Source organism: Crocuta crocuta, unplaced genomic scaffold, assembly GCF_008692635.1.
Source record: "Crocuta crocuta isolate KB4526 unplaced genomic scaffold, BGI_CrCroc_1.0 scaffold180, whole genome shotgun sequence".
Lineage (NCBI taxonomy): Eukaryota > Metazoa > Chordata > Mammalia > Carnivora > Hyaenidae > Crocuta > Crocuta crocuta.
In genome coordinates, this window is record NW_027527549.1 from 3,453,094 (window position 1) to 3,524,543 (window position 71,450).

Consider the following 71,450-nt stretch of genomic DNA (forward strand, 5'->3'; position numbering starts at 1 on the left):
AAGAAGAACTGAGACTCAGGAGTCAGACCCAGGTTTTGATGCTAGCTGCCCACTTACTGTGACCAGGCCAGGTGCTTACTGTCGCTGATCTTTGGGTTCCTCACTTGCAGGCTGGGTACAGTTGTGCCTTGTCATTGAGTAGCTGTGACAATGAGGTGACAGAGTGCAGATAAAGCACTTCACACAGTGTGCTTGCCAGAGGTCAAATGCTTAGTACCTGCTTATTATTTCTCTTATTTTTCTTATTCTCTAGGAAGCTCCTCACAGGACCCATAACCACTTCTAGATGTTTCAGAAAGGTCGCTCCTGAGGCACCTGTGCCGGCTTCTCCCACTGAGACTTCCTCAGTCTTTTTTTTTTTTATGTTTTATTTATTTCTCAGAGACAGTGTGAGCAGGGGAGGGTCAGAGAGAGAGGGAGACACAGAATCTGAAACAGGCTCAAGGCTCTGAGCTAGCTGTCAGCACAGAACCCAATGTGGGGCTCGAACCCATGAACTGTGAGATCTTGACCTGAGCCGAAGTCGAACGCTTAAACGACTGAGCCACCCAGGCGCCCCGAGGCTTCTTCAGTCTTAAACGATAGCACATACATTCAACTCAGGAGAAGGATGAAGGGGGGACAGACGGAGAGCCAATGGCCACCAAACCGGACCTTTGACTCCCTCTGATCATCTTGGAGGAGGCAAAGACTGCTAGTTGCCCACTCAGTCTTTGGTTGCAGGGTGACCCGCTAAAACACCGTGTTTCCCAGGCTGTGTTGCAGTGAGGGGTAGCCAATAAGATGTAAGTAGACATGTTAACTGTGACTTTCAGGAAGTTTTTAGAAGCATCAGTTTGTATGTGCCCTTTTGCCTTCTGTCTTTTCACCATTCCTCCTATTTCCTATCTGGGATGTAGGCATGATGGCTGGAGCTGCAGCAGCCTTAAGGAGCTATCCTTGTGGATGAAAACCCTGAACTACTAAGAATGGCAGAGCACAAATTCTTCTATTTGCGGCCTGGGTTCATGAATGCTAGAAAGCCACCATACCAGCCTGGGACCACTTACCTCCGGATTTCTCTTATGTACAAGGACACTTTGTATCATGTTTATGCCATTGTTCCTTTTACTTTCTTTTATGTGACAGAACCTAATATCAGCTGTGTCCTGTTATCTCTGCATAGTAGTTAACTCTACAAGTCTAGGTTTTTATGGCATATGTTTGATGAAAGAGAGAGCTTGAGATCCGTTCAGTCTCTGTTCCCTCATTCTGTCTGCAGAGGGCACCTAAACCCCTGCAATATTAGAAATCCCCTATTCTGGCCAATCTTTTTGTTTTTGTTTTGTTTTATGTTTTGTGCTTTGTTTTTTGGGGTTTTTTAAAAAAAATTTTAAGCAGTGTCCAAGCCCAGTGCAGAGCCCAATACCAGATTCAAACTCATGACCCTGAGACCAAGACCTGAGCTGAGATCTAGAGTCGACACCTGGAAGCCAATTTGACAATAAATTATATATTTTTTAAAAAAGAAAGAAAATCAAGAGGGGAATATCCATTTAAATGTAGGACTATACATGCACGTGTTCTTCCACAAATAAAACAAGAGTTAAAAAATAAATTAAAAAAAAAAGTCAGACACTTAACCAACTGAACTACCCAGGCACCCTGCCCCCCTTTTTAATCATCAAGCCTCTTTGCTATTTGCTTCTTCCATCAATCTTATGTTTCAAAATAAGCTTCCCCTTCCCACCATTGACTAAGTTCTAATGGGTTTACTCATCATGACATTTAGCAACCAGGGCCCCTGGGTGGTTCAGTTGGTTGAGCATCCAACTTCGACTCAGGTCATTATCTTGCAGTTTGTGAGTTCGAGCCCTGCGTCGGGCTCTGTGCTGACAGCTCACAGCCTGGAGCCTGCTTCGGATTCTGTGTCTCCCTCTCTCTCTCTCTCTCTGCCTCTCCTCTCCTCATTCTCTGTCTCTCTCTCAAAAATAAACATGAAAAAAATGACACTTAGCAACCATAGTGGATGTGTGTCATTTGGGGGGGTGTCCAGCTGCTCCTCCTCTTTGCACATTTGGGGAACCCTCCTAACATGAAAGAGTCTCTGAAGACCTGCCACTTGTTGTCCCTGTTTGAGCGGGACATGGGCACGGAAAGCTGGAGACGAGCCAGCCGGATGGTGTGACCTGGGACTCTGCACCCAGAGGGAAGGCGTGCTGGCAGCCATGGTTTGGGACTCATACCTTCCGGCAGCAACAGCCAAGAGTGGTGGTTCCAAGGGCTCCGTGCCCAGTGTCCAGCACTAGCCCAACGGGGCTGCCACTCCCTCAGCTTCCCTGAGTGACTGCCCATTTCCAGAGCCCGGCCCCTCCTGCTTTTCTGGGGGAAGACATTGCTCCAATGTGCTTAGGTTTTTGCTTAACTCAATCAGGCTTGGTTTCTATTCCTTGTGACCAAGAATCCTGGCTCACGTATATGCTGTATAACGTGATTTTCCCTGCGATACTGCACCGAACTGACGCCATTCCGGCCAGATAAGGAGACAGTGTTTAAATTAGCCAGCTCAGCCTTCACCCCGTGTACTTTCTTTTGAGCTTTGAAACACACTGAGTGTTGTTTACTCCATTTCTCCATTTTCCCCCTGTGAATCTTTAAGGACGGGGAACTCAAGCCTGGAAAGCCACCAATATCATTGCGTTTCCTCCTTTTACAGATGACGAATGGAATCCCAGAGAGGCGAAGTGACTTGCTCCGTAGGTCCGGCTACAGAAGGAACTTCCAGGGAGGGTCACGAGCCATTCGTTCCTACACTGGCTTGGCCTGTGGACATGCTCTCTCAAGGAGCTCAAAGTCGGGTAGGAGGGAGGGTGATTTGAGCACATGCGAAATTCCGGACATGTGGATTGGAGCCCCAGGAGGTGAACCACGAGGACCCAGAAGTCATGGAAAAAGGCAGGTGAAGATATTCAGAAGAGACATGTGACAGTGAGAAAGGCAGAATGTGACCTAAGCTTCAAGAATCCACGTGCGGTGGGTAAGAGCAGGGCTGTAATGAGGCGGCCGGTAGCCCTGCTGACATTGACCTCCATTCTGGACCAGATGAGGCAGTGGGTCCAAAACAAGGTGGGGAGGAAGAGAGGAGACCCCAAGAAGGTGTTTGGTAGAAAGCTTCCAAAGTCAGAGAGCGAAGTCAATACATGACTGGTCCTGCCCTAAGAACGAGTGATCAGAGGGGCACCTGGGTGGCTCAGTCCATTAAGCCTCTGACTCTTGGTTTTGGCTCAGGTCATGATCTCAGGGTCTCCTGGGTTCAAGCCCCATGTCGGGCTCTGCGTAGAGCCTGCTTGGGATTCTCTCTCCCTCTCTTTCTGCTCCTCCTCACTCATGCTTTCTCTGTCTCTCTCAAATAAATAAAACTAAAAAAAAAAAAAAAAGAAGAAGAAGAAGAATGAGAGATTGGAAACATCTGAACGTGCAAAACAAATTTTTGCAAGATCATTTTAAAATGGATTCTTCACTTTAAAGAGAGGAAGACACATCTATTCCCTAAGGCGTGGGAATTCTACCCTGTTGATTTATTTTCCACAACACTCTAAGGTGGAATGATTATTCCCATCTCACAGATTAGAAACCAAGGCTATTAGAGATGACATATCGGTCAAGGTGACAGTTTGTAAGGGGTGGACCCAGATGTCTGGCTCCAAAGGCCCCGTGTTTCCTGCCCGACAGCCTCCCACAGAGCTTCTTTAAATAATGAACACTCGAAATGCATTTGGAAGGCACTTCTCATTGAAGAGACTCGATTTATAAAGATTAGATTTGCACCCGATTTCGAGAACACATCCGTCCCACAAAGCATTATGCAACAATATAAGGGTAAATAGCACAGATTCCATATTAAAAAAAAAAAAGGAGGAAAATGATAGAGGAAGTGTGGTTAATTAAGGCAGTAAGAACTGAAACACTGCAGGAGCCAAAAGAACACGTGCTCTCGGAATATGATACAATAACCAGCTTCATTAGAAAGAGAATTTATGTGGTAGGAGAGAGAATAGCAAGAGACAGGAAAACGAAAAAAACAAATTCATCTATTAGAAAACACTGATTGGAAAATATCTTATAATGATTGATTTGTAAGCCAGCTCTCTGCAGTAAACATCCTTGGAAGTCTGGCTTTTAGAGATCTTAAAAAATAGGTCAGCCTCTCTGGGTTAGACAGGTTGACGTGTGATTTTTCTCTTTGGGGGGAAGGGGCCGGCTGGGTATTTTCAAAGGCTTCCTTTAGTTTACGGTTCTAAGGTTCCACTTGCCGGCCTTTCTGTGACTGTCATCTTTTAAAGCTGGTTTAACTCGGTGGCTTTATTTTTTTGCCCTCTAGATTCCCCACAGGGCTTTAACCCAATCAGACCCCATTTGGAGTCTTCGTGTCATTTTCTGGGCACCACATTTTAAAAGGGATGCTGACCTGTTCTGCCTCCGGAGAATGGAACCCAGACGGATGGGTGGAAGTTGCTCAGAGATCAATTCTGACTCAATACAAGAAAAGCCCATCGTCTGCTATCAGAGCCCTGTGACAATGGAGCCGCTGCTTTTTGAGACAGTTTGCTCCCAGGGATTGGAAACACCAAGCAGGGGGTGTTTTAACAGCTGTCAAAGTTATGCTGGAAGAGATTTTCTTTCTTTCTTTCTTTCTTCTTTTTTTTTATTCTAAGTTTCCTTTCAATTCCACCACTGTGTGATTGATTGATCATATAACTCTTCGGTATGTTTTGCCAAGTCAGTCGCTCCTTTTTTTAGGTCTTTTGTCTTCGTCATTAGCCTCATCTCTTTCTACCAAAGGAGGAGACCAAAAAAGGCAGTTGGCAAAAATAATACAGAATGACAGTAACAGTCGCAACATCGTGGTCTCCTTGTTGCCTCATGGTGCCACGTTCCCTCTGCTGGGGAGTGGGAGGCGATGTGGCCCTGGTGATGATCACAGTAGACGTCTGGAGCCTTGTCGGGGTGATGGGGACAGCACTGGGCCCTCCAGATGGCCCTTGGGCAGGTCCATGTGAAGAGGAAGGGGAGCCCAGGCTCAGTGAGTCTGTCCGTCCTCTCCTAGGTCCCTGCCTGGTTAATGGTCCCTCTCCCCCACCAGACATGTGACCCTCTCCATACCCGGCACCCCACACCACTGTCTTCAGTCCATCACCACACCCTGCCCACGTGCCCTCCGTCTTCATGACCTCTGTGCTCTCCAAGTCCTGCCCCCATCAGTCCTGTGAACCTGCATCCAGGCCACGTGGGCTCCCTCCAATGTATTCACACTAATCCAAGCCCCTCCCATCTCCCCCTGCTCACAGCGCCACTGGGATGAAGAACCTTGGTCTCAGCCCTACGTGTTCAGGCACCTGTGTGTCCCCAGTTCTGTGTGACTTCACACCCCCATCTCAGGCCTTGCCCTCTCTACCCAGTCGCGCTGACCTTCTTTCTACCCATGAGTCCTCCTCACAGGGACCTTCGCCCCTGCTCTTGTCTCTGCCTTGGGCGAAAGCTCCTCCACCCTCTTGGCCTGGTAAAGGCTTACCGGTCCTTCCCATCCCTCACCTTCCTGACCAGATCACGTCCCCCTGGGGTCCAAGGTCACAGTGCCTGTGCCTCTCCTCCCCAGCTCTTCTCCCACTTACAGGTCTTCCTCCATTTCTGTGGTGGTTTCGTCCCTGGGATGGTGAGAACCCTGTCAGTGTGCTTGGCATGGCGCCCCCTGAATGAATGAATGAGCGAACGAATGAAAAGAAGCTGTGTGAGGTGCGCTGTGCCTCCAATGGCTTCCAGAAGTTCAAGAGCCCCCTGGACACAGGAGGTGGTCATCAATATGCACGCCAGCCCTTGAATCTCCCCTCCACCGCCCCTGAACCTCTGTATCCACCAGGTCAGAAAGCCTGTTGCTTCGTTAAGCACTGTTCTCACATTTCAGTCTCCTTTGTAAGGCAAGTAAGGGAGGAGAGAGTGTCCCTACCACTTGCGTTCAGCCAACAGTTCAATCCATTCCTAAAGCCCTCTCTCTAGCAAGAAACATTTGACTTACAAAAGACAATTGGGCTGCGGAGGGTGGAGACATGGGAACAATTTAGAGAGGAAAGGGAATTACTTATGACCCGGATGCCACAAACCATTGGTGCCTCTTGGCCTTTGCACATGAAGTGCTGCTGTCAAAAGGTGTTCCTTTACCTCTGGTCAAAATCTGAGCCATCCAGCAGAAGAAAGAAAGCACAGGGGGCGTTTAGAAGCCTTTGCTGGCAGAGCGGCTCCCTCGTCCTCTGAGCTGTCGGGGCGCCTGGTCCATACATCTACCATCATGGCCTGTATCACATCACCTTGCAAAGCTCTGTATCCAATGCTGCTCTTAACAGTCTGTGAGCTCTTTGAGAGCAATGCCCTTATCTTCACACCTTTACCCCCAGGGCCTGTCATAGCACCTGGCTGTCTTGGTCAGGACTTCAGGGACCAAGCTCTACAAGTCAACTCACCAGCACTAATGCAGGACTGGGCTCCTGCATGAAAAGCGAGACTGGGGTGTTTTGGGTCCCAGGAAGGTGCCCGTGAAGTTTCAGATCGCTCCTCCCCACCGGCATCCACACCACAACTTCCTCAAGTCATCCTTGCTTTGTAATAGCTCACTTTCTTCTTTTTGTTTTCCTAGTTAAAGGCTAACAAAGAATGAATTGGGTATTTCAGCCGTCTGTGGTCATCATTAATTTCATGGTCCTCTGCATTTATTAAGTCTTATTTCCTCTCCATAATCTCCTTTCCCCTGATATTTGCAAAAGCACATCTTATTCTCCTTAATTGCTTTGGCTGGTGTGATCTAATTCTGATGGGTTTTTTTTTTCTTCCCCACCACTCTTACCTTTTCCTGGGAAGCTTTAACTGATGCAGCATATTCTTGCTTAATTCTCTTTCTTCTCTGCAGACAGGAGAGTATTTCTTTCTCCAGAGCTCTCCGACAGTCTTTGGGGGAAGTTGCAGTGATTGCATTTTGCTTCTCTTTCAGAAGAAGTGCTGCGTGGGGCTTTAATGATGGGGGGACCCCCTCCTTCTCTGCATGTTTCTTCCCTGAAAACCACCCAGCTTCCGCCTGCCAGACAGAGTGCCCTTTACCCCTCCATTCTTCCCCTGGCTGTTTCGGGACGGAAGGCATGGTTGTGCCCGGGACAGGAAGGAAGAGGGGAACCAGAACGGTCACATGGGCTCCCTATTAGCAGCTCTGGTGCACACACTGGTGGCCACATGAACTGAAATGATGCTCCATACCTAGTGGGGGTCATGGCCAGGGATACTTAAGTGCTCATTGTCAATGACAATGGGAAACTCCACTCCCTGGCTGTCGAGAGCCAGACCCAAATGCCTACCTGACTATTGTCCATCTCTCCATTTCTGACCTGCAGGCATCAGCACTATAGCCGTCCCCTGTGTATTCTGCTGCTGCTGCTTAACATCGATTTCATTCTGTCTTGACCTGTGATTAGTCATTTATGTCTCACTCGCTCTCTCCCATGCCTCTCTCTAACTCATCACCTCACCCCTTTGCAATGGAAACATGCTTGGGATCCTGTGGTCCCCATTTCTAGTGGCCCCCTTGCCTAAACTATTCCAGAAATCTCTCTGACCCCCCTTCTCCCTCAGCCTCCATATGTGGTAGTTCACCGATTTGCCTCTCTGATGTGTACCATCTTTCCATTTGCACTGGATGCCCTTGATAAACGGCATCCAGTGGGGACACTGGGGGGGTCAGCCACATCCAGCCCCCTTTTCTCCGTGATCAGTCTTGGGTTTCTTTCCATTATCCACATCCCCCCCGGTGCTGAAGGGAAGTGGACCCTCCCCGGCGCTCTGGGAAGGGAGCCTGCGGCTCAAGCATACCCCAGTCAGCGCGACTCCACCCCCCCCCACCCCCCGCTATTCTCATTGGTTCAGGGGTGAGCACTTGACACCGTTCAGAACGAGATGAGAGAAAACCCTTCTGGAACGAAAAGCTTCCTTGCTCTCCTGAAAGAGGTTCTTCAAGTGGGCCATGAGGTACTGGGAGCCATCTTTTCCACCATATGGAAGAGCCCACCTGAAATGAAGGTAATACAGAAGAACGCAGAGCTGATGAACCAGTTGTGCCTGAATGCCTCTTAGACCTCGGTCATTTGCCTACACTCTATCTGATCCAGAGGCAAACTCTACCTGCACTGCCTTTGAGGATATACCCTCCATGTGATCCCTTCTTGTGTGTCTGCTGACGTCTTCCTGGGCCTCCGGCTCAGACTGTCACCACAGCCTTCACAGAGCCTCCATTCCTGTCCCTTATCTCCCATTCTCCACAGAGTAGACAGACACCCTAGTAAAATCCTATGTCAGATAACACTACTGCTCTGCTCAGGACCCACTAAAACTCTCCATTCAACTCCAAGATCCTTACCTTGACTCTTGGGCCCTGCCTGACCCACCTGCTCTCCTCTGACTTCATCTCTTACCACCCTTGCCCCAACTCAGCTCACTCCGTCCTTGCTAGCCTTTTAACGCCTAGCTCAGGGCTTTGCACTTGCTGTTCTCTCTCCCTGAAATGCTCTTCCCTCAGAGCATTGCATGATTTGCTCCTTTCCTTTAAGGCTCTGCTCAACGGTTACTTTTCAGTTAGGCCATCACCGACCATCTGCCCTGAAACTGCCTTTCCTCATCACCCCGAATCCCCTGGTACTGCTTTATTTTCCTTTACAGTACTTACCACTACCTACAAATTGATATATTCATGTGGCTATTATCACCTGTATGGCCCCATTAGAACACACAGCCTATGAGGAACAGGGGCTGTTTGGATTGCTATTATATATGCCATTCTTAGAACAGCAACGGGCGCATAGCAGCTTCTCCATAAAACACTGTCAGCTTACAGACTAAGCTAATCACCTCCCTGTTTTGAGTGGGGTCTTTTCTTTTCTTTCCTTTTTTTTTTTTTTTTTGGAAAGCGCTCAATATTTCATCGCTAAGTATGATGCTATCTGTTTTTGTGTGGTTGTATGTTTTCCATTCTCCAAGTAAATACCTAAGAGTGGAATTGCTGGATCAGATGGTCGCTTTATGTCTAGCCTTTTTTAAGCCTTTTTTTTTTTATTGAGGTATAACTGACATAGAACATTCTATTAGTTCCAGGTGTACAACAGAAAGCTTCCATGTTTATACACATTGCAAGATGGTCACCACGGTAAGCCTAGTTACAGCCGTCACTGTACACTGTTACATGTTTTACTTTTTAGGTTTTGTAATGAGGCTTTCGACGATCTACTCATTGCATCTTTCAAAAACGTAATATGGTATTATTAACTATGGTCACCATGCCATATATTGCATCCCCCATGACTTTTTTGCCTTATAATTTATTTTGACCCTCTTTCAAATATTTTGAGTAAGGTTATTTTCAGGTGGCTTCATGCCACCTTTTTTATGCCACCTGTGGACTAAGTGTTCTAATACAGGGTTTAATTAGTTTTTACTTAATGTGTGGCTGAACGAATACCTTAGCTCTGGTCAGACTGTAAGGGACAATGCCTGGCTGTGGCTGCCCCTTTCGAGTCCAAGGCTCCTACCATGCTCTCTTAGATACTTCCATTTTGCCAGATACACTGGGCAAATCCTGCCCTTGCCCCACATTACAGGGAAAGTGAGCTTTCAAGACATTAAGCCACAGAGCAGGGACCAGAGCCCACCTTTCCTGGTCCCCTGCCCACAGCTTGTGCACATGTCTGGCTCTGCACTTTCGTCCACAGATCTCAGCTCCATGGCACCCACCCACCCACGGCCTTGGGGGGTGGTGCTGTGAAATTCTGGGCCATGTGGTCTCTGTTTATCGAATGTTTCTAACTCCCTCTTCTCCAAAAGCCAATAAAACTGAATTTCTCCCACATGAGATTATGGACCTTTTGGGGAAAAGAAAAGCAAGCATATGGCTCTCAGGAAATCAAATCTGCCTTGTGAGATTAAAAAAAAAAAAAATTCCCCCCTAAGTCAGCCCATGGCATCACTCTCTTACAGCTGCCTTTCACACGGGGTGGGGGGTGGGGGGGTAGGGAGGCAGACAGCAGTCATGTTCTTCTGCCTTGAGTGGTCATAACACATGGCAAGCTATCCCTCTGCAAATCTCTTCCGGAGTGGCTCTTCCCTTCCCCAGCTACTCCCTGAGGATGACATTAGCTCCCTTTTTAATTCCTTTCCCCTCACTACACACTCTGATGTTACTTGCCAGCCCCCAGCGGACATGTGGAGATGTATTCAGTTTTCACATGTAATAGATAAAACAGCAGGGGCTTCTAATCGGAAACCGTTTCCCAGGCTGTGAAAGGCTACAGCAAACCACAAAGCTGCCAAGACGGTTCAGAGTTTATTAATACACACTTGGCACACGTTGGCACCCGGCACTGCCCCTCCCCGGTGGGGAGGGAGGAGGGATTAGTTACAAGTTTACAGACAAAACCCACAGGGGGCGGAGGCCTAGGATGCAGGCCCCTTTCCAGGGACCTTCTGGAGAGCTCCTCTGTTGTTGGTTTTAGAAAAAAACAGTCCCAGGGGCACCTGGGCGGCTCAGGCGGTTAGGCGTCCGACTCCGGCTCAGGTCATGATCTCACTGCTCATGAGTTCGAGCCCCGTGTCGGGCTCTGTGCTGACAGCTCAGAGACCAGAGATGCTTCCGATTCCGTGTCTCCCTCTCTCTCTGCCCGTCCCCCGCTTGTCTCGCTCTCTTTCTCAAACATAAATATTTAAAACTTGAAAAAATCAGTTCCATAAGTGTATAATTGGTATGCAAAGACAAGCACATACGTAAGGTACACAATGTGTGAGTTTGAACACACGCAAACATCCATGATACCATCACCACGGTCAAGGGAACAGATGTATCCAGCACCTTCTGAAGTCTTCTCGTGCCCCTTTGTTTTTTGTCATAAGGACACTCATCAAGCAGGTACAGGCATTCTAGAAAACTGTGTGGTATTTCCTCCAAAAAGTTAAAAAACTGAACTCCCATGTGATTCAGCAATCCCACTTCGGGAAATGTATCTGAAGGGAATGAGATCACTGTCTGGAAGAGACGCACAGCCCAGGTTCCCGCAGCATTTGTTACACTAGCCAGACATTGAGACAACCCTCAGTGGGTGAGTGGATAAAGACAATGTGGTAGATATACACCATGGAATTCTATTCAGCCTTGAGAAAGGAAGGAAGTCCCAGGCACCTGGGCGGCTCAGTCGGTTGAGCGATAGACTTTGGCTCAGGTCAGGAGCTCACAGCTCCGTGAGTTCAAGCCCTGCGTTGGGCTCTGTGCTGACAGCTCAGAGTCTGGAGCCTGCTTTGGATCTGATGTCTCCTTCTCTCTCTGCACCTCCCCCGCTTGCACTCTGCTTCTCTCTCTCTCTCTCTCTCTCCCTCAAAATAAATGATAAAAAATAAAAAAAAATTAAAAAAAGGAAATCCTGCCATTTGTGACAGCGCAGATAAACCTGGAGGACATTATGCTGAGAGAAACAGACCCCACAAAGGCAAATACTGATAATCTTGCTTAAGTGCGACGCTAGGGGACTCTTGAGACTCAGCCTTCAGCCAGGCTGCTGCCCTGCCCCTCTGGGAGAGCCGGCTCTCTGGTGCCCCGCCCCCCACACCTACCGCCACCCCCAGACCTCCTGCCGTGTGAGGTGCCCAGTCGGGGCAGAGGCCAGCTGGGGGGTGCTGAGGTCAGCGGTCCTCCAGCCTCCCCGGGGCAGCCATCAAGCCTGCCATATAGGTCACCCCGGTCGCTCGGTCCCCCCGGTGGGGCTGCAGGTATGACAGGGCAAGGAAGGGCTATGCCCACGGATTCCGCAAGCATGATACCATGGTGGTTGTTCTGTTCCTCTAGGTGAGCCATGAGTCCCGGGCCCCGGCCCCACCTCCCCAGCCTCCGTCAAATCTAAAGTCAGGCTGTGGAGAAGGCTCTTCCCAATGCCTTCGATCCTGCAGAAAGACGCCGGCGGCAGGGCAGGGCCGCGCGGGGCTGTTCCCGCTTTGAACAAAGCCCCCTCTGACTTCCTGTCCATGGGCCCCTCCCTGTTCTCCCCCCTTACTCCCCTGGGTCCCCCAAACACAGCAGGTGTGGTCCCCACTCAGGGCTCAGCCGCTGTCGGGAGCACTCCTCCTCCACACCCCCACCTGCCTGACTCTTGGCTCCTTCTGGTCTTACTCAGAGCCACTTCCACTGGAAGACCTCTGTGACTGTCCTCTGTCAAAGTGCAATCTCCCACCCCCTCCTCCCCACGTCGCCACAATATCTCTGCTCCCCTCCCCTCCCTCAGAGGTACCTTCTACAGGGTCAGTTCCATGGGGGCGGGCGCGTCCCCAGGGCCGAGGAGAGCCTGGCACCAGGAAGGCAGGCAGGGAGGAAATACTCACTGAGTAAACACATGCGCAGGATGGGATAAAGTGCTGGTTTCACCAGTATCGTTAGAAACAAACAGAGCATTTGCCTGTGGCAGGACACAGTTCCTAAGTGACCAAATGAAGACCTGAAGACTGGACAGCCTGTAGAAAACTCCATCCCCCTCTGAAACCTCTCACTGCAGCTCCATTGCCTGCCTCACTCCTCTGCCAAACAGAACCACCGCCTCTGCTCGAGGCTCCCTGGTGTCTGGGATTCCCTCCCGCCAGGCCCCATGCCTGGTTGTCTTTCACTGACCTCTTTTTTTTTTTTTTAATTTATTTATTTTGAGAGGCAGAGAGGCCATGTGAGCAAGGGAGCGGCAGGGAGAGAGGGGAAGAGAGAATCCCAAGCAGGCTCCATGCTGTCAGCACAGAGCCTGACGTGGGGCTGGAGCTCACCAACCATGAGATCATGACCGAGCCAAAACCAAGAGTAGATGCTTAACTGATTGACCCAGGCACCCCATCATTGACCTCTTTATGAACTCGCACCCTGCTGGACTCTCAAGGTCCGGCTCAGGTGCCTCTTCTCCCAGCCGGAGCATCTTTGATGTGGGGATTCCCCGTGATGCTTCTCAGGGGTATGCCGGTTCCTGGGAGCCTGTCTCACCTCCTTCACCTGTCTGAGGTCCCTGGGTGGGGGGAGTGGACTGCACAGCCACCCCTTGCCCATGGGCAGCCTCAGGTACAGATGGGGTATAGAGAGTTGGGGGCCATGGTAGAAGTTAAGGGTAGGAGAGGATGTCCGGGAGAACTCCCATAGTAGGGGCGGCACTAACCGACACAACCCTAGTGATAGCAGAAAGCACACAGGTCTTAGAGCCAGAGAATCTGGGCTCATCACCTGCTAAGTCTCCCCAGAAATTCATTTAGCTTCTCCAAGCTTTGGCTTATTCATCTACAAAAATGCTTATAACTGCAGAGACAGTATGGGGACCAGACAATGTCATTTTTTGAAGGAGAAAATGCGTAACCCGAACACACTATGCAAATACACAGCGTGTTTGCCAAAGGTTTAGGCGTTAGAACCATCCATCATCAGCAAGGGTGCAGTTCAGATTCTGGCCAGAAGGTGGCAGAAATAGGCAGGGACTTGGCCTCCAGGTCCTTACAAACAAGGCAGCCCTACAAGCTGCGGGAAGGGATGCATTTACTGGGTTGTCCGAGGTGACGGTTCTCTTCTCTGCACCTGACCCTGAAGCGATGGGCCTCTCTGCCGGTGTGGGATGTGGCCACGGCTGCACTAAATCCCGGAAACCTGCCCTACATGGATTCCCCATGCCATTCTCGTGGGCCCTCCCGCCCGCGGGGCGCCGCCCAAACCCTTGCGGGGCGCCTCGCGGGTTTCTCGTCCTTGACTTGAGCTAGCCCTCGGCCGTAACCTTTAGATCTAGGTGGAGCCCGCGGAGTGGAGCGACTGCCGCCTCCGCACCTCCCCGCTCAAGTCTGGAGCCTTTGCTGGCAAGTAGGAGGAGCTAGAAAGCATACCTTGCCCGCCGGGCGTCCAGCCTGACGTCCAGCGCACCAACTGTCCCTTCGCCTTCTCTGTCCAGCTGTTCCTGCAACCAGCATTTAGTGGGCTCCTGCTGTTTGCTAGAGCGCTGCCCGGGCTGCCAGCCACCCCTTCCCCGGCCAAAGCCAAGGCCAAGGCCAGCCGGCGCCCCCGCTGCACGCAGCCTCAGTCTGTTTTCCTCGGCAGCTGGCCCCACCAGCAGCTGGCCCCACCTCCTGCGTCCTGGGCTTGTTTTCCCACCCAGCCGCCCAGAAGCGCTGTGTCCCCGTGTCCCCTGCCTCGTCGCTTCCTAGATCACGAACTCCCAGGCCCTGCTGGCCTTCTAGATGAACCGCCCTGAGAAATAAATAGGGGGCAGGGGGGAGGTTACAAAAGTAAAAAGCAGAAAAAAGTAGCCCACGCCTGAGAAACCTTATAAAGTGTCCTGCTTCCTGTGGGTGAACATCCCTGACTTTCTTGCTGGGACGGACTGAGAGGCCCCGGAGAGCCTCAAACTCGTCCTGCCTTACTTCTGAAGGCGAAGCTTCTCGATTTTATCCTCTGGCTTCTTCACTTTAGGAGACCCCTCAGGGGCGCCTGGGGGGCTCAGTCGGTTAAGCGTCCGACTGCAGCTCAGGTACTGATCTCATGGTCTGTGGGTTCGAGCCCCGCGTCGGGCTCTGTGCTGACAGCTCGGAGCCTGGAGCTGCTTGCGATTCTGTGTCTCCCTCTCTCTCTGCCCCTCCCCCGCATGTGCTCTGTCTCTCAAAAGTAAACATTAAAAAAACAAAAACAAAAAACAAAGGAGACCCCTCTGTGAAGAACGGGCGGCCAACAGGAAAGAAAGCGGGTGTCTGTTGAGGGTCTCTTCGGGCCCAGGCTCCCCCTGGACGCTGAACACAGGTCACTTCATCTGACCCCCGAAATGGGCTCGAGAACGAGCCCCGGGGCCCAGAGACACCGCCTGCCCGCTCAGACCCAGGACGCAGCAGGGGATGCGCCGGGGGCGGGGCTCAGAGGCGCTTCTCTCTAATGACGTGATTACACGGCTGCCAGGTGCCCCTCGGCACCCCTCGGCTCAGACGCATTTGCCCCCTGGGGGACTTCCAGGCTGGGGAGTGTCATCTCAGGAACCCAGCCTTCGCACAGGAACTGTTTCCGTGGGCTGGTGCTGCCTCCCTGCTGCGGGGGTGGGGGACGCAGAAAGATACGAAACCGGGGTTTTCGCCCCAGTGGAGGTGATGCCCAGCGGCGGAAGAGGAGGAGCGCTCGGAGACGGGGCCTCCGCCTTGAATGTGCCTGGGGGCCACCTCTGTGAGGACGCCCCGCTCGCCGGCCGCTGGTTCCGATGTGACCCTCCGGATACAGCCGGGCCCACAGGGTGCACGACCCAGCTGCACACAGACCCAGGCTGGGGCCTTGCTGAGCGCCCCTGAGGCCTACCTGGGTTTTAGTCTAAAATGCTACGCGTGGCCTCCTTTTCTCCTGTCTCTCACCTGATCTTGTGGGCCCGTGTGGAAAGGGGCCGATGGAAAGCACCAAAGGGAGGAAATGGAGGTCTCCTAGGGAGACGGGACCAAACTTAGGGACTCCTCAGTCAAGGGGGGGCCAGGATGACGCTGTGCTGTCCGCAGGAAGCACACAGTGTCCCAGAGGCGGGGGATTTGGCTGCTGCCCTGGCCCTTCCTGGGCTCAGGACCCCCGCTGAAATGTGGAGGCCAGATCCCTCTCCGGGTTCCTTCCTGCTCTAAAATCCAGGAACTGAGGGGCGCCTGGGGGGCTCAGTCCATTGAGTGTGGGACTTCGGCTCAGGTCATGATCTCATGGTTCATGGGTCTGAGCACTCATCAGGCTCAGTGCTGACAGCTCGGAGCTTGGAGCCTGCTTCGGATTCTTTCTCTCTCTCTCTCTCTCTGCCCCTTCCCTGCTCACCTTCTGTCTCTCTCAAAAAAAAACATTAAAAAATAAAAATAAAATAAAATCCAGCAACTGATGACATTCAGTTGGGTATGAACAGCCACGTGGCACCACTGCCTGGTTCTCCCCAGTGCATGACCTTGACCCCAAGAGCGGGCAGTGGGGGTCAGGGCCAGAGGCATTCCACTGATCAGGGATAGGAGTCGGTCCTAAAGCAGGGTCTGGGAATGCTTCCTTCTTCCTCCTGCTGCTCCGTTTCTCCCTGTCTTCCCTTTCGTCTATTTCCCCAGGAGTCTTGGTTGGGAAGGAACATGAGTCCGTGAAGACAGAGCAAGAGACACCCCGGGGGATGGTTTCTATAGTGAGGACGGTGAGTGAGAAGGTAGGATGAGTCACCCACTGGGTTTTCCTGGAAGCCCACACTCCAAGACAGGGGCTTCACTCTCCCACGGTGTTGGAGCTTCTAACCAAGTGTGGGGCCCACGGAGAATCAAAGCAAACATTTCAATTTCAGTTGAAAAGCAATGTATGTTCAAGTTGGAAATATTAGAAGAATAACAAGACCCAAGGGCAACAGGGCAATAGCCATTATCCTGCCCCGCAGGGGCCAACGCCCTGGTGAGCATCCTTTGAAAACACATACCGGACATGCTTCTTGAGAGGGGGAAATGGGATTATATTGTTTATTTTGACCTTTTTTTTTTCCTGTAGTCAGCTTGTCCATATCGTGATGAACGTAACCAACTTCCTCCTCTCAGATGTTTAAATTGCTTCCAATTGTGACTTGTAAAAGATGCGATAGTGTCAAAACTTATAACCAAGTCTCGAAAGTCCTTCATTATTTCCAGCAGGTAAAATCATTGTTATGGACTTGGTTGGTCCAAATATTAATGTTTTTGATGCTTCTGATTCACACTGACCAATTTTCTACCAGAAACTCTACACTGATTTGTGTTTCTTCTGGCCATATACAAGAAGATCTGTTTTCACTATCATCAACACTGCATATTTCAATTATTTTAATATTAATTTTATTTTAATGTTTATTTATTTGTTTTTGAGAGAGAGAGAGCACAAGTGGGGGAGGAATAGAGAGAGAGAGGGCAGCACAGAATCCAAAGAAGGTTCCAGGCTCTGAGGTGTCAGTGCAGAGCCCGACTCGGGGCTTGAACCCACAAACCGTGAGATCACGACCTGAGCTGAAATCAAGAATTGGATGCTTAACCAACTGAGCTACCCAGGTGCCCCTATTTTATTTTTTCAATGAAAGATGAAAATCTGTGTTAAAATTTACATTTCTTTGTTTATTAATAAATTGACTACTTTTTCATGGGCCTCTTGTTCAATTGCATTTCTTCTTTTACGAATTGTCCCTTTTACAACCTTGACCCATTTTTAACATCAAGGTGTTTGTCTTTTCCCTCTATGTTTACGCAAAAAAATTAATTTTAAGGATATTAACCTTTGTCATACATCTTGCAATTCATTTGCCCCTTTTAGTACTTTGTCTTTTAATGTTTCTTAGGGGGTTTTATGTACAAAAGTTTTAAACTTTAATAGATACATCAATCCCTTCCTTTTTCATGGTTCGTGCTCTGGAAGTCATGCTCATTGCTCAGAAGCGAATGAGATGGAAGAGAAAATTATTGTTTCAAAAAGAACAGAAAGCTGCTTTCCATGTGCTCCCTGAAAATTAGGAAAAACTATCAGCAAAGTGGGAAGCTGAGGGGGGCAGGAACTACCTTTAAAAGCTGAGGCCAGTACAACAGACACATGAAACAATGCTCAGCATCCCTTCTCATCAGGGAAATACAAATCAAAACCACACTGAGATACCACCTCACACCAGTCANCGCCACCACAGGGTCCAGACCAGACCTGTTTGAAGTTGGGCAGCTACCGGGTTGGTCACTTGCAAGTGAAGCTAGATGCTAATGTTTTCTCAGAATCTGCATATGCTTTTAAAAAAACATGTGTCTGAAGCATCCTTTGTTTAAAAAAAGAAACAAAAATCTTTGTTACAAAAATAACATGTCTGCTACCAAAGTTTCTGACTTCACAGAAGTTTGTAAAGTCAAAAGAGCACATTTCTAATCAGCCTCCTCGAAATGAAGTCTTGAAGGAGGGGCACTTTTAAACGTGTAGCAGCCTTCTGGACTTTTTGTCCCATGCATGCACTAATTATAATATATAATATGATATGATGTAGTATAATTCTCACTTTTAGGTCTACTTCCTTTTTTAAAACCTTTTTTTTAATGTGCATTTTTGAGAGAGAGAGTGAGCAAGAGAGGGGCAGAAAGAGAGGAAGACACAGAATCACACAGGGCTCAAACTCACAAACTGTGAGATCATGACCTGGGCCAAAGTCGGCCACTTAACCGACTGAGCCACCTAGGCACCCCTAAATGTGACATTTTTCTGTGGTCAATTGTGTCCATTTTTTTCTTTATTACTTTTGGATCATATAGCATATACAGGTAGGCTTTCCTTACTCAAAGATATGAAAATATATTTCTGTGTATGCTTTTTAGCACCATGACTGTTTTTTTTAACATTTAAGAATTTAACACAACTATAGTTTATTTTATTTTTTAAATGTTTATTTATTTTTGAGAGCGAGAGAAACAGAATGTGATCAGGGGAGGGGCACAAAAAGAGGGAAACACAGAATCTGAAGCAGGCTCCAGGCTCTGAGCTGTCAGCACAGAGCCAGATGTGGGGCTCAAATCCATGAACCATGAGATCATGACCTGAGCTGAAGTCGGCGCTTAACCGACAGAGCCAACCAGGTGCCCCAACTATAGTTTATTTTTGCGGATGATATGAGCAAGGAATCTGTCACACAGTCACTAAGTTAAATGTTCTATGTAGGTTTCCTTTTACCCAGGGATTGAGATCCATTGCTTTGACTTAATGTCATTTCCTGAGCAACTGAGATAATATTCATTATTTGTGCCTAAATTTTTTAAAAAAGCAAGCATAATTAAAAATTTTTTACTCACTCTAGCCTAAAGAAGCACAAAACTGGACACTTACTTTGGAAATCCGTCATCGGATGTTTTTTGTTTTTCCTTTTTTGCTTTTCTTTTTTTCTGTGGTTGGCTCTCTCGGTGCTTTTTTCTCCTGTGCGCATTCATCAATGCATCGTTTCTCTCCCTGACTCGCAAATGTCTTTCCTCTTCCTGAATCCTCGCTCACTTTTCCTTTCCTCTTCTTTAACCATCTGTCGTGTTAACCAGCATCAATGCCCTGCATGATTCGTTCTGGTTGTTCGATTGTATTCCGCGGACTCCACGCATTTTTGTTTGCTTGGGAACAAGTTTTTATTTACCTAACGCAATTTCAATAGAGTTGTAACATGTCTGCTAAACATAAGCTCTGGGGATTTCAAGCCTTTACAGCTGAGGCTCAGCATATATTTCTTTCTAATCACAAAGAATTTTAAATATAAAAAACGCCTTTTGAGAAAGAGAAAAAAATCCATTGTCATAATTCTTTCACACGCATACGTTTTCCAATACTTTTAATCATGGGATACATGTTTGTATGATGCTGGTCACTTAGGAACATTTACTATATTTCTACGCGGTCTTGTTAGAGACCAGGTAGCAGAATGGACAGAAAGCTTCTATTTGAAGCCTTGTCAACCAAAGGGGGATCCCGAGTTCGCCTCCCAGTTCCTCTTCTCTTTGAGGGGGGCTAGTAAAACCCACCCAAGGCTTTTGTGAGGATTAAAATGTGGGTAAGAAGAATGGCACCCCTAAGAGACACACCTGCTTTGGTAAAGGAGCACATCCGCAGGGTTGGGGGGTGTGTGTGTGTGTGTGTGTGTGTGCATGTGTGTGTGTTATTGCTGCTGTAAAAGAAGCAAACAAAAGAGCCACGTGGTTTGGCTCTCAGAGGGTAGGTTCCGCTGGTCTCACTTCAGTTCCTTTTGCAGGAAGAGCTCAGAATCACAAGGAAACTAACCCCAAACATGAGCCTCGCATGTAACATCGTAGCCGGCTGCCTTCTGCTTTTCATCCTTTCCACCCAAGGTAAGGGGGTGGGGGGGTCTCCACCGGAGCCCCTGGGGTGCGTAAGAGTCAAAGAGGTCACAGCCCAACTTCCTCTGGCGTTGAGTCTCAAGGTCTCACTGTCTTGCTTTTTTATAGGTGCGGCTCCTGAAAATGATCTCTTCTGGGGTACCCTGGGTCAGGACATCAACATGGACATTCCTGGTTTTGAAACGAATGATAGTATAGAAGATATAACATGGGAAAAAGACAAAAAGAGGGTGGCCCGGTTCCCAACTAGGAACAAGCCTAAGAATCAAGATGACAAATATATTGTATCGGTGAACGGAACTCTGAAAATTAAACAGCTGAGGATGGAGGATGAAGGTGCCTACAAAGTCCTTATGTATAATAAGAATGGAAAGAATGAGTTGGAAAGAACATTTCAACTGAAGATTCAAGGTAAGTCTATGTTCCCTAAATCCTTCCATCTCCATTTGGGTGCTATTGAGTAAGCTGGGGAATAGCATTTATGGAACGGCCCTGGCCTGACCTTGGCCTTGGGAGAACCCTAAAGAAAATCTAATGCATCTCTCCCACCTCAACGAGGGCTCCAATCCCATGGAAGAGATGAAGTGTACACTTGTGGAAGTACACGGCTGATAGATCCTTGACTCCTCTATCTGCCTAAAACTCTCTGGTCAGAGGTCACGGGGTTGCAGAGCTGAGTGTAGAACCCAGATGAAGGTGGTATCAGTCTGGAGGAGGGGAACTGACGGGCAGAAGGGAGTGGTCATTCCAAGCGGCTCATGAAGGAGCAAGCTGGGTGTGGGGCAGGCTGAGTGGAGAGCAATCAGTCTTCCATCCAGAGAGACAAGGCAAGCCAGGAGGCCCTGAGGCAGTAGTTCTCTGGCAGGAAAGGGCTGCATGTAATGAATTTAGAGATGAACAGCCCTTGTTTCATCAGGGCGCGATCAGAAGTGGAAGTTAACTTTTGCTGCTCTCTGTAGAAGATACTCCAGGTGTAGCTGTCTGTGTGTGGTGCTCTGGGAGGGCAGGTGTGCAGACTGAAGATGGGACAGGGAGCTGCTGCTATAATCCAAGTGAGTTTGGTGATCTGAAACTCAGACTGCCTGTTAGAGTCGACTGAGATCCAGGCAAAGTACTGATGCCTAGGTCCCAGCCCAGACCAATCAAACCCGAATTCCCCGGCATGGGGCCCAGGCCTCAGCGGTGTTCGAGCACCCCAGCCAACTCATGGGCACCCAAAGCATGACCACTGGCCTCGATGAAGGGTGCCCGTAAAATGAGGAAGCCAGGGACCCGGGGGGAAAAGATGTTCAAGATGACTTGGGTACAGTAGAGAAGGAAGAGAAAGTGAAATTAAATGACACTAAAGTTGAAAGTCCAGGGGGACACTTGGCTGGTGGAGGAGGGTGAGCAATAAGAGGAAGAGAAGCTTGGAGAGAAGGACAGGAACTCTAGCAGGAACAGGAGCCAGAGTTTCAGGGTGCAAATAAGTCACTATTTCTGTGCTTTGCACAGAAAATGTCACCAGAGGCGGGGGCCCTTCCCCCTCCCTGGGAGCCTGTTCCCAGCCCCCACTCTAGCAATCCGAGATGCTCCCGCTCCCTGCAAATGACAACTTTCCACACCCTCGGTCTGCAACCCTGAACGGAGAGACTATTCCAGAAATGGGGTGGGGCTAAGAATGGAGCCAGAAGGGGCCTCTGCTTCTGGGCTCTGGGGACACAGCTCCCACGACTCTTGTCCATAGGGGCCCAAGTGTCCTCTCCTGAACACGAGCCTTACACTTGGGTCTCATCCAGTAATGCTGTGATAATGGCTTCCCAGCTCGGTGCCAGCCCCCCTGCTCCGTGATCTTACTTAAGGTTTCCAACACCGCAGAGAGCATCCCCTTGTCACCCAGAGGGACAGAAGCAACTGGCCCAAATCTCACAGTTGGACAGGAGCAGGTTCAGGGTGCGTGTCCAGGATGGTGACATTTCCTCACCCCCCAAGCAGCTTTATTGACTTAGAATTCACATACTAGAAATTTATCCTTTTAAAGAGTACATTTCAATGGCTTTTGGTATATTCACAGAGGTAGGCCACCAGCCCACAAGTGATTGCAGAACATCTGCGTTACCCACAAATAAACCACACTTTCCTTGGCCAAAAGACAGAGATCTTTCCATGACGGGACAGGCGCCTGCTGAGTGTATGTATGTGTGTCAATGTCACATGGCATCTTAATTCAGTTTGTGGCCTGTTCCCCATTACTTGACACATGGCCTTCGGCAGATTCTCTGTCTGCTCTGAGCCTGATGGGTATTGTAATAACTCCATGGGGTATTCAGTGAGATAACAGAGCAAAGGTGCCCGGCAGCACCAGGGACCCAATACCCATTTGCTCGGTGCTAATGCCCTACCCCGCCCCTGTTTCTTCATGCTTCTGTAGTTTCGGTTTCCTTAATGAGGATGCTGCTACCCTTGGCTGAAGAGCATTGGAAGCTCTCTTAAAAGAGAGCTTAGGGGAGAATGAATAAATCCTAGCAACCTTGATCTAGGGGGTTCTCATGTACGTGATGTGCCCCCACTTGATCCAGCCATGCCTCTTCCAGGAAGCTACCTTACAGAGAGGACATTTACAAAGACATGGCTTCAAGAGCCTGCCCATCACTGTGTGGTTTATATTAGTGAAATACTGGAAAGGGTTGCAAAATTCCTTACATTACAAACTTATTCATTATGTTAAGAATACCTCATTTAAAAAGATGGAGGAGATAAATATCTCTCGATGTTCATAAAGGAAAGAACTTCATAACAGATCATCGGTAAGGGGGAAGAAGGCAGACTACAAAATCATATGATCCAGTTTTAGTTTTTAAAACATTATGTATATCTGTGTTATGTATAGAAAACATCTGATAAAGGTATACATCAAAACACTAACAACTATTGACTCTGGGTCGGAGAATTACATGGGATTTTTTAAGCTTGAAACATGTTGCTGTATCTGATCAATTTTTACAATGATTGGATGTTACTGTTAGAAATAGAAAAAAAAAAGATTCTTTCCATTTTGAGAAGGCAAGTAAACACCTTGACCTGACCCCTAGACCCTGCACTGCCCCTTCCTTGTAGACCCTCCATCCTGTTCATTCTGGATCCCAAAGAATTTTGTTAATTTCTGTTCATTTCTGCATGCCTATCTACTAGAGCAGAAATGACATCTGATGGGAAAATGCCCAGAGAAGATTCGTTGCCTGGGAGGCAGGGAGGGAGGGAGTCATTGAAAACGAAGCACTCAGGCTGCATAATTAATAGGGAGACACTGCGCAAGAAAGGTGGTAAGTCTGGGAAGAGAGAGTAAGGGTGAGAACAAGAAGAGAAGAAAAAGGCGGAGGTCAGACAGCTGAGAAGTAGTGGAGTTAGCATTTGGACCAGCCTTGTGTGAAGCCAAGGGCTTTTTCTTTCACGACACACCCTTGGAATATTCTTGTGTCAGAAAAAGAGAGGCAAGGAGTTGATGATTATGAATGTAACAGCGATCACCAATAACGTCAGTGCCTAACGATCTGTCCAGGGCTCGGTCACACGTTGTCTGTGTTATGACAAGTGAGGCGTGTTTTTCTTATCCATCTCTTACAGATGAGGTCCAGTGAGGCACAGTGAGGGGCCAAGTCGCTTTCCGGGGTGGTGGTGGTGGAGGGGCTGGTGCCCACTCACCCCAGAACTTGAGTCACATACCCGGCCCTCTCCTCCCAGGATCTGGTGGACGGAATAGTGTAGGGTTTGTGTGTGACCAAGGTCTCAGGCCACAGGGTAGGGTTCCAGGCTGCTTTGAAGCATTGCCCCCCTCAAGTTTTGGGGATCAGGGCATGGTAACTGTCTTTCCCATGCTCCTGAACTTGGGCTTAGAAGAGTGAGCTCCTCCCGTTATCTGCCATTTATTAGTGGGTGCCCTTAGATCACCATTTAACCTCTCAGGGCTTTGGGCATGTCCATTGTAAGCGGCAAGAAAAATCAGTCTCTTCTCTTCTTTAGGATTAAATGATATCACGTATGTGAAAACACTTTAAGGTATAAAATAGCACACGAACATTTGACATGATACAGTTTTTGGCTCATATAATGTATCTACGAACTTCATAAAAATTGTTCTGAGTGTGCTGTATTTAAAAAAATGATTTTCAAAACTAGCTAGTGGTCTGGGGAATTGTTCCCTGGCCCCGGACAGACTCCATTCCCCCCTCTATAAATAACCATGTCAATTAAAATCAGAAAATTGACTACTAGGAGTCGGATCTTTTTTTTTTTTCCAGAGAAGATCTCAAAACCTAAGATCACCTGGAATTGTACCGCCAAAATGCTGTTCTGTGAGGTAGCGAATGGAACTGACATTGAACTGAAACTGTATCTCAATGAGAGCAAAGTCAGAACGGCTCCTTCGAAGAACATCTCCCACCCGTTGAAAAACAGGTGGAAGAAGACATCAGTCAAGTGCATGGCAAAGAACAAAGTCAGCGAGGAAAGCACTGTGGAGACCAGCAGTTGCTCAGGTGTGTGGCAAGCACTGGTCAGACATGCCAAGCTCATTTGGCAAAACCCAGCCTGCCAAGTTCAGGGCAGAGACTCGCCCCGGGGCACGGGGGACTGGACTGGGAGGCCGCCCTTTGAAAACACACCTCTTCCTCCTGGAAACCTTCAGGGGAAGCCTTGGAGGAGAGAGGGGCATGGTGTTCTGTGGTTACCCATCTTGGGCAGCCTTCCGCGGGGCACAATTTCCCCTCCAGCAATGGAAAAGATCCTCTTCTGGGAGAAAGGATTGCCCCATGGAAGCCATAGAAGGAGAGGTTGTGGTTTATCTCATGCCAGCCCCCATTTCCCAGAGAGGTAAACTGACTTGCCCCAGGTCCCTCGGCTAGTCAGTGACCAGGATTGTGACTCCCAGGGAAATGATGGAGAAGGGAGCAAAAAAGATTACTTTCTAGAAAAGAGATGGGCAGTACCTCCTACCAAGAGCAAAGGTAGAAGGGGAGGAGAAACCCAGAAGTCAGGGGGGCACTGGGAGAGGGCATGCTCAGGGCAGGGCCAGGAAGGACAGTGGACACAGTGAGGCGACGCTCCTCCCACCGCAGAGCTGACGGCCCCGCTCGGTGCCAGCACCAGGAAGTCCTGAAACCTGAATTTCAACCCTTCCCCCGAGTCCCCGCAGGACACGGCCCCGGAAGTAATTCTTGAGAGGCAGCCTGCGGTTCTGGGCGCTCTGGGAACCAGGCCGCGGCTTCTAGTTCGGGTCTGTCCAAATTTAGCAGGATGACCCTCCCCCCTCTCTGGGCTTCCGTCTCCGGGTCCACAGAGAGGAGGAGCGCCATGGCTCCGAGAGTCTCTTCTTCCGGTGCCCTGTGCTCACCTTTCCCGCGCTGCCTGGCTAACCCCTCTGAAGGGTCCCTGAGTTCCTCCAGGGACCAGGGCTGCTCAGCCACCTCAGAAGCAGCCCTGAGCTGGAGCGACGTCAGAAGTGAGGCGTTTTGATACACGCTTTCAATTCATTATCTGTCGCTGAAAAACAGATTGCTTGGTTAGTGGCTTCCAGCAACAGCTCCTGTGTCCCAGTGTCTGTCGTGAGTCCTGAGTCTGGGAGTGCCTTTGCTGGGGGTTCTGGCTCAGTCTTCGTGAGGGCTGCAGGCAAGACACCGGCAGGGACCGCAGTCGTGTCGGTCAGGCCCAGGCTCTGTGTGGGGAGGGTGCACTTCCGGGTTCACGGGGACCTTTGGGCCGCCTCACAAGATGGCTGCCCTCCACCGTCTAAGAGAGAGCAAGTGCTCAGGACCAAAGCCACAGGCTCTTTGTCACTTCATCTCAGGAGAAATACCCCATCACTTCTGCTGCGTTCTCTTCTCTGGGAGCAACTCAGTAAGCCTGGCCCACGCGCTCAGGAGGGGCGCTCAGAGATAGGGATACCAGGGGGGACTGTGGGGGACATCTTAGAGTCTGCCTACCACACACTTAGGCCAGCATCACTTCACCCTCACGTTGGTCCCCAGCCATGGCTCCGCACCCCTGCCATCACGAAGGCTCCCTTGACTTCGCAGCCTCTTGTCCCCCTTCAGGGAGCCCTTAATTAGAGTTGCCAGACTTGGCAAATAGGGAAGACAGCATAAGTATCTTCTAAGTATCTTCGTGGGATATACTTATGCTAACAGTTATCCATGGTTCATCCAAAATGCAAATGAACCTGGGTTTCCCGTGTTTTATCAGGCAACCCCGTGTTTCATGTTTATTCTCACCAGATCCCAGCGGGATAGAAAGGCATGTGCATCGGGGACAGAGCGAGTCGGGAAGGGCCTCGGGAGAAGCCAAGGCTCGAAGGTTGAACATTTGTGTCCCTTCCTCTGTGGGGCAGAGCAGACGTCAGTCCAGAGAAGGGATGTTCGTGAAAGAGAAGGGAAGGATACCCGGGGGGAGGGGTACAGGTGCTCTTCAGGACGCTCAAAGGGATCGCTGTCAAGGGCCAAGCCAGAGAGGGGGAAGGACAAGACTAAGCATTTGGCTCAGCAAAGGTGAGCCTCTCCTTGAAACTGAAACACTGAGGGAGCTGCAGGTTTGGATGCAGAAGACAGACCCCCTCCAGGAGCGTCCAGGGGCGTCTTCTCCAGGAGGGCATCCAGGAAGCAGTGTGCATGGATTCAGAGATGGCGAGGGTGTGGTTTTGAGTGACGGAGCCCCGGCTGCCTCTGAGACAGGCTGGAAGGTTCCCTGTGGAGAGGACCCCAGGTGCCCTGCAGGGCCGTGCCTGCATTTCCCTCCCAGTGCCCCCAGACAGGGCTGTGGCCACCCCACGGCCACAGGGCTCAGCCCGCACTCCCTGACCTGTGTCCCCAAGAGAGATTCCAGCAGCCTCTGGCTCCAGCCCGTGGAGTCTAAAGGACCCCGATGCTTTCTTGGCCGCATGGAATGGGAGCTTAGGGTCCTGCCTGCTTTTTGAATGGAAGCACCTTCTTCCGCAGGGTAGGGAGAGGTTGTATTAGTGGCAGGCAAAGAATGGGGCAGAGAGGGAGCTGAGGAAAGAGAATTAACAAACTACTGCAGCCGGAAGAGCTGTTCGGTTTGGCTCCCGGGCCCCTGGCTTACTCCCCAGGACCCATCCAGGGTTTTCCATGTGACAGGGTCTTCCTGGTCTGGAAGAGGGTTTCCCTGGGTCGCTGGCTGAGCTCCAGTTTGTTCTCCAGATGCTCCAGCCCCCTGACACCCAGCCCCAGCTGCTGCCTCTCTAACTGCTGCTGACTCACAAAGGGTGGCCAGCCAGCACCTCTCCCGGCAAATGGCTCCCAGAAACACCAGGGCACAGGGCTCTGCTGAGAACAAGACCTCACCCCTGTGCATTGGTTTACAGTTTACAAAGCACTTTCACATCCATTATCTGATTGACTCCAACAGCCACCCTGTGATGTAAGTTTCATGATCTCCCTTTTATGAAGAATGGAACAGGCGCAGAGAGGTGGAGTCACTCACCAAAGGTCACACAACTCTTGCCTAGGAGAGCCTGGATTCAAACCCATTTCTCAGAACACTGAGCTGTTGGCATCCGCGTTGCATTACAGCAGTGGGAGGTCTGTGAACTGAAGATCAAGTCCATGGCTGCTGCTAACTTACTTACTGTGTGTGTGAGGTTCTCTCAGGGGCCAGGGAAAATCTGGGAGTGGGGGGCTGGCCAGCAGGCTCGACAGCTGAAAGATTTACCCCTGAGTCTTTGGAAAATTCCTGGTTGAGAGGGTGAGAGGAAAAAAAAATGGTGTAGGAGGCAGTCAGAGGTGAAGGTGGACAAATAGTGCAGAAACATGGACCCACAGGATCTGCTTAAAGGAACTACTCAGAAACAGATGCTGTGTGGCCTCAGGTAATTCATCCTCCCTCTCTGGGCCTGACTGTGAAACTAGAAGGTGATGCTAGATTATCTCTCAACTCCTCCTCAGAGCTAAACTTCTGCGACTTGCTCCTTGATTAGGAGCAGTGGCCCATGTCCTGGCACATGAGGAATTTGGCATTTCGAGGCCAGAGCAGCTGTCCCCCCAGGAGCCATCTGGGGGGGTTGCTGATCCTGAACCCTGCACCCTTTCAGAGGCTGACACAACTGAGAGCCTCTATCAGCTCAGCTTTTCTGTGGTTGAAAAGTCCCATCAAGCTGTTTTATCTGCGTCACGTGGTAGTTGGGAGTCCTTGGCCAGGGCGACAAGATGGCTGCTCTGGCCAGGACCCCTCCCCTCCATCCATGTGTGTTCCTCTTGCAGAGAAGCATCTGGACATCTATTTCATTATTGGCATTTGTGGAGGAGGCACCATCTTCGTCATCTTTATGGCTCTACTCATCTTCTACATCAACAAAAGGAAAAAACAGAACCAGAGAAGGAATGGTAAGCTTCCCCCCCACCTCCCCACTTCTGTCCCTCTGCAGCGCCCCCCGTGACCCCCATGGCAAAATCCCCGTGGCAACAACTCATGCGGAATGACACATTGAGTCTGGAAAGGAAATAATGGAGATGGGGTCGTTTCAGAATGTCAGGGTTATAACCAGTGGTGGCAGTTTGTTCCATTCTGTGGTTAGCTTGATCTTTGAAAAACACATTCTCGGTGGCGACAGCAGGAGAGCTTTGAGAAGCCAAATCCCGGCTGGCCTCCTGGAATCCACCACCGAGGCTGCCTCGGTGAAAGCCTGTGTGGACCGATCTTGAATGAGCCACACACCTCTCCGTGGGTAGAATGGTTAGTGTCAAACGTCGTTTTTCTGTGAACAAACATCTCGTCCTCTCTTGAGAGAGTGTGGCCCAAGATGTGTCGAGGACCAAGGTCCTAGGAACGCAGGTAAACTTTCAGGGCCCCGCAAGGACACGTATGGTCTAAAGCCAGGGTTTTATACCCCCTTTTCCAATTTGTTGTCTGGACGGGATATGCCAGTCCCGGGACGGAGTCTTCCTGAAGTCAGGCCTCTCCAATAGCCCACCGGGAGTGAAAATGCTGGGCTCATAAGTGGGGAGCTGGCTCAAGGAGCACACAGTACAGGCCACCCAAGGCAGTGAGTTCTGAAGACGGTGCATCAGCTGGCCCCGCGGGCTCTGGGGTGCGGGGTGGTGCCCCATGCCGTAGGAAGGTCCAGCAAGGTCCGGCCGTGCAGCCAGACGAGCAGACCCTTGGTCTCTGTGCACTCTGCCCTTCGCTGTAGGGCTGGGTCCCCTCACTCTGGGTCTCTCCCTAGAGTGGGTCCGGGATGCCCATGCCGGCCACCTGCAGCCCCACACAAATCAGGACGGGGGCTGAACCTGCCCCAGTAGGGGCGGCCTTGAGCCCCTTTTGGATTTCGCTTGCTTCCTTCAGACGTTTTGCCTTGGGTCTCCTTCAGGCCCCTGCTCCTCAGCCCCACGTCCTGCCAGGCTTCTTNCTTTCCAGCATCCCTGCCCGCCTGGAGTAGAATTGCTGGCTGAGTCCCACAGGCGCCCAGAGGTCCCTCACCTCCGTGCCCTGTTCAGTTGCTTCTCTGCCCAAGCCCCCCTGCATTTCCCCAGCACCTGAAGCTCCAAGATCACGTATTCCTCCGTCACAGCCCACGCACACCACCCCACAACAAGGCGATCCCTGCTTTCACCAGGCCACAGTGACCGATATGATCATTAGCTGACATTGACAAGCAGTCGCTTGTCACAGGCAGTTATTTATGTCTGTAACACAAGGCTTCTTACCCACTGTCCTCTCCAAGTTTCTCAGTGACCTTATGAGATAGATAATATCCAAAGGGGTGAGGAAATGTAAGTTCACTGAGGGTAAGTGATTTCCTCCCGGAGCCCTGCAGCTCTGCCCGCACCTCCCTGGGCTCTCAGCAGAGATGGACATTGTGGTTTGCAGTTCCGGTTCACGTCACTTGACTTGAGGCTTCCTGAGGGTAGGGTTTGTATCTGAGCCATTGCTGCTGCTTAGCAAGGGCACCCGATCTCAGACGACAGGGAGTAGGTGAAGAACAAAGTCACAGGATGGTGGGTGAGTAGACCGGTAAACAAATGTGCAGCCCAAGCTGGCCTTACAGGGAAGCTTCCCCATGGCCCCACTGCTGGGAACTGGGGTCAGGGTCAATGTCCTGTCCACAGCCTCCTGGCATACCCACGGCTACCTCAGGCCACCAGAGGTGGGGAAAAGGATGGGGTTTTCCCCTCCTGTGCCCTTGACCTTTTGTGCTTAGAGCGCTCTGGCCCCTCATGTGCCGCAACCACATTGTTAGACTCTGAGTCTTCACATTCAAAGGGGCCTGAGGCCACATTTCCAGCTGTTGGGGAGGCTGTTTGAAGGGCAGCCCCACCTGAAGTTACAGGGAGATGTTCAGAGGGGGCGTGCCCACTCCGTACTGACACGCAAGGCCTTTCATGATCTCAGGAGGACACCCTCTTCCTGGCTCCCGTGGGAGGCCTCCAAGGATGGCTTTGGACAGAGAGACTGGGCCCCCTCCCTCATAGCCCAGGAAGGCCCGAGGGGCCAGCAGGGCCCCCCAGGCCTTGACAAGTGGAGCCTCCTCACAGATTGCCCGTGTGACTTTAAGGCAGCAAAGGCACAACCATGTTCCTGGAAGCTGTGGCCCTGCCTCCGTGGATGGCAGTCATGCATCATGGAAAATTCTGGAGGGGTGACGGGAAGAAACATTCTTTCCCTTCCGGGACCAAGGGGATGGGGCTTGCTTGTGAATTTCTGAGAAATTCGTAGACACGAGTTAAGTTTCTAAGGACGAAAAAGCACCTTTGCTCATGTTCCTTACAACAATGCCGGATGAAAGGTAGATCTAAGAGGGAAGCCCACCTGAAGGCAGGCTGTTACTGACGCCCCCTCTGACTACTGAGCCCCTCCTAAGGGCTCTAACCACAGGGGCCCCTCAGGGCATGGTCTCTAGGATAACCCAGAGGCAGGGTGCTGAGGTCTGAGTGCCATCTCCAAGTCCTCAGGGATGCCCAGGCACAAAGGCCTCCCCCTACCCCCTACTCTCTGCCTCTGGCTCTCACTCTACCCTGCTGGCCGGCACGCCTCCTACAGGATCTGGAAATTTTACAGGGTAGAGGTGGCTTCTGCCTCCTCATCGCACCCCTCTGAACAGCTAGCCTGGCATCTTGCACGTAGGCAGTGCACTCAATAAACATTTACAGCGATCCTATCTTTACCGAGAGACTCCTGTCTGAGTTTGTGTCATTGCAGGGGAAGAGCTGGAGATAAGAGCGTGCCGAGTGACCACGAAGGAAAAGGGCCTGAAGTCCTGCCAGGTCCCGGGATCGACTCCTCAAAGTCCAGCCGCGTCCGGGCCCCCTCCACCGCCTAGTCACCGGCCCCAGGCCCCTGGCCACCGGCCACCGCCCCCTGGCCACCGGGCCCAGCACAACCAGCAGAGAAAGGCCCCTCCTCCGCCAGCGACGCAGGTACATCAGCAGAAAGGCCCGCCTCTCCCCAGGCCTCGAGTGCAGCCCAAAGCTCAGCGTGGGGCCACAGGAAGCTCGTAACTCTGTCTCCGGCCACGGTTGTCCCCGTCCTCACGCTAAAAGAGAGAGAAATTGTTCTTTCCCATAAAGGCACCGTGGAGTTTCTCCGCTGTGAGCGTGAGCACCTGCACTTCCATCGAGTGTGTTCTGCGGTCGGATTGTCACCCCCTGGGCGCCTGCCTGGGCCGCGGCCGTGTCTGCGTCTCCTAGCTTGCCCATGTGCTCTAACACCTGGAGCCTCTGGGCTCCTCAGAGATTCTTGTCACACCTGCAAGGGCTGGCCGTGCGGGTGCCGGCCTCGGGAGGGGGGGGGCCACTGGCCTCTGAGTCCTCGCCTCCCCTTCAGATCATGTGCAGATGTGAGATGTCCTGTGCGCTGGGGCCTGGCTGCAAGCCATCTGCCAGCTCAGAGACACCCTTGGGCTTCTTCTGTCCCTGGTGGATGCTTGCCGGCCATCTGGGAGGCAGAAGTGAAATAAAAGCTTTCATTTGACCTCAGNGGCCGTGTCTGCGTCTCCTAGCTTGCCCATGTGCTCTAACACCTGGAGCCTCTGGGCTCCTCAGAGATTCTTGTCACACCTGCAAGGGCTGGCCGTGCGGGTGCCGGCCTCGGGAGGGGGGGCCGCTGGCCTCCGAGTCCTCGCCTCCCCTTCAGATCATGTGCAGATGTGAGATGTCCTGTGCGCTGGGGCCTGGCTGCAAGCCATCTGCCAGCTCAGAGACACCCTTGGGCTTCTTCTGTCCCTGGTGGATGCTTGCCGGCCATCTGGGAGGCAGAAGTGAAATAAAAGCTTTCATTTGACCTCAGTGTCTGCTCCTTGTAGAAAGAAGGCCAGCATCCGGCTGTTGGATAAGAAAGGGGCTGGGTGTGTATGTGATGGCAGGACCCAGCTCGGTCACCCCAACTCACCCGGACCACCTAACTGCCCCCCCACAACAGCCACAATGTGCTCCCCAGGTCTCAGCCACTAGGCTGGCCCGACAGGCCTTCTGTAGGCTTGTCTAAGGGATCGAAACCTCTATGTGCAAACTATAAGAAAGGGCATCAGCAAATGTAATTGTTTGCGTCTTGCTTCCTCGACTGTTCAGACATGGTCATGACGATCTGTAGAATCGTCCCTGAAAAGAAGGGAATCCACGAATACTAGGAGGTGCCATGAGCCTATCAAATACCGCCAAAGGGCAGGCAGAGAGCCACCTCGGTGGAATCAAATCCTGCGTGTCTTAAATGGCCATTAGGGAAAGATCATACCCATCCTCAGCTAGCGGCCACATGCTAACTGCGCTGGGGGAAGTGGGAGGGAAAAAAAACCCCAGTTTTCAGTTAAGGTTTAAAACGATAGGCGGGGAGGAGGCACCTGCTTTGAAATGTTGGTGCCATGTTTGTGGTCCCATCCGCCCTCCTTCTCCTGGCTTCTTAGACTTGCTAAACCTTGTCAAGATGGGGCAGGAAGCTCTGAGGTCTAAACCACAAAGTCTATGTATATTCAGGGCTTCCTGTGAGAGCTCACCGAGGGTGGAATCGCTCTTGTCTCTAACCCTCAGTGTCTGTGCATTAACACCCGGACTCCATTATTCGGGATGATGGCGAATGGACCCCCACAGCCTCCTGAAATTCAGACCCGAAATCCAGCCAAGTAGCAGTTATCATGGGGTCTCCCTGGTGGGGAGATGAAGGTCCTGGCTCTGGCTTGTTCTCCTTCCTCACGACGGCCCTGAGTGATCCCATCAGCCCTCCTGCCCACGTGGCTCATTCCCAGTCGCTTCATGAAGCTTCTCTGGCCTTCCCGCCCCGGGCCCACCTTTCTTCTGAAGTCCTGTGACGTTACAGATGGTACAGCGTTCCTGCATTCAACAAACATTTACTGAACGCCTCTGTCCCAGGCTCCGTGCTGGGTGGTAGGAAACCAGGGGCGTATGGTTGCATCTCTGCCCAGACTCAGCTTACAGTCCAGAGAGGGGAGGACAAAGGTAATGCAGCTTGGTAAGTGGAGGTCAGGGGCAAGTACAAGAGCCTAGAGGAAGGACTTTGAATCCACACTGAATGCAGGAATGGGGGTGATATGGAAGGCTTCCTGGAGGAAGTGGCATTTGAATTGAGTCATCATAAATCAATAGCGCTGGTGAAATAAATGTGCAGAATCACCCGTGTACGGGGAACTGCATGAACAAGGTTCACATCAGCTACCTGTTTATACAGCTATGCTTTTCCCTTTTCTTTCTTTTTTTAATTTTTTTAATGTTTATTTATTTTTGAGAGAAAGAGAGAGAGTGCAGGCAGGGGATAAGCAGAGAGAGGGAGACACAGAATCTGAAGCAGGCTCCAGGCTCTGAGCTGTTGGCACAGAGCCCGACGCAGGGCTCGAACCCACAAAGTGCAAGATCATGACCTGAGCTGAAGTCGGACACTTAACCGACTGAGCTACCCAGGCACGCCTTGTTATTCCCTTCCCAACTACTGTGTTTCATCAATTTGAAGATACCACTGATTCTAAGTGGCATCAGTATTTTGCATACCATACACAAGAAAGAATACTTTCTATTGCCTTGTAACAAATGCTAAGATACAATCCATTTTTAGCCACAACTCCATTTCCAAGATGTAAAATGTAAAAAAAAAAAAAAAGTAAAAAAATGTAAATGTAAAAAAAAAATGCTTTTAAAATCAATGAANACTCTCTGTCTCAAAAATAAATAAACATAAAAAATGTTTTTAAATAAAAATATTTATTTAAATAAAAAATAAAATAAAATCAATGAAAGCTTCCTAAGGACAATGACAATTTCTCAGTGTTATGTCTAGCACTTTGTTGAAAATATCACTAGCCGATTGATTGAATAGGTAAGGACGGTCCTGTCAAAGGAAGGGCAGGGAATATCTGTGGCATCTACAGACAAAAGACACAGTCCCTGCCCTGTTGCAGTCTCCACTGTCAGACGGAAGACATGGGCTTTGCTCAAGATTTATGCTGCCATCACTCACATGTCTGGTGTTGTGTGACCTTCCAGTGATCCTGTCCTGGACTTTCTAGGAAATGGTTGGGCCAGCTGCATGAGAATAGATTGTGGATAAAATAACTTAAAAAAAAATGAGGTGTCCAACTGGCTCAGTCGGAGGAGTGTGTGACTCTTGACCTTGGGGTCATGAGTTTATGCCCCACACTGGGTGTAGAGATTACTTAAATAAATAAACAACTTAAAAGAAAGAAATACCAATGATTCCATAGGCTAGGTTGGGGCCCAAGCCCCTGTTTGTTTTTTTTTTTAATGTTTATTTTTGAGAGAGAGAGAGACAGAGTGTGAGTGGGGGAGGGGCAGAGAGAGAGGCAGACACAGAATCTGAAGCAGGCTCCAGGCTCTGAGCTGTCAGCACAGAGCCTGATGTGGGGCTTGAACTCATGAACCGTGAGACTGTGACCTGAGCTAAAGACAGACACTCAACCGACTGAGCCACCCGGGCGCCCTGTGTTTTAACAGGCTCTCCAGGTGATTCCAACAGACATTCAGGTTGGGGAAGCACTGGGATTTTGGTCCTCAGATTATTCATCATCAGTGGGTGGCCAAACTTGAAGTCTTATGGATAATATGACATTGTAGGAAAGACGGTGACAGCCCAGTTAAATAACCCTCCACTGGGTGCCTGGATGGCTTGGTTAGTTGAGCGTCTGACTTTGGCTCAAGTCACGATCTTGAGGTTTGTGGGTCTCAGCCCTGCATCAGACTCTGTGCAGAGCCTGCTTGGGATTCTCTCTCTCTCCCTTTCTGCCCCTCCTCCACTTGTGCTTTCTCTCTCTCTCTCTCTCTCTCTCTGTGTGTCTCAAAATAAATAACCTTAAAAAGAAAAAAAGAAAAAAGAAAAAAAGATAATCCTCTGCAGGGAACTTCCAAGACAAGGAAGTTGGAAAAAATATCCAGGTAATTCAAGAGACCAAAGCAACAGAGATTGTCAGAGGAAAGTGTAGTCTTTTCAACTGTTTTTTTAAGATGTTTTTTATTTATTTCTGAGAAAGAGAGAGAGACAGAGCATGAGCAGGGGAGGGTCAGAGAGAGAAGGAGATACAGAATCTGAAGCAGGCTCCAGACTCTGAGCTGTCAGCACAGAGCCCAACGTGGGGCTCGAACCCATGAACCATGAGATCATGACCTGAGCCGAAGTTGGACGTTTAACCGACTGAGCCACCCAGGTGCCCCGAAAAATGTAGTCTTTTTGACAGCCACGCCTGGCCTCCCTAAAAGTCAGTCTAACCCCAGCAGCTGGGCCAGCCTGGCTCTCGAGGGGTCCCTGGCCATGGACTTGGCCCTCCTCCCTGCAGTCTCTCTCATGGGCCCCTGGGGGCTCGCCCGTGTTTCCCAGGCTGCAGCCACACGACCCTTCAGGCTGGGGGTTGTGCACTGCACTGCTCCCCCCCTCCTCACCCCTCCACAGTCTTCTTTCAGGACACAGACTAAGGTCATCAGAGAGGCCTCTCCTGATCCTGAGCTCTGCCGTGACTTTGAGAGACTGTTTCATCTCCGCCACTGGCTCTGTGGTCATGGAGCTCAGAGTGGGAGAAGGCCCCAGGGCACCAGAGCTGGAGTCAATGCCTCAGCTTTGCTGAATATTGGTTTTCTTATCTGTCAAATGGGGATAACAGTTCACCGGGGCAGAGTGAGGATTAACTGGAAATAATATACATAAATGCAACTAGTGTGTCTTGCTGGACAGAAGACATCTGATAACCAAGCTTTGTACCTGGCTTGATCCCGGAATGGAAATACCCCAGATAGTAGGTATAAGTGACCCGGTTATTGGAAAGAGACAAAGTTGATTATATAAAGTAATTAGGCACACTGTACGGTGGCTTGTTGTGCTGTGAGTTTGATTCACCTTAATTTCCTAACATGGCGCCACATGGGACAAATGGATAAAGTTCTATACCATATGTGTCACAAGCTGAAGAAGAGATCTAGGAAAACATGTCACAAAGCCTAGACTGAGCCACCAACCTGGCTGTCACCTTCTTGGCCCCTTGAGCAGGGCCTCCCTGATGACACATCTGGGCAGAAGACAGCTTGGGGGTTTATTCAGCAGCAACTCAAAGAAGGGGAAAGAGAGCCAGGGGAAATTCCGGTCTTTCTCATCGCCTACCTGTCTACATGAGATCTACACACTGGTCAGGGCTGGCCTCGGGGTGGTGCTTCCTGCCAATGTTTGCGTTGGACAATCAACTTTCATGGATTCAAGCAAACAGTCAATGAGTCCTGAAGAGACAATATCTAGATTGCAGGGGGCTGTGATTGGGGAGGGGACAGGTCAGAGGTAACAATAAAGAAGGGGAATTTCTAGTTAAGGTAAGAGCTTAACTCACGCACCAGCCTTTACTCCCCAGTGAAACCCAACAAAAGTGACATTACACTTCACAAAAATAACAGATATAAGCCACAAAAACAGGGGCACCTGCCTGGCTCAGTCAGTGGGGCCTGTGACTCTCGATCTCGGGGTCTTGAGTTCAAGCCCCACGTTGGGCATAGTTTTCACTCTAGGAAAAAAAGAAAGAAACCACAAAAACCCAAAGAGAACGGAGGGAAAAGCCCCAATGGCGTTATTTGGGGAGTTGGAAAAGGCAGAGGGAAGGGCAGGTGCTGACTAAGAAGGCTTCAAAGGTGCCGTTAAGGCAGCAGCAGGGATACCCATGGTGGAAACTGATTTACACCCTTAAATACTCAAAAGGCATGGCAGTTGGAGGCACAAGGTATTTCCAAAAGTACAAATGATGACGAGGCTAAGACAGAAAGACTGGTTCAGAAGAAGCAGTTAGATCCCAGATTCTGTCTTTGCTTAAATGTGAGCAGACAGTCAAGAGTGCTGTGGAGAGGAGGAAAGCCTCTGATATGAAACATGAGGACTCAGAGAAACACAAACACAAACACTGGAAGTGAGGGAGGAGAAGTTAAACGGCACACTACCCTTCTTGGGCTCAAAGCCATGAGAAAATATTGCATCCCTGAAAAAAGAACAGAGCGCTATGAAAAAATAATATTCAGAGAACAAAGAGCATTCCTGGCAATTGCAAATATAACAGCAGAAATGAAAACCCAACAAAAGGGCTGGAAGATAATGCTGAAAAATTTTCTCAGACGATAGAGCAAAAGGACTAAGAAGAAACAATAGTAATAAAAAGATTTTAAAATTGGAGAACAGTTCTGATAGAGCCAAAATCTAAGAAGTGAGCATTCCAGAAAGAGAACAGTGGCAGTGGAGGGAGCTTGTTGTCCGTGAAATAATTCCAGAACATTCCAGAATGGAAGAACGCAAATTTCCACACTTGATCTTGGCCAAATGGCCAAGAAACGATGGGGGATGGGGACATAAGTTTCCATGTGAAAAGGGCTCACAAAGGAGCCTATCACCATGAGAGATAATGATCCACAAGATACATCATTGTAAAACTCCAGAACACTGGGACCCGGAAAAGCCGGTGGGGGAAGGGAGGAAGGGAAGGAGAAAGGGAGGGGAGCGAGGGAGAAAGAAACACTGACTGGAACAAAGAAAGGGACCAGAGGAGAATTATTCAAGAAGATGAAATTAATGAAACATCTGATGTATTTAAGCATATTGAGAAAAGATTTACATTTCTGAGGGAGAGTGTGAGAATAAATTAGGCATAAGTACAGAGCACATTACTCACTGAACAAAAGACAATAATTAACCATAGGAAAAATAATAACTTGCACAGAAAAGCAAATCACTGTATCCCAGATCCCTTGGCAGTGCACATCACTTACATGACCACTAATAATATAAACACTGAATGTTGATCTATCCAAAATTATAAGGTTGCTTTACTGGTAGGATTAGGGGTGGGGAGTCTATATACATACTGCCTAAAATGGAAAAAATCAAGAAGCAACTATATAATCATACTTAGAGACAGGGATGTAAATACCCGAAGAGTCAGTTTTAAAATGTGAAGGTGGTTTTCTCTGGAGAGTGGGAAATGTGGGGACCTTTATGGTAATAAGCTTTATGGGACTACTTGACTCTATATGCATGTGAAATCTTGATAAATCTAAAAATTATGTCAAAAGGAAGATGAAGGAGGAAGAGGGGGAGGAGGAGGAGGAAGTGGAGGAGGAAGAGGTGGAGGAGGAGGAGGAGAACACAAAAAGGTGACAGAATATATAAACCGGGACCCAAGAGGACCTTGGGCTGGAGAGGCTGGACCATATCAGAATAGAGACACGGATGTGTGGGGATTTAACTCAAGAAAAACACAGGATTCCAGAAGCCAACCCCAGGATACCACCTTCTGGAGCGGAGTAGCAGCAAAAGCAAGGTGTTACAGGAGTGTAAAGCATGAGAAAACTGGCTGGTGCAGGGACGTGTCTCCCAGATGAGTCAAATCAGGGTGGTGACATTTGTCTCCATGAACTCTGTTTGATGATCCTTTTGTGCTTTTTTGTGGGCAATTTCATAATTTAATATGGTCCCCAGGGGCACCTGGGTAGCTCAGTTGGTTAAGCGTCTGACTCTTGATTTAGGCTCAGGTCATGAGCTCACAGTTCGTGAGATCAAGCCCCATGTTGGGTTCTATGCTGGCGATGCAGAGCCTGCTTGGGATTCTCTCCCTCGCTTGTTCTCTCTCTCTGCCCCTACCCTGCTCTCTCTCTCTCTCTGTCTCTCAAAATAAATAAATAAACATTTTTTAAATGCCCCCCAAATTTATTGCCGATCTTTGCTTGGGCTAGTAAACCCAAGCTTTGCTTGATTGTTATCAATACCAGGTGGCTTGACAAGGCCGAAATTTATTTTCTCACGTTCTGGAGGCTGGAAGGCCAAGGCCAAGGCACCAGGAAGGTTGGTCTCTGGTGACAACACTCTTCCTGGCCTGCAGATGGCCACCTCCTCACTGTGTCATCAGGTAGCTTTTGTCTAGGCCGGTGCACTCCTGGTGCCTCTTCTTCTTCCGAGAACACTGATCTTGTTGGTTTCGGGTCACAATCTCTGACTCTCATTCAATTTAAATGGTCTCCTTTTAAAGCTCTATTTCCAAATACAGTCACATTGGGGATTAGGGCTTCTGCATATGAATTCTGGAGGACAGAACAGTCCATAACTGTTGAAGTGCTGTCTAATGTTTCTAAAGGCAGGAAGGCTCTGATGTGCCTTCTGGAGAAAATATATGTGTTAGATAAGCTTCATTAAGTCATGAGTCATAGTGCCGTTGGCCATGAGTTCTAGTTAATGCATCAACAATATGTCTTTTTTAAAAAAAATCTTTTAATGTTTATTTATTTTTGAAAGAGAGAGAGAGAGAGAGCTTGGGAGGGGCAGCAAGAGAGGGAGACACAGAATCCGAAGTAGGCTCTAGGCTCTGAGCTGTTAGCACAGAGCCTGATGTGGGGCTTGAACCCACGAACTGTGAGATCATGACCTGAGTTGAAGACCAATGCTTAACTGACTGAGCCCCGCAGGCACCTCTAAGAAGGTGTCTCTGAACAGAAACACAAGGGAAGAAAGCTTCCAGACTCATTCAATGAAGCCAGCATTACCTTGATTCCCAAACCAGATAGAGACCCCACTATAAAGGAGAAATACAGGCCAATATCCCTGATGAATATGGATGCAAAAATTCTCAATAAGATGCTAGCAAATAGAATTCAACAGTATGTTAAGAGAATTATTCACCATGATCAAGTGGAATTCATTCCTGGGCTGCAGGGCTGGTTCAATATTCATAAATCAATCAATGTGATACATCACATTAATAGAAGAAAGGATAAGAACCATATGATCCTGTTGATAGATGCAGAAAAAGCATTTGACAAAACACAGCATACTTTCTTAATCCAAACCCTCAAGAAAATTGGGATAGAAGGGACACACCTTAACATCATAAAAGCCATCTATGAGAAGTCCTCAGCTAACATCATCCTCAACGGGGAAAAACTGAGAGCTTTCCCCCTGAGATCAGGAAGATGACAGGGATGTCCACTCTCACCACCGTTGTTTAACATAGTGCTGGAAGTCCTAGCATCAGTAATCAGACAACAAAATGAAAGAAAAGGCATTCAAATTTGCAACGAAGAAGTCAAACATTCCCTTTTTGCAGATGACATGATACTCTACATGGAAAATCCAACAGACTCCACCAAAAAACTGCTAAACCTGATACACGAATTCAGCAAAGTCGCAGGATACAAATTCAATGTACAGAAATCAGTCGCATTTCTATACACCTAGAATGAAGCAACAGAAAGAGAAATTAAGAAATTGATCCCATCTACAGTTGCACCAAGAACCATAAAATACCTAACCTAAGATGTAAAAGGTCTGTATGCTGCAAACTATAGAAAACTTGTGAAAGAAATTGAAGAAGACATAAAGGAATGGAAAAACATTCCATGCTCAAGGATTGGAAAACAAATATTGTTAAAATGTAATACTAACCAAAGTAATCTACACATTCAATGCAATCCTAATCAAAATTGCACCTGCATTCTTCTCAGAGCTAGAACTAACAATCCTTAAATTTGTATGGAACCGCAAAAGCCCCCGAATAGCCAAAGTAATGTTGAAAAAGAAAAACAAACCGGGAGGTATCACAGTCCCAGACTTTAGCCTCTACTACAAAGCTGTCATCATCAAGACAGTGTGGTATTCGCAAAAACCCCAAACACATAGACCAATGGAATAGAACAGAGAACCCAGAATTGAACCCACAAAAGTATGGCCACCCAATCTTTGGCAAAGCAGGAAAGAGTATCCAATGGAAAAAAGACAGTCTCTTTAGCAAATGGTGCTGGGAGAACTGGACAGCAACATGCAGAAGAATGAAACTAGATCATTTTCTTATACCATACTAAAAATGGATGAAAGACCTAAATGTGAGACAGGAAACCATCAAAACCCTAGAAGAGAACATAGGCAACAACATCTTTGACCTCAGCTGCAGCAACTTCTTACTTGACACATCTCTGAAGGCAAGGAAAATAAAAACAAAAATGAACTATTGGACCTCATCGAGATAAAAAGCTTCTCCACAGCAAAGGAAATAATCAACAAAACTAAAAGGCAAACGATGGAGTGGGGGAAGATTTTTGTTAATGACATATAGGATAAAGAGTTAGTATCCAAAATCTATAAAGAACTTACCAAACTCAACACCTGAAACACAAATAATCCAGCGAAGAAATGGGCAGAAGACATGAACAGACACTTTTCTAAAGAGGACATCCAGATGGCCAACAGACACATGAAACAATGCTCAATATCACTCATCATCAGGGAAACACAAATCAAAACCAACATTGAGATACCACCTCACACCGGTCAGAGTGGCTAAAATTAACAACTCAGGAAACAACAGATGCTGGTGAGGATGTGGAGAAACAGGCACCCTCTTCCACTAAGAATGCAAACTTGGTACAGCTGCTCTGGAAAACAGTGTGGAGGTTCCTCAAAAAATTAAAAACAGAACTTCCCTATTATAGCAGGATTCTTGCACAGAGAGTCATGACACTGAGGCTTTTCTTTCCAGGAAGCAACTTTATTCCTGTGGGCACCACTCAGTTAGGTTCATACGCAAAGAGCTGAGCCCCAAACACCATCTGGCTTAGTTTTGTTTTGTTTTGTTTTTTTAATATATATTCCACTTCTTTGTCTTGCATGTATGGTAACATACAAACATGCACTCTGATGAAATGGTCTCATGTTACAAGGTCATGAGGGATGTTGTCATTATGCATATAACCAGGTTGCCTTGAGGTTTTGGGGTTTTTTTTTTTCTTTCCTTAGGGAGGGGACCCTACCACACTATGACCCAGCAATGGCACTACTAGGAATTTATCCTAAGGATACAGGAGTGTTGATTAATAGGGGCACATGTACCTCAATGTTTATAGCAGTGCTTTCAACAACAGCCAAATTATGGAAGGAGCCCAAATATCCATCAACTGCTGAATGGATAAAGAAGATGTAGTTTATATATACACTGGAATACTCCATGGCAATGAGAAAGAATGAAATCCTGCCATTTGCAACAACATAGACAGAACTGGAGGGTGTTATGCTGAGTGAAATAAGTCAGTCAGAGGAATACAGATATCATGGTTTCACTCATATGTGGAACTTGAGAAACTTAACAGAAGACTATGGGGGGAGGGATGGGGGAAAATAGTTTCAAAAAGAGAAGAAGGCAAATCATAAGAGACTCCTAAATACAGAGAAAAAACAGGGTGGATGGAGAGGTGGGAGAAGGGAAAATAGGCGATGGGCATTAAGGAAGGCACTTGTTGGGATGAGCACTGGGTGTTGTATGTAAGTGATGAATCATGTGAACCTTCTCCCGCAGCCAAGAACACATTGTAAACACTGTATGTTTGCAAACTTGACAAAAAATTATATTAAAAAAAAAAAAGAATTGGTAGGGCCCCAGTCAGGAAATCACCGATACATTCCCTACTGATTGTTATATATCTGAATATATAACAGCATTGAGGAGCTAGATTCCATAATCACTCACTGTTGTTCAAATAAAACATCACTAACATGCAAAAAGAATTAACAAACAAGCAAACAAAACACCCATAAAACAAGGTTATGTATTAATCAGTTGCTGAAAGTACGACCAGAGGCTCATGGGAACCTAACCCTATATTTCCCCTGGGAGCAACGTCTTGGTATTTGCCAGTTCAGTTTTTATGGTGACTTTATAGAACTTAACCATCATGAATGAGAATTAATTGTTTGTGGGTCTATTGTTCTTTTTTGCATTGCCTTCAGGTTAGCTCCCCTCCCACTCTCTGCCATAGCTGATGGGACTACAGCCAGGGACTGCAGAGGTGACATGATAAGGCAGACCACAGCTCCAGAGAGGAGCCCTTTTTTGAAGCACTTCCCAACTTGATTTCTCAAGCACCTTCCCATGCTCACCTCCATCACTAAGTTCTAGGCATATTCAGCTTTATTCCATTATTTAAACATATTTAAACTCTCTCACCTCTAGGCCTTTGCGCAGGCCAGCCTTACCATCTTACTTGGCCAACTTTTGTTTGTTCCATATTACACATCATTCTTCTTACCTTATTCTTTTTTTTTTTTTTTTTTTTGTTTGTTCTTCTGACAGAGGCCGAGACAGAGGGTGAGTGGGGAGGGGCAAAGAGAGGGAGACACAGAATCCAGAGCAGGCTTGAGGCTCTGAGCTGTCAGCACAGAGCCTGACACGGGGCTTGAACTCACGAACAGTGAAATCATGACCTGAGCCGAAGTCAGATGCTCAACCAACTGAGCCACCCAGGCACCCCCTTTCTTCTTACTTAGACCTTAACCATCTTCCCTAACGCTTGGAGTACTAGGCTCCCCTTTCTGAAGTCCCCATGGCACCCTGACTGTCCCCTTTCACCACCTTCCTACCATTTGAGAGCAGCCATTTGTTTAATGCCTGCCTTCACATTGGGCTCTGTGCCCTGGGCCTGCTTGGTTGGCCTTGGCGTCCCCAGCGCTTAGCACAGTGTCTGAAACCTAGTTGGTGTTCCATGTATATTTTTAAGTAAATTCATTCATTTATTCATTAAAACACATTCATGTGTACGGGTGGGGCTGGGTCTGAGGGAGCCAGAGGTCTCTGTTGGGAACCACATCATGGCGTGAAGGACCACATAACCCATGTAGTCGGGGCTTCTGGGGCTCAGGGCCAGGCAGGGCGGGGAGGACTCACCTGAGCACTGGCACAGGCTATCTCTAGGTGAGGAGATGTCAGAGACCACTGGTGAGAAACAGGCAGGTGAGAAGCAGGGAGGAGCCTGGCACCCGTGACAGGGTCCCCATTCATGCTACGTGGTCCCCTGGTGGGGTGAACTTCAGGAAACAGGGAGTGATTCCCAGAAAACAAAGACATCGATATGGATATTTTTATTTTTCCCACCCTCCGTGTCAGCAAACTGGACACGAGCCTTCTGGAAGCTTTGGGAGAAGGCGGCTGGTCCCAAGAGGAAGGGCTCCTGCCGCAAGGACTGTAGCTGCTTTGGTTTCCTCCCGCCTCAGAGTTGACAGGCAAGCACGCTGCTAGGGCAATGCTGGCCACATGGGTCTTGAACTGCTGACCTTCTCAATGACCTAAAGACACTAGACTTACCTAAGCAAGATCACCAGATGATCAGTGTTTGAATGAATAGATCCTATAGCTACACGTTCGCCAAGGGAGACAAACCTTGACAGGAAAAAGCAAGGTCTCTATGACCCAGACAGATAAAGGCAAGCAAGGGTGGCTGTGGGTTCTACTTAGAAACATGTTTCCCTATGAACGCAGTGGGAGACAAGGAGCTGTAGAAATTCCTGCAATTCAGAGAACAGGCCCTACGTAATCCTGTCACTCACCTCTTAAGGGCAGGGGTCTTCTGCGAAGTTTCAAGAAGGTGGAGGAAAGTCAGTCCCCTTCTACACATCAGGGAGATTGGTGTCATGGAGACAGGCCAAGGAGAGCCCATTGGTGTGATTTACAAGGGGCCAGGAAGGTCCACTGCCCCCCCCCACCCCCCATAGCTCCCATACCACTGGCTAATATGTGAAATTTCACTATTAGAGCTTAGTGGGTAAGGCCTGAGAGATACTTGTGAGAACCATCAGACAGGCCAATGATTTCAACATCAATGTCCAGACACTAATCTTTTAGTGGATAGAGAGCAATACTGGTTTCCTCCCTGACGATCTTTTATTCAGCAAAGTAGGTATTCTAGGTCTTGAGTTCATGCATTGCTCTTTGTTTTTGTTGTTGTTGTTGTTTGTGTTTATAGTTTCATTTCAATGGAAAGCAAATGGGCGGGGGCCTTAGGCATCTCATTTTTCCTGAATGCAAGGAAGGTTCTTATAGCCTTTTCGTGTATGTGTAGGAAGAAGAGTACTGAGTACTGAAGGGATAAAAATGGTAAGATAAGATCAGGGGTCTGGGGGGAGAAGAGGAAGGTGGGAGGGGGTAGGGGCAATTTCCTGCCCCCTCAGAACACTGCCTGAGGCTAGCCTCTGCCCAGAGCAGAGGGACTGAGGCCGTGCAAGCAGGGCAGCTCTCCAGAGTGGCTGCCAGGCCCATGGAGCTCCCCACTGGTAGCCTCTAAGAGCTGCCAGGAAGATGAAAGAGAAGACTGACCTCTGCCAAGCTGGGAAGTCCCCTGTTCTAGGGGAGAGAGTCTTTACTCACCCCAGAGCTCAGGGTGAGTATCTGTGAGAGTATCTGTGAGAGTATCTGTGAGAAAGAGACCAAAGGAGCCATGGCTCAGTGGGAGCCATCCTCAGGGAAATTCTCCTCCGGGGGATTACCTCAGGGGGCATGTGTTTCAGAGGGAGCACTCCCAAGGGAGAGTCCTCAGGGGGAACCCTCCTGGGGGGGGAGCAGCCCTCGCGTTGCATCTCAGCCTTTGGCTAAGATCAAGCGTAGGGGGAGCAGCCCTCAGAGGGAATCACCTTGGTGGGATGCATTTCAGGGGGAGCACTCCTGGAAGGGAGATCTTGAGGGGGAATATCCCTCAGGAGAATCTCCTGAGGAGTTATGTGTTTCCAAGGGAGCACTCCCAAGGGGGAGCTCTCAGGGGGCATCCTTCTCAGGGGGAGCATCCCTCAGAGGGAATCTCCTTGATGAACATGCATTTCAGGGGGAGCACTCTTAGGTTAGTTCTCGGGGGAACACTTCCAGGGGGAGCATCCCGGGATGGGGGGATGTTCTCTTCCAAGGGCACACATTTCAGGAGGAGTGTTTATCAGGGAGAGTTCTCAGGGGGAGGACATTCCTTAAGGGAAGTCCTCGGGGGAAGCATGTTTCAGGGGAGCAGTCCTCAGGGGACACTCTCCTCAGGGGAAGCTCTCCCCAGTGGGGCTTTCTTTTCCTTTTACCTTTTCCCTTCCATGGGGGTTTGGGCATTTTCTCAGAGCCAGATCTGTTCCTGCTTCCTAACAGGACAGGATGAGACACTATCATTTACACCCTGACTGAAAAGCAGTTACACACGTTAACAACGATGCCCTCCCTCACCAGGCCATGTGCAATTCATGGAGAAACGTGGTGTCCCCTAGAAATTTCTGCAAGTGTGTTGAACATGGCAAGAACTGCCTGAGAGTCCTTCTCCTAGTTCTTCAAACCACACTATACTTGTGACTGGTCCTGGGCTTAACATCCGTCAGGGCTCCTGGAGGGGCCGGGAATGGATAATTGACCCTCTCTTCTGCCTGCTGCCCGGGGCTTGGAACCCTGCATAGTGGAATTACGATAACTTTCACCCAGGGACCTGAACCCCCGAACTGGCAGGAACACTCAGGAACATCCACCATAAAGTCACGTGTTTTATGTGCTGACATCAGTACTTGTGCCGCAGTGAAAAGAGCTCATGAAAACAGGTTGGGCAGGAAGGTATTGAAAAGTCAGAAGTCTCTTTTCAATAATAAAAAACAAGTACAATGTAAGAACTTGTTTTTAGTGGAAAATTACTCTTTGTGTGCCATCTACGTGCTTATCTCGGTACCTGTCAGGGCGCTGGCAAGAAGGAGAATTCCATTCAGATGGCTCCACACAAGAGATGCCAAGGAAAGGACCACTTACCATGTGTGGGCATGGTCGAGGCGGTCAGTAGCGGCGCTGGGGTCCCCAGAGGTGAGGAACTGTAAGAAGCTGTCACTCCTTAGACTGAAAGGGACAAGGGGTCCAGGGAAAGCTAGAGCTGCTGGGAAGGGCCACCAGGAGGGAGCACTCATCATGGAAAGACACACTGCAATCAGGGACACACGGTACTGAAGCAGGGAAGGATCCCAATGGCTTTCCTCTTCTCATGGCTGCTCATTGGCCAGTCCCACCAGCGGCCAAGAGGTAATGGAGCCCAGATGATGCAGTCTATAGGGCATAACTTCCTGATACACAGATGGAAGGAGGAAGATGGAGAATGAATTCTGGAGTGCGAGGCCAGGCGGAGAATAAGCAGTCTGCTCACTGTCATGTGTATGTTCTTTAGGTACAACGTTATCACAAAATGTATTACAGAGGAGAGTACCTTGTGTTTTCACTCTTTATGCACCCCACCTTCCCCACTTCACCAATACCCTTATAGGAACCATACTTGTCTTCATGAATCACGAAGATGACCTTGGACCCGGCATATATGTAAGAGACAGATGGTTGGCTCTTCGAGTGACTCTCATTTTCTTCCTGCTCACAGAATTTGGTCAGTAAATGTACGATGGATGAAGGCAAGGGAGTTAGAGTATATGTCCATCTTTCCCTAAGACCTGCTCCAAGTCCCTCTTCCACTGTATACAGCCTCCCTGATGGACACACAAAACTGGTAGACAGACAGTTCTACGATCACATGAGTATGACCAGATCTTGAAGCGTAGGAAGGGAGGGTAGCAGGAGGCAATTCTGAATTTTTTTGGTATTAATGAACATACAAAATCTCTTAGAAAGCTCAGGACATTGTTCCTGCCCCCTTCCTCTTCAATTCCATTTGCTGTTTATTTTTTAGTTCAGAGGACCTGGAAAATGTAGACTTGTTATTCATTTGGCTATTCATTCATCTATCCATCCCTCCAGTAATTTTTTACAGCAAACATCTATCATGCCAGGCACTGTACTTGGCACATAATTAGAAGGTTGAAAAATATTACAGTTGGCCTGGAAAATTCACCAGCCTGCTGATGTGTACATACACTTACTTGCCAAGTCTCGTCAGCCTGGGGGATAAACAGGGTGGAAGGGACAAGTGCAATGGTATGTGAGTCAGAGGAGCACTACAAGCAGTTGTTCAACCTAAGCGCCTCTCTGAGTCCCAGAGGCAAACCCTCCCGGGAGCTACGGCAGGTGCCTGCATCGTTCCCTCCTCTGCCCCTGCTGCTGCACGGGAGTTTGGGCTGGGCTCCTATAGCGGTGGTCCCCATCCAGCCTCTTGTGTCCATCCAGAGTTCCAAGCTCTGAAATAAAGCCCTGCCACTCAGGCATCTCCTCATACTTGGGCTCTCGCTCTTATGTGATAGCGTGAAGACAGCGTCTTCAACTTTTACAATTATGTAGTTATCTCACCCAAAACAATTTCAGTCAAAATATATGTGGTATCAGACCTTTCCTGTTTTCGAGAAGACACTGACTAGGGTGGAAGGGGAGGGGAGAGGCTTGGGGCTTATAGGACCAAAAAGGAGAGCAGGAGAGCCAAGAGCAAACTTCCTGACTTCAGCCCTTGACCTTGGTCAACCCCTCTAGGCTGTGCAGATAAAGACTGGGGGTGTCCGGGTGGCTCAGTTCGGTTAAAGGTCCGACTTCAGCTCAGGTCATGATCTCACAGTTCGTGGGTTTGAGCCCCGCGTCGGGCTCTGTGCTAACAGCCAGCTCAGGGCCTGGAGCCTGTGTCTCTCTCTCTCTCTCACCCTCCCCTGCTCACGCTGCCTCTCTGTCTCTCAGAAATAAATAAAACATTAAAAAAATTAAAGACTGGGGCGCCTGGGTGGCTTAGTCGGTTAAGCGTCCGACTTTCGCTTAGGTCATGATCTCGCGGTTCGTGGGTTTGAGCCCCGCGTCAGGCTCTGTGCTGACTGCCAGCTCAGAGCCTGGAGCCTGTTTCGGAGTCTGTGACTCCTTCTCTCTCTGACCCTCTCCTGCTCACGCTGTCTCTCTCTCTCTCTCTCCTAGAAATAAATAAAACATTAAAAAAAAATTAAAGACTGTGCGTTCCATGTCTTGTTAAAGGAAGAGCACCTGGGTGGCTCACTTACTGAGAATTGACTCTTGATTTCAGCTCAGGTCAGGACTCCAGGGTTGTGGGATTGAGCCCCGTGTTGGGCTCTGCAAGGAGCATGGAGCCTGCTTAGGATTCTTTTTTTTCTCTCCTTTTGTCCCTCTCCCCTGCTGACACTTTTGCTTTAAAAAAAAAAAGTTAATTAAAAAAAAAAAGGAGAGTATAAAGGTCTTGACATTATAAGTCATGTACCATCAAACATCAGGACATGAAATTTCCTCTGCCAGATTGCCTCCAGAGTCCTTCCATCCCTTAAACAAATATGTGTTGATCTGCTCTGTACAAGGATTGAGGAACATGTAGGAAATGGCTCATTCTCTCAAAATGTGAAATTCCTAGCCCAGGGAGGTGATAGATGGAAGAATAAGCTTTCCCGTTCCTCACCGTCTCCTCCTTTGCCAGAGCTTGAAGCTTGAAGAGGCTACGTGAATAGAGGAGGTTTTTTTTGTTGTTGTTGCGGTGAAACCCAGGGCTTCGAAACAGAGAGTATTTTCGTAGGATGAGGTGTGGGCGATACGTGAATAGGAAGGTAATATGGAACAAAGATGAAGTAAACTATGCACACGCTTTGGGGCATCAGGCTTGAGTCAGAAGGGATGAGCTCATTTTACATCCTATGTGATTCCATTTGTGCACATGACTGGGTAATGACTGTGTAAGTCACCTTTCCATTCCACCCCACCTTCCCTGGCCAGCACACTCCCCGAGAATCGGAGACGGGGAGCTGAGGGTGAGGCCTCCAGGAGCCGACTGACCAACAACTCAAAGACCATTTTCATCCTGCTCTACTGCCTTCCACAAGAAGAGATGGGTGTCCGGGTTACAGACATAGACACAAAGAGTAAGCGTGACCACAGAGTGCTTTGCGGATTCAGGGAAGGGAGATGTTCATGACTTCTGCTGGGTTGGAGGGAAGATGCGACAGAGGGAACAGCACTAACAAGGAGCTTTAAAGGACATCTATAATCTAGGTCTGTGGAGACAGGAGGGGAGGAAAATCCAGGCAGAGAGAGCAGAGGTGAAACGGAAATGGAAATGAGTTGCGTAATCTTTATTTATCGGAGGGTGCTATGGGATATCATGGGGAAAATAGGTGTGACTATCTATCTCTGTGATGCTGACCTCTTTGCTTCTTTATAATAATAACCTCGGTGGGAACTTACATAAAATCCCAACTGGAACCAAATATTCGCTCTTTATTTTTAACTAAACCATAGATCAAACTGAACTTGAGAGACACACACACACACACACATACATACACACACCACGTATACCCCTAAGTTTGAATCAGACAATAGACTTCTATATATTTTAAGCTGCCGTTGAACACAAATTGTTGATAAGAAAGGCAGAGTTTTAGATTCTAAATGATTTTTTTCTCTTCTAAATACAGTATCAAATTTATTCCAGCAATCTGAGTTTGTAAGCCTCCTCTTTAGCAGTGCACAGAATTCAATGAGGCAGGACTATACCTCATATTGATTTCTGCATGTCACTTGTAGAATTAGTCTTCATAATTAACCTCTGTGCATTGCTATACCCACAGGCTGTCCGTCAGGGTCTCTTTAACTGAAAACACCATCATCACCTGCTTAGCTGGTTCGAACAGAAAGGGAATGTACTACAGGCTATCAGGTATCACACGGACTCTGTGAGAAGGCCAGAGGGTCAGGCTTGGGAGTGGCTCTGCCAAGCATATGACATCACGACTCTGTCCTGGCAAAGAGCACGCAGAGAGCAGCACAGTGCCCCCGGGTGATGCCGGGCACTGCAGATCAGAAGCTCCACCGCTGCTCTCTGGAAAAGTGACATTCTGCTGCCCTTCTGGCCAAAAGATCCCCACCCCTGTGCATTCTGCTTTTCACATTGCTCTTTTCTAAACTTAAGTCTTTTTTTCCTTTGGTTTATCAACTTTATTTATCACTTAAATCCAAATTAGTTAACATATAGTGCAAGGATGATTTCAGGAATGGAAGTTAGCGATTCATCACTGACGTGTAACACCCAGTGCACATCCCAGCAAGTGCCCTCCTTAAAGCCCCTCTCCCGTTTAGCCCATCCCCCCACCTGAGACCCCCGCCAGCAACCCTCACTTTATTCTCTGTACCTAAGAGCCTCTTATAGTTTGTCTCCCTCTGTGTTTTTTCCCTTACTTTTGCTTCCCTTCCCCTATGTTCATCTGTTTTGTTTCTTGACCAAATTTAAGTCTTGTACTGTGCATCTGATAAGCAGAGTCTAGGAGCATGCCTGACTCTGCATAAGAAAACGGGGAAATGAGTTCTGGTGTCCACCTTGGGAAGGTTAAGTCCACAACGTGGGAAGTTCTCCAAACACAGGAAGCTATTCATGTAACATGGGGTTGGGCGCCTGGGGGGCTCAGGTGGTTAGGCGACCGACTTAGGCTCAGGTCATGATCTCACAGTTCGTGGGTTCGAGCCCCGCTTTGGGCTCTGTGCTGACAGCTCAGAGCCTGGAGCTGCTTCAGATTCTGTGTCTCCCTCTCTCTGCCCCTCCCCCACTAGCACTCTGTCTCTGTCTCTCTCTCCCTCTCCCTCCCTCTCTCAAAAATAAACATTAAATAAAATAAGTAAACAAATAAAATAAAATAAACATTAACAAATTTTTAAAAATGTAAGGTGGCCACAAAGTGTGACAGAAGTCCACTACACATGGACATGATGTCATGTGTCGTGGTGCTATTTTAATCAATTTTACTGACATAAAATTCTCTGTGTTTCATTTGTTTAGCATTCTGGAGATTTCTGTCTCTGGCAATATTGTCAGCGAAACAGCCTGAGAAAACATCCTGTTACACGACATCTAGAAATTCTGGAAAAACTACATCGACTCTCTTCTGAAAGGCATCACTGATCTTGACAAGATAGTGAAATATCTACAGAATGAAGTGGAAGCTGGAAACACGGAGATGAGCTGACGCCGAGGCTGGAGGTGCCCTTCGGAGATTTGCTGATTTCTGTAGCCAGGAGTTTTGGGTTTGATGGAGTCACGAGGGCTGAGGTTAAAGTTTCAGGTCCATCAGCAGGTGAGAGTTGAACAGAGACCCCCATGTGATCTTGACATAGTCAAACAGCCTCAGTGAAAGGTATCTATAGAGCAGCTCCCCAAAAGCAAAGTGAGTCATTCGGTGTTTTCTTTTTTCCCCGCCTGTGCTGAAGCTGACTAGGGCGGAAAAAGTTTCTCCTTAAACTTTGAGTTTGGCTCTTGATTCTGCACTACCTGTGTTGGCCAAGAAGTCACAAGCTGAAAAATTGAGCGTTGTGCCTCTAGGTTTGTAACATGTGCGGTGACAGGTAGAAGCAAGCACGAGCTGCCTCTCAAGGTGTGGTCTCGACCCAGGTCCCTCACAATCCCCACAAACACAGTCCAGACAAAAACAAGGTCATATCATGAAATTATAAAAGACGTAAGGGGGGTGCCTGGGTGGCTCAGTCGGTTAAGCGTCCAACTTCGGCTCAGGTCATGATCTCGTGGTTCGTGGGTCCAAGCCCCACGTCAGGCTCTGTGCTGACAGCTCGGAGCCTGGAGCCTGTTTCAAATTCTGTCTCCCTCTCTCTCTGCCCCTCCCCAACTTGCTCTTTGTCTCTGTCTCTCAAAAATAAATAAACGTTAAAAAAAAAAAAAGACATAAGGAAACCAGCCACCACAGGCAAGGGTCAGCGAAAATAATGAACAGTCGTGTTCAACCCTCTAGGACTTCAGATACTAGAATTACGGGACAGTTTAAAATGCTAAACGGAATTGGAATTGTGCTGGGAAAAAGATATCCTCCAAAAAAAATAGATGGGTCATGCAAGAGAGTATACACAGTGGAAGACAGAATTAGTGAACTGAAAGAAATTAGCCAGGATGCAAAGAGTAAGACAGAAAGATAGGAAATATAAAAAGGAAGTTAAGGGGCTAGGGAAAGAGAATGGCTCTAATATGAGATTAACAAGAATTCCAGGGGTGCCTGGCTGGCTCAGTCAGTGGAGATGCGATTCTCAATCTCAGGGCTGTGAGTTCAACCCCATGTTGGGTGTAGAGATTACTTAACAATAAAATCTTTAGGGCACCTGGGTGGCTCAGTCGGGTAAGTGTCTGACTTCCACTCAGGTTGTGATCTCACATTTTGTGAGTTCAAGCTCCAACTCGGGCTCTGTGCTGACAGCTCGATTCTGGAGCCTGCTTCAGATTCTCTGTCTCCCTCTCTTTCTCTGCCCCCTTCCCCGCTCACGCTCTCATTCTTTCAAAAAGAAACAAAATAAACATAAAAACATAAAATCAAATCAAATTTTAAAAAACAAATTCCAGAGTAAGAGAGTAGAACTCAGGGATATTGGAGTTTAAGGGGAAGGTCAATAAAATGCTGCTCCATTCTCTACTGTCTTTGGAACTAATTGAAAAAAGTACGTTAGATTCAGGCAGATGGAGATAAAAATGCCCGGTTTATTATTGATGGAACTGTTGAATAAATATGCATTAGTAGCCTTCCTAATACTGTATCTCAGAATTTAGCAACCTTACCCACTCCATCATAGGCAGTGTTGGATAACTGAAGCCCTGTCCCTCCATCCTTCACAATATCTTCCGTGAAAGATTTTTAGCACAGAGCAACAGAAAGGAACACGTACTCCCTGAAGTCAGCTCCCAGAGAGAAAGAACACTCTAGATGGAGCTGAAAACACTCAGACAGCAGCCCAACCTCACCCCGGATAAGTCATCTTCCCACCCAGGGGAGGAGAGGATGAGTAGACAGGGAGAAGCCAGGAGTGTTACTTTCAAAGCCTCTCCTCCTATTATTTGAAGAGATATTACAGACTTTTCAGAATTGATGACTACTTCAGTCCTTAGATCAATGGAGCATAATAAATGCTGAGCAGGGTAAATAAAAAATAATCTACACTCAGACACACTATAGTCAAGCTGCAGAACACCAAAGGCAAAGGGGACTCAAAAGCGATTAGAAGAGCTTCTTTTTCGCAACGGGTTTGCCGCCAGAACACAGGTGTCGTGAAAACCACCGCTAAACCTAATCCAAAATGGGAAAGGAAAAGACTCATATCAACATCGTCGTCATTGGACATGTAGATTCGGGCAAGTCTACCACTACTGGTCATCTGATCTACAAATGTGGTGGGATCGACAAAAGAACTATTGAAAAATTTGAGAAGGAGGCTGCTGAGANGTTAAACTGTAATAATACGAAAGTCAACGTGTTGCCTATAAAATTTGTATACAATCACTATTGCATAAATGATCTACATTGTCAGATTTGAGTTTCCCAGTTAATTGTAATGCTTTTGTCACATTTCTAAATCTTGAAGGTAGCTAGAAGTTCTCTAAAAGGTGAGGTATTCAATAACAATTTGTATTTAACAATAGAGTTCATTGTATCCAAACTGTAGGGGAACAAAGTATATACTGGAAGTTTACTGTCCTATAAGAACTAGAAACCCACCTCCAATAGGAATTTTCATCTAAGCCAAGGTTGAGTGAAGAGGGAACATTGCTGCACTGGAGATTTAAAAACCCAAAGTGGCAATACTCAGCCTAAAAGAGGACCCATTTCGGACTGGAGTGTAGGGTAAGCTTTGTTTTTAGTTGAAAATGTTTTGGAGGTTTTGTTAAGTGTCCTTCCAAAAAAGCATTCCCTAATTTGAAGCAATAAAATAACCATTGGAAGATTTGATGGGTGAAAACTGAAGAGCTCATTAAATTCTGGTAATTTTGTAACTTCTGTAAACTATGCAGTGACTGGTAAATTAACTTTGACAACAATCTAAAGTATTTGGCTTTGGATAGCTGGCAATTCTCTTAAGAACACTGGTGCATTTGATAGAATGTTCTGTGGATCTTGACTTTATTCTGTAAAACCCTATTTGACCAGTAAATTTCAAGTTGCTTTGAAAAAAAAAAAAAGCGATTAGAAGATAAAGACAGATTACCTACTAAGGACTGTCTGAAGACTTGCCAATAGCAAGAAATAAATGAGAAAACAAGTGAAACAAGATCTTCAAATTGCTAAAGAAAAAAAAAGACCTGTCAAATTAGCAATGTGCCCAGCAAAACTACTTGCCAAAGAGAAGGATAAAATGAAGATATTTTTAGGTAAGCCCAACCAACCTGGAACGCTCCTTTCCAAAGAAACTTCTCAAATATGTTCATTTCAGGAAGAAGTAAGAAATAGGCTGGATGTAAGTCAGAGACAGACGATATAAGGAGCCTTTTTCACTCTTTACCTTTTCTTTTTTTTTTTTAAATTTTTAATTGTTTATTTATTTTGATGGAGAGAGCAAGACAGAGTGTGAGCAGGGTAGGGGCAGAGAGAGAGAGGGAGACACAAAATCCAAAGAAGGCTCCAGGCTCCGAGCTGTCAGCACAGAGCCTAATGTGGGGCTTTAATTCATGAACTGTGAGATCATGGCCTGAGCCAAAGTCAGACACATAATCAACTGAGCCACCCAGGAGCCCCGTCCCTTTACCTCTTCTAATTTAGGCCCCTTGGGAAGTTTTGTGGCTTCATTTTGTGAATTTGTTGTCTGGACTTTGGAGGGAAGGCTGTGACTCATCATTAGATCCCAAGCAAAGATAAAATGCTGAGTCCTTTTCAGAAGATGGAAGCCCATGGTTTTAGGGATGAGGAAAAGGGAAAGGAAGGGAGAGAAAAATTAAAGTCGCGTGATGTGCTTGCACTACTAGGGTGGGCAGATTTTCGCAAGGAGCCATGAAGAGAAAAGATCCCTCCAGTGGAATTTCCTCTGGAAATACGGTGAGAAAAAAATCCATGCCTCCATGAATTGTGTGTAAGGGAGAAGGGAAGAGAACATTTTATTTGCTTGGCTCTTTCCATCCCCTGCTTTCTACTGGTCAAGTCTTATCCCAAGAAGAATTCACTCCCCTGTCCTTTGGGGTGACATCCCACAGCTGCTCAGAGAGTCAGATCTCATGTTTCATGGGGTATCATTTCGTTCAAGTTCCAGAAGTGGAAATGTGATTTGGAGCGAACGAGGCTTGGTATGTGAGATGTGAAAACCATGCTGGGGTTAACTCACCTCCAGATGGTTCAGAAATCTTGGCAGGGCACCAGTAGATGGGGGATGGGGATGGTGCAGTTAGGAGGCAAGCAGTGCCTTTGGAAATAAAGAGGTAATCAGGGGAATCTGAGAAGACACACAAAACCGGGGTCCCATAGACTCCTCAAATAATTTTTTAAAGTTTATTTATTTATTTTGAGAGAGAGGGAGAGAGAGAGAACAAGTGGGGAAGGGGCAGAGAGAGGAGGGGACAGGGGATCTCAAGAGGGCTCTGTGCTGACAGCAGCGAGAGTTCAAGCAGAGGCTTGAACTCAGGATCCGCGAGATCGTGAACTGAGCCGAAGGTGGATGCCCAACTGACTGAGCCACCCAGGCGCCCCTCAAATAACTTTTCTCTCCATGAACTTCATTGACCTGAGTGGAGAGTACATCTGTGTCCATGGACTTGTTAGAACTATCCTCTAACCAATGAGCTAATTAAGCCCAATTCAGGGTCTGTTCACTGGAAATTAAAGGAAAAATCAAACACTGTACCCACCAGGGCAAGATAGGCAATGCTGTGTTAACCCAAAAGTCTCATGGTTAAACAGAGCCAAGATTTATTTCTCATTCCCACAACATCCACTGAGGGACCGGGTGGCTCTTGGGACTCCACGAGATGCCTCAGCGACCCAGGCTCACAGAAGCTCAGCTGTACTTTACTGCCCTGGCTTAGTTTGTGACTCCTCAGTGCGTGTGGCAGGAGAAAAGCAGGGAGAATCGTGCACCAGCACTTCAGTCTTCCTCCCGAAGTGATACCAGAACAGTGGCCGGCAGCATTGTTCAAAGTGAGTCAGAGGGCCCTGGCTAACTTTGAAGGACTGGGAGAGTGTAAGTTTCCACGTCTCTGAAAGGGGAGGATGACACGGGTCATGTCTACCACAGACATTCTTTCCAAAGAGGATTTCTATGGCAATCACTTTCATCACTAAAATATCTCCCTCATTCTTATTCTTCCTCATAGTCCTATTCTGTATATCTGAATATACCTATTCTGTATATTCCACTGAAGTATACATTTTAGGGGGATCTACATTCATTTTTTTATAATCCCATCATTTCCAGAACTATCCTAATGGGGAGTCCTCTACTTGAGTTTTCATCAAGTTCTCACTGTCAGGAGGCTTGAAACTGGACGAATAGATCATTTTTGAGCTGAAAGAGACTTTAGAATTTCTGCAAAATATATTTTTTAGGAGGACTGGCAGAAATCTATGTTGTCAAAAGAAGAGTTTGACGTCAGTGTCAGTCAATACCCCTGGGGCACTCTGTCCCTATCATCGTGGCGTCTGTTTTGTCTGCCTTACCCTAATGTGGCCTCATCATCCCTCCCTACACCAGTTAACCGTCTGCTGATGATCCCCGTCCTCCCCAGTCCCATCCAACCCATGCCCTGCGCAGAGGCCGCAGGTTGCTCTTGACACTCATCTCTATTCTGAATATGGTTTTAACATATCGGACACCGTCTCTAGAATTTTTGCATGATTTTCCAAAGTGTGTATGGCCTCTCTATCAATACTGAAAGCTCCTGAGGATTAGAGCCATTTGATATATCGTGGCATATTTTTCTTCCATCCCTGCTTCCTGCCTTTTCTAGCACCTGGCCCCGAACACTGTGTGTTCACAGTGTGCTCAATAAATACTGGTTGAATTGAATTCTCTAAACCATACTAATTATTCATTCAGCTCAAGTCCCTGCGTCTATGTAGAATGATGGATTTCCAGACACCAGACTGAGGGTCAATTCAAATCTCTTGAGAGCCTATTGGATCTACAGTTATACAGCACTTTCTCCTCTCCCCGTCGGTAAATAGAGGGCACAGGATTATGCTGCCTGAGATTTCTAGACAGCTGCCCTGCGTTTTATGCCCTCCTTAGAATTAGTGCTGGTGGCAGCCATGAAAATAAGCCCACTTCTTTCTCAATTCTGTCAACAAAAGGGCCAATGAATGTCAAATTAATGACTCATTGAAAGTCCACTGCATCCTGTTTCTCTGACTTCTTGGAGGAAGTAGACCCCAAGATTTCCGAGAACACTCTTAGCAATTTCTCTACCAAGCACTCCGTTTAGATGTTTGCAAGAGTGACAATGTCTCCATGATTGTGAGTTTCGAAGACGTCCCCGTGTGTGATATTGAAACATGGTCATGCTTTGTTTCTAGTGTGAAGTGAAAAGAGTGGGTAGCTGGGGGTAGTGCTATGGTTCTCCACCTTTTTACTTGTTCTTACATAATATGATCATGCGGGCACTAACACAAAAGATCTCCTATGTAACAGAAGAAGACACTTCTAATCTTTGGGATCAATTTTAATTCTCCATCAAATAGGCAAATAGGCTAGCCAAACAGCTGTGCCATATGTATGGGGCACAAAAGTAATAGAGAAACTGCACAAGTCATAGCGCATTGACGTGCTGCCATTGAAGTGCGCTCAATGAATCACGATGTGCCATGGGGACACGCGGCCACTTCCAGGATGCCAGAATCTTCCCGGTGTTGGCTAATTCCACACAAAAGGTCTGACCTGATTAAGTATATTCCTCAAACTGTGGGTTTCCCATCCCTGTTTATAGCGCAATGGACTGTGAGTACCAAAGTTTAGTTTGTCGTAATGAAGTTTGAGATAGGATGTTTGTACAAATAATTCAAATGAGACAAGAAACCACTTTGAGGGAAGCTGATAGATCCTTTGACTTTATACGTCTTGTAGTTAAATATCTCTGTAATGTACCACGGTTGCACGATCCTGCATATCTCACTAATATTTTTAGTAAATTCAATAAAATCATACGGTAGTGTACAGTAACGATGTCATTGGGTTTATAACTGCAGAAAGTGTCAGAGATTAAACTGAGCCAAGTGGGGCATCACTATGAGAAATAAATTAGATTTACTGTGTTGAAGCTCAATGAACGCCTACCAGAGACAAGAACTAAGTTATATAAAACTTTGTAAAAGGTCATAAACTATCTAGGATAGTTTATTGGTTATCAGAAGTTACAATACAATTAAAATGTATTTTCTTCAAACTAGTGTATTATCTGAGTAGTCCATTCATTCATGCTCTCCACATAGAATAACCACCAATTAAAGATGACAGCAGTTATTAGATATTGTTAATGATTCCATTTTGAAAGTCACAAGATACTCATTCCCTTTCCAAGCTTCTAGAACAGTTAATTAAAGAGCATTGTTAGATTTCAGGCAAGCTATTTCTAAAAAAAAAAAAAAGTATGTTTTGTGATTTCTATTCTGTGTAATTAGGATTTTCTCAATATGCCTTCAAAACAAAATACAGAGGTCAGTTGGCTAATGTGAGATTCAAACTGTTATCCACAACCTCTGATTTAAAGTTATTATGTTTGGGGCACCTTGGGTGGCTTAGTTGGTTAAGCGTCCAACTCTTGATTTTGGCTCAGATCATGATCCTATGGTTTGTGGGTTCAAGCCTGCATCAGGCTCTATGGAACCTGTTTGGAATTCTCTCTCTTTCCCTCTCTCTTTGCCCCTCCCTTGATCACGCTCTCTTTCCCTCAAAATTAAAAACCAATTAAAAAGAAATAAAGTTATTATGTTCATCAAAACAGCCTCATTTTTGACTGATTGAGTTGATAACAAATGGCATAAATTTGAAGTTAAAATTTAAGCCAATCAAGTATTGCTTATATTATAATTCTGACCAAGAATTTAAATTCGATAAAAAGCATTTATTGCTAATAAAAATTTTTGTTAAACAGTAGAATAAACTTCGGTTATGGAGTCTTTTGAGGTTCTAGGACCCTAACTATGTCACTTTGGGGCACTTTCTGTATAAATAATTGTCATTTAACAAGAGGATCTGCAGAATTCTAAAACTTCATGCTAAAGTGACACATTCAAGACTCACAAAACAGTTTACATTGGACATGACACTTCCATATTCCTCATTTCATGTCATCTTCAGAACAATCCTACGGCACCAAAAATAGCCTTTTAGAGCCGGATGGACAGTGGACCCAAGAGTTGGGTTGTGTTACTTCAGACCAGGTGGTCAGACACCAGTGGATTCAGGCAGGCAAGACAAATGGAGCATAAACAGGAATCACTGAGCCAACGGACTCCCTGACTTTCGTAAGTATCTTGAGGGCTACACTGTGGGCACAGCCCGGAATAATGAAACCAAGGAAAGGGGAATCTTTCTTGGAGGGTGTCACTGTGAACGAAAGCAAGCCAGAGAGACACACGGAAGAAAGCCACTAGGAGTCTTCATGGACGAACCCACTCAGAACTAATCACATTGAGGTGGTTTCTCTTGTTAAGGGACCCATCAAAGGGTTTCACCGAGAGCCAGGGAAGCTGCATGGTCTCTTGCTGAAGAGCACACAACAGCAGAATTTCGACATAGTGAAGGCAAACTATGTGAAGGAATTGTTTAAAACCTCCTGGTACAACACATCTATCTTAACGCTGAAACACTGCAGAGGAGGCTGGACGAGAAGGCTGAGGTGTAAGAGGGAAGAGACTCAGTAGGCAGAATCACAAAACTGTACGCAATCAACATTTCTTGGGTACCTGTTTTTGTGTATAATATCCTTTGAACTTTCCATCAGCCCTATGGAAAAAGTAAGCCTCAAGTAGTCTCAGTTCCTCCTTCAGTATCACATGACCATCAGACACCTTGCATGAGATTTGAACTAGGATCTTGTGACTGATTGCATGCAGAAGTATTTCCAGTTCACTCAGCACTTTTGTGATATGTTGGAGGAATATCTGTAATGACTTGTAATGCCTATGCAGAAAAGAGTTAACTAAGACTGCTCTCCTCCGGAAGACCTACTTGGCAAGGTTGGCCATTGGCTGACACTGGGAATTCAGTGATAAACCCCCTTCCCTAGACTGATACAAATTGTCTCTGAAATGATACAAGGGGCTGGCTGTGCCCAAACTGTGTCAACGGCGGGANGCTTGTCTAACTGGACACCTGCTGCAAAGTCTAGAATTCAGTCTCCTGTCTACATGACCAGCCCTCAGTACAAACCTTGAACACGGAGTCTTTAATGAGCTTCCCTGGTAGACTGTATTTCACACATGTTGTCTCAAGGCATAGCTGGAGAATTAATGCATTCTGTGTGACTTTGCTGAGAACCCCCGGAAGCTTGTGGTTGGCTTCCTCTGGACTTTGCCCCAGGCTCCTTTTCTCTTTCCTGATTTGACTTTGCCTCCTTTTGCTGTAACAAAGCATCACCATGAGTACCACCAGTCTCTGTGTACCTCCTAACAAATCACCGAACCAAGAGGTGGCCCCAGGGACACCCGACCTAATGCCACAAAAATAGTAGTGAAGATTGCAAATCATGGCAATTCTATGTTTTCGTATTTCATTATGGATTCAGAGAATACTTGCACAGAGAGTTAATGATGCATCAAGTGCTAGAAGGCTTACAATGAGGAAGGACAGTGTTTTGCTTACCTCTTGCCTATACCCCAGTTTTATTCCCTCCAGGGGGCCATTTCCAACTCCTTCTGACATTTATCTTTTACTTTGTATGGGAGAGAGAGAGCATGCGCACATGTGCACATATGTGAGTGGGGGTGGGGTAAAGAGAGAGGGAGAGAGACAGAATCCCGAAGAGGCACTGTGCTAACAGCACAGTGCTCAATATGGGAGCTCGATCCCACAAACCGAGACCATGACCTGAGCCAAAATCAAGGGTCAGTCACTTAACCAACTGAGCCACCCAGGTGCCCGTCTTCTGACTTTTATATCCATGATGATACATATGGTTATAATTAAAATTTCTTGATTTTTCAAGTCTAGGTATATCTATTGCCTTCCTACTATGGAAAATAAGGACCTTGCTATCTAATGACCACCTCCCCTCCAACACACTCACACGAACTTCTCTTCCTCCATCCTTGTAGTATGTGGGGGTTTTTTTGGGGGGGAGGCATGGTTTTTTATCAAATAAAAATCAATATTCAGTGTTTGCATTATTCTGATTACCTATTATTCACAGCTGAGACACAAATGTACTGTGATTCTTCTCCCTTCTTCTGCCACTCTTTAGAAAATGTCCTGGAGATAATTACTGTATATTTTTGTTTGTGTTACAACTATCTCTTCCTCTAAACTCTGTCAAAATTTTAAAACTCCTCCCAGCAAAGGAAACACATAAGGTAATCTGTCCTTTCATTTCTTTCCCCTGACATATCCCTTTAGGGTTCTCTGTCCTCTCCTGCTATGGATGTGTCACCTGTAATTCTCTTTGCCTCTCTCCTGGGTTGGATGCCCCGTGTTAGAGTTCTCATATGTTTCTCTTTCCTGGTTTGATGAAGCACATTCTCCAGAAGCTTCTTAGAACTGGCACAGGAAGTGAAATGTTTGAGACGTGCATGTCGAGAAATGTCTTTATCCTACCCTCACTCTTTTTAAAATTTTTAAAAATATTTTTGAGAGAGACAGACAGAGAGCAAGCAGGGGAGGGGGAGAGAGAGGAAGACACAGAATCTGAAGCAGGCTCCAGGCTCTGAGCTGTCAGCACAGAGCCCAACGTGGGGCTCGAACCCATGAACCATGAGATCATGACCTGAGCCGAAGTCAGATGCTTAACCAACTGAGCCACCCAGATGCCCTTCTACACTCACTCTTGATTAATAGTTGGGCTGGACAGAGAATTCCAAATTGGTCATCATTACCCCTCAGAATTGTGAAGGCATTTCCCCCCTGCTTTCCAGTTTCTAGCGTTTCTGATTGGGGTTGCCAGAGGTCTACTGGTTTCCAGATTCTAGGATCTTATCTTTTCCTCAAGTGTCTAAAAGTTCACAATGATGTGCCTTCGTGTCACTGTTCTGTGAACTCAGAGGGCCCTTTCCAGTAGGGAAGCTCATGGCCAAGAGATTTTCTTGTACAATTTTGAAATTTTTCTTATTCTCTTTGTTGTCTTTCTCCAGAACACCTATTAAAATAGTCCTATTTCTTGGATTGCTGCTCTCATTTTTTGTATTTTTCTATATCTTTGTCTTTTTGGTTCATTTTGATGGGATTTCTTCCACTTTGTCTTTCCATCTTTTGTTGAGCTTTTAAGTTATCGCAATTTGGATTTTTCCATTTACTCATTCTTTTTCCCTTTAGGGATGCAATGTCACATGCCTCTGGTGATTGGTCTGAGATATTTTCTTCTCATTTGTTTTTTTCTGCTCCTTTGTTACTAAAACTGTTTTTTAGGGAGAAAACTTTCCTCCGAGGCCTGGTGATTCCGATGATCTATTTGTATTTATGAGCAAGAACCAAAAAAGCTGATTATGTACATAGTTGGAGCTCGCTGACCAACGGCCTTCACCACTGGGCTAGCAGGTGAGACTTGGCCATTTGTTGTAGAACCTGAGTGTCAGTGTTACATTGAGTCTTTTCTCCTGGATCAGTCAGCTTCTTGATGAGGGGATCCTCCTGCCTGAGGGATGTAATCCTGGATGTTAGCACTGGGGAAGCCTAGGAAGGAAGGAAACCGAGGAATCTCATCTTCAAATACGAAGGTTTTCACTCACTCCCCATTTTCAAATGCTTGTGCTCTATCAGAAGAAACTACGCTAGTAAATCAAACAGAGGAGAATCAATATAAAGAGATGTTAACTAGTAAAAAGTGGTTAATTACTGAAAAAGGGAGGGGAGGAACCTCTAAGCTCCAGAGGTAGCCAAAAAAAAGAAAAAATAATAAAGGCAATGATTTCCTTCAGACTATTTGAGTTAAGGGAGAGTGAGCCAGAGAGGAAATGAGAGTAGCAACCAGGAGAGGCACACCACTTCCTGATCCCCATCACACACACAAGGCTGTGATCGGATCCCCTCCAAGAGGGCATGACTACTACAGGAACACGTAGCCTCCCTGTAACAAAGAGACCGCCAGAGGACACCCAGCAGCGCGGATCCGTAGAAGTGGCCTACCACAGCAGAAGTGTGGCTGGGCCGAATTGCTGTGGAAATGGCCACATGGTGAGGAGATGGTTACCCGAGGGCCTAGCTGGAGCCACTACGGAAGTGACTGCTGGGCGGGAGAGCACAAGCAGAGTGAGGCTGGAGCTGATCGTGAGGGTCACCGAGGTGAACACCATCAGGCCCCCCCTCACCAATCCATGGGCCTCTCCACTAAATAAAATGGTCGAGAAACAGAACCAGAAGGAAAGCAAGCATCTTCCTGCTGCCCTCACCTTGCACAGACACTCTAGAAGCTTCTACTGGCAAAGCCTAACGTCGATCCAGTTGGCAAAAAAGAAACGCTCACAGGGGTCAATTCCAGCATCATAAATCAGAGCAAAGAAGGGTTGATTTGGAAGTGAGAGACAATAAATGGATCACAGGTGCATCTGCCCTTGCTAGCTTGGTGTCTGGGTTTAGCGCCTCTTTGTCAATGCGTAGAGCAGGAATCTTCTGTCTCCTGTGGTGGGGGAGGGAAGGGAAACTGCGAGCTGATGGCTACTTGTATAGATGGCAAATCAATCCTTTTTTTCAGCCACATCCCTCATCCCTAAGCTCATAGGTTCCTGGGACTTCTGATCTCCAAGCCTCTGAGGCTCACTTGAGGAAACTGGTTTCTCATTGTCACTTCTCCTGCGGCACATGGAGATTCCTACCTCCTCCACACTGCCCATCATTTACTACCTGTCTGTCCTCTTTATGACTCCCAATATCCTGTTGCCATCTTCCTTCTAGTGTTGTGTTTTCTCCTACTTTTCTTCGTTCCTGTAGATTTACGACTTTTACCAAAATCCGTTTGCTGTCATTTTATTAGAATTGCAGATGGGATATAGATAACTAAGTCCTTCGATTGCCTACACTTAAAACACCAATCTTTGGTGGAAAATACAAATATTTATTTGCGAATTAAAGATGCTAGTTGGATTAAGCAGTGATTCATAATGAATAGTTTTTCATTTGGAAGACGTTGAATTTACACCCACGGGCGTGTGCTTGAAACCTTACTCTGCAACAATCAAAGACCAGTCTCAGAAACATAGGCGTGGAGATCAAATTATGGTATTTGTTGAAAATGCACATTCTTAAATCCACCCTAGAGTGGATGCATCAGGCTTTTGAGGTCGAGCCAAAGAATTTCCCAGATAATCAACAGTGTGAGAAGCTTGAGAAGCAGTATTCTATTTCGTATTATTCATAAGTCACAGAATATTTTGACTTAGCATTTTGGTGAAAAGCAACGTTTTATTAGGGGAATAAAAGACCATTAAAACGTGCCTCTCAAATAAGTAATACCTTGTTTGTTTGCTCTCGATTTCGCCATACCTGCATGAGCCTCGCTGGTTGGTATAAACAGCCCTAAATAGAAAGACCATCATTCACCTGTTGTTTGCTACCTGAAGTTGAAGAACTTCAACTTCCTTAAAAGAGTCTCAGGATTCACAGAGTCCTAGGGACCAGCTCCATGGACTCAAACACCTGACAGTGACAACAAATGACAAGAGCTACCTCCATTAGACTCTGGATGAAAATGAATGTGTCCTCCAAGGCCTTGAGGAGCGAAATCAATTATGCAAAGTGAAACTGTACATTAGTCTTTTGTTCCATCCCTAATCTCTAGCTGACTGTAAAGTGGGAAGTCAGCCTTCAGCAGTTCCAGGAAAGCCCGAAGCAGGTGATGAGCAACGGCCACACTCCGTCCTCCCGCCATGCAGTGGAGGGTTTTGCTCTGTACCGAGAAATATGGCACCCAGCACACTCTGTTTCTCCTTTTCTGTTACAAATGAGAACACTAACACTCTTTCAGATTATGAAAACAACATGCGCTGATGGAAGACAACTTAGAAAACTGAGAAAAATTGAGAATAATATAAAGTTGACCATAATCCCAAGAGATACGCAGGGTTAATGTGTTCGTATATTTGCATCTTGTCTCTTTTCTGCCTTACTATTTTTTTACGTGGTTGAAAAAAGGCCTTTTGGCCAGGTGTGAACCTTGTTTTTTTCCCACTTAACATTTGTAAGCATATCTCCGCATGATTAACATTCTTTATAAACACTTTTAAAGGTTGTATAACATTAATTTTATATCTATACATTCATTTAGCTGCTCCCCAACTGCTGGATATTTATGTTGTTTCTGACTTTTTGCTGTTACAAATAGCATACCATGAGGCTTTGTGTATAAATTTTGGTCCACATTTCTAGCTTCTTCCTAAGGATGCATTCCTAGAGAGCATGAATATTCTAAGGCTCTTGGTAATTATCATACTATTTTCCAGAAAATTCATCTCATTACATACTCCTACCAGCAAGGAAGGAGAATGTTCCCCTCACTATAGGTTCAGTGGGTCTGGAGATTATAAATTCCTTCTTCATCAAAATGACATATGCTTATTGTTTTAAGAAATAAATATTATCAAAAGACAGAATAAAAAGTCCCCTGACCCACTGTGCTCTGATTTCCTGTCCACAGTCCAGGGACAACACACTGTCAACTTTTTTAGCTATTGTTTTAGGTGCTTACCTCTCGTAATATGTTTATCCCACCATTTCAAAATTGTGGACGTCGTCTAGTCACTTACTTCTGCAACAGATTGGGATTTAGGTCATTTTCATTACTCCCTGCTTCCCCACATGTCATTCCCTCATCCCCGCAATAACCTTATATCACTGTTTTGTTTAGCCAATTAGAGTGTTATGATTAATATAATAAATTAATATTATAAATGCTATTCAGGAGGTCAGTGTTGTATATTGATATTACGTCTACCTTCCTACCCCTTTTTGCTTTTTGCTCTAATTGTCCTTTTCTCTTTGCATTGCCTTCTTTTGGTATCATTCACATTCATTTTATTTTTAAGTTTGTTTACTTATTTTTGAGGGAGAGAAAGAGAGCGCAAGCAGGGGAGTGGCAGAGAGAGAGGGAGAGGGAATCAGAAGCAGGCTCCAAGCTCTGAGCTGTCAGCACAGAGCCCGATGCAGGGGTCAAACTCACAAACCTGTGCTGAAGTCAGACACTCAGCTGACAGAGCCACCCAGGAGCCCCCTCCCCCCCTTTTTAAAGTAGACTCCCCACCCAGCTAGAGCCCAACATGGGGCTAAACCACAACCCCAAGATCTAGATCTGAGCTGAGCTGAAATCAAGATTTAGACGCTCAACGGACTAAACCACCAGGCACCCCCACAGTTTTCTAAAATGTACCATTACATCAGGTATTCTGTTGAGTCTCTTATTTTCCTGGAGAACTTCCTGCCAAAATTCTTCATATTTCTCCTTCAAGATGGGCCAGGAATGAAATTGTTCTCTAAACTGACTTTTAAAGAGTCCTCTAGTTCTTAATTCTCCAAGTTTCTTCTTTCCTTTTTAGTAAATGCTGGAGTTTGTAAGCTGAGGGGTGCCGCAGGCCAGCCAGCTCTCACCTGTCTGCATCTTATGGTGGCCCTGTGAGCACATTAAAGCTTTGCTCCATCAGAAACTACTCTTCAAGAATTTTGTTGAGATTCCTCAGCGTCTATAGCCCAGTGGTTCTCAACTGGAGGCAAATTTCCCTCCAGGGGGACATTTGGCAATCTCTGTAGACATTTCTTAATAATGTTTACTTATTTATTTTGAGAGAGAAAGAGAGTAGGGGAGAATCAGAGAGAGAGAATCCCAAGCAGGCTCCATGCTCAGCACACAGCCCAACGTGGGGCTCAATCCTACCACCATGAGATCATGACCTGAGCCAAAATCAGAAGCTGGGTGCTCAACCGACTGAGCCATCCAGGCGCCCTCTGCAGACATTTTTGATTTTCATAACTAGAAAGGGGGATTGCTACTGGCTTCTAGCGGGTAGGGACCAGGGATGCTGTTCAACATCCTGCAATGCACACAACAGCTGCTACAACCCAGAATTATTATCATTTTAGGAGCATAAAGGGGACATCGACCTATACATTTAAATTGATAAGTTTATATCATTCAATCTTTTGGAAATTCAGCTTATTCATTCATCAAATGGGATTGATACTTGGGACTATCTTAGGATTAGTAGGGCTAAAGGAGATGATTTATGAAAAGAATCCAAAGCATAAAAATTCCTTGAAACTATCAGCAGTTAGGAGTGCCCGGCTGGCTCAGTTGGTACAGCATATCTTGATCTTGGGGTTGTGAGTTTGAGCCCCACGATGGGTGTAGAGATTACTTAAAAATAAAATCTTTAGGGGCACCTGGGTGGCTTAGTCAGTTAAGCGCCCGACTTTCACTTAGGTCATGATCTCGCGGTTCGTGGGTTCGAGCCCCGCATCGGGCTCTGTGCTGACTGCCAGCTCAGAGCCTGGAGCCTGATTCGGAGTCTGTGTCTCCCTCTCTCTCTGACCCTCCCCTGCTCACACTGTCTCTCTCTCTCCTAGAAATAAATAAAAATATTTTTAAAAAAATAAATAATAAAATAAAATCTTTGAAAGAAACTATCAGAAGTTATAATTTAAAATTTTTGAATAGTTTGACATTTTAAAAAATGTTATCTCACTGGGGCTCCTGGGTGGCTCTGCTGGTTAAGTATCTGACTCTTGGTTTCGGCTTGGGTCATGATCTCACGGTTGGTGAGTTCCACTGATGGTGCAGAGGATGCTTGGGGTTCCCTCTCTCTCCCTCTCTCTCTGCCCTTCCCCTGCTCACACACACAAACTCTCTCTCTTGAAAATAAATACATAAAACTTTTTTTTTTAAGTTTTAAAAAATGTTATCTTACACTTCTTTGTACTGACAATGCTAAAATGTTTTTATAAGCTTATTTTGCACTGGCTGTCACTCTACTGTGATTTATGTTTAACTCCTTTATTCAAATTAATTAACATTCTATGTTTTGGGGGGGCACCTGGGTGGCTCAGTCAGTTAAGCGTCCGACTTCGGCTCAGGTTATGATCTCACGGTTCTTGGGTTCGATCCCCACGTCGGGCTCTGTGCTGACAGCTCAGAGCCTGGAACCTGCTTCAGATTCTGTGTCTCCTTTTCTCTCTGCCCCTCCTCCGCTCACACTCTGTCTCACTCTGTCTTTCAAAAATAAATATATGTAAAAAAATTTTTTTTTAATTCAAAACATTCTATGTTTTTTTAATAACTCAAGGACTGTGACAGCACCAGCTTGTGACTAGAAAATAAAGTCACATTTACTTTAATATGCAATGTATCACTCTGAATTGCCACATCTCAAATTAACAAGAGATTCACTGTGTCACAGGGTTAATCTTGCCTAGTACGCCCAGTGAATCTGGAGTGATTGAAATGCCTGTCCTCGGCACGTGCTGCCCCCTGCTGGGAGAGCAGGAACTTGCACTCAGCCCACACCAGGGGCTGCACCCTAGGGCTGTGCCCTTGCCCTTCCTCCTGATGACTCTTCCCACTGGTTACACACACCATTCAGTGCCTGAAGGTGGTCACTGGTATGCCGGGTAACAGGACAAACCCCAGGAGTCCCACGGAGGTGGAGACCAGCTGGACAAGCCCTTCTATCTCTCCAGGACTCTTGTTCTCACTCGCTCTGGTACAGAAATTGGCCAACCCTTGTAGGTGGTGATGGATACTCAAGACACGATGATGACCTCAGTATTCAAGTCAATGAGGACTGTTCCACAGGGAAACTGCCGATAGTCCGAGTGGGTCAGCTGTTTAATGCTAGGGGTATGCTCAGTGGTTTTCTATATAAGGCGTACTAAGCATTTGCTAGGTGCCCGATGCCGCATTCAGTACATGAATTGTTTCATACTGATTCCTCCTCACATTTAAGGAGTTGAGCACGTTATTATTATAATTCCCATTTACAGACAAAGCTTAGAGAGAGGTCAGTGATTTGCCAAAAGACATAGAGCCACGGATCAAATGTAGAACTGTCAGTCGTCAGCCCCTCATTCTGCACAACTAAGGTATTCCTTTTTTCAGATCTGCACGTACTGTAGTCATTTCCTCCAAGGTGCACTTGGACAGACTAGGTAGTGTCCAGAACAGACCCTGTCCTCTCTTGAAGGCACGTTTACCCCTAGAAGCCTCTATATTTAATTTCTTCAATTTGGCCTCAGTCGGAACCATCCAAGTCCATCAGCACGTGTTTGAATTTTTGAAAACCACCATGAGGGAAAGGGAGGGTTCAAGGACCTAATCTTTTTCTCACAAGAGCAGACTCTCCCATACTTAATAAACCCCATACTTACGTAAATTAACACATGCACAAGAAGATAGGAGGGAGGCCCAAGCATGCATGGGTATGATGGAGAAGGATTGCAGTTAACTGTCCCCCCAAAGTTGCCCGAGCCCCGCCCCTCCCAAGTCAGTCATGTCCCATTACATGAGCTCACGAACACTCTGTGCATATCGTGTGTTGCTTTTAGAAATCATCATTTTACTGTTTGTCAAGGGGTAATGATTTCCAAATGTCAATCTTCCTGGGGAGCGAGTAGAAACAGAAAAGCTCAATGGGCTCCATGTCTGCCTGGGTTTGCTATTTTAGCATCTTTAGACTCTACATCAGAAATGAGAAAAAAACTTGGGTGGCCGGGGTGGCTCAGTCGGTTGGGTGTCCGACTTTGGCTCATGTCAGGATCTCACAGCTCATGGGTTCACACCCCACGTTGGGCTCTGTGCTGACAGCTCAGAGCCTGGAGCCTGCTTCGGATTCTGTCTCTTTCTCTCTCTCTCTGCCCCTCTCCCACTCATGCTCTCTCTCTCTCAAAAATAAAGTTTAAAAAAAATTTTTAAAAAAAAAAGAAGAAAGAAACAAAAGAAAGCAAACATTTTCCACAGGACCCGTACACTTCTTCCTGCACTCCCTTGGCGTCCCTTGACCTTCCTCCTGACTGGTTCCTAAGAGCCCAGTCACTTTTCTTCTTCTGACTCTTTCATCGATAGTGCTATAGACTAAATATTTTCCCTCCCTCCATCCCCACGTTCACCTGTTGAAATCTAACCTTCAGTGTGATAGTATTAAAGGTCAGACCTTTGGGAAGTAATTAGGGAACAAAGAAGGAGCCCTCACAAGTGGGATTAGTGCTCTTATGAGAAGAGGCCAGCGAGCTAGCTCCCACCTTCCACCCTGCGAGGATACAATGAGAAGCCAACTGTCCCCAACCCAAGAGGGGGCGCTCGCCAGGGCCTGACAGTACCAGCACCCAGATCTTGGGCTTCCAGTCTCCAGAATTGTGAGAAATAAATTCCCATTGTCTATAAGCTACTTGGACATAGCAGCACAAGCTAGGAAAATACCACTCAGCAGATACATTAGGAAAATGCTCTCCCTGGTGATTTTTACATCTGGTACGGAAGGGAGGCCTGGAT

General features: G+C 47.3%; 1 protein-coding gene across 2 annotated transcripts; it reads left to right on the forward strand.

The window, feature by feature from the left end:
• Positions 1–19,793: 19,793 nt before the first annotated feature.
• CD2 (CD2 molecule) lies at positions 19,794–31,863 on the forward strand. Of its 2 annotated transcripts, none has more exons than XM_077767273.1 (5): positions 19,794–19,902; positions 20,020–20,322; positions 24,189–24,425; positions 28,158–28,280; positions 31,093–31,863. In XM_077767273.1, exons 1-5 carry the CDS (start codon positions 19,842–19,844, stop codon positions 31,389–31,391), a joined length of 1,023 nt encoding a protein of 340 aa, XP_077623399.1. In that variant the 5' UTR covers positions 19,794–19,841; the 3' UTR covers positions 31,392–31,863. The 2 variants fall into 2 exon arrangements, with proteins under 2 accessions (XP_077623399.1, XP_077623407.1); XM_077767281.1 differs by having other exon boundaries at positions 28,163–28,280; positions 31,093–31,313.
• The last annotated feature ends 39,587 nt before the right edge of the window (positions 31,864–71,450 follow it).

Excerpts from the sequence above, each read along its gene's own strand:
- CD2 (XM_077767273.1), top strand. The coding sequence starts at position 19,842 with ATGAGCCTCGCATGTAACATCGTAGCCGGCTGCCTTCTGCTTTTCATC. Across the intron at positions 19,903-20,019 it reads TTTCATCCTTTCCACCCAAG|GTGCGGCTCCTGAAAATGAT; the intron begins GTAAGGGGGTGG and ends GCTTTTTTATAG. Across the intron at positions 24,426-28,157 it reads GGAGACCAGCAGTTGCTCAG|AGAAGCATCTGGACATCTAT; the intron begins GTGTGTGGCAAG and ends TTCCTCTTGCAG.